This window comes from Solanum verrucosum, unplaced genomic scaffold, assembly GCF_900185275.1.
Source record: "Solanum verrucosum unplaced genomic scaffold, falcon-dt-bn FXZP01000135.1, whole genome shotgun sequence".
NCBI lineage: Eukaryota > Viridiplantae > Streptophyta > Magnoliopsida > Solanales > Solanaceae > Solanum > Solanum verrucosum.
Genome location: NW_026020360.1, coordinates 621,963 through 694,051, shown reverse-complemented (window position 1 = coordinate 694,051; position 72,089 = coordinate 621,963). Strand labels below are relative to the sequence as shown.

The following is a 72,089-nucleotide window of genomic DNA, read 5'->3' as shown; positions in this document are numbered from 1 at the left end:
TAGACCACATTTAGGACTTGATATGGCCACTATGAGCGCGTTAAAGTCATATCTTGATTTGTTCATCATTGTGTTCATAGATAACATTCTGGTATACTCGCGGAGCAAGAGTGATCATGAGCAATATTTGAGGATTTTACTCCAAACTTTCAGAGATTAACGACCTTATGCCAAATTCTTGAAGTGCATATTTTGGCTTCAGTGTATAGAAAGCTTGAGGGCATATGGTGTTGAAAGATGGTATGATGGTAAATCTGGCAAAGATTGAGGCTATTCAATATTGCACTAGGCCCACTTCCATTATTGATGTTCAAAGGTTCGTCTGATTAGTAATGTACTATAGACAGTTTGAAGAGTGTTTCTCAACTAGTGCAGCACCTCTGAATCGGTTGAATCGCCTGGATGTCCCCTTTTAATGGTTTGAGGAGTGTGAGTTGATCTATTGGAAGCTCAAGGAGTTGTCAACTACTACTCTCATATTGACTCTTATAGTTGAGGGTAAGGGATTCGGAGTCTATTGTGATGTATCTGACATTCGTTTGGGTTATGTATTGATGTAGCGGGTCGGGTTATTGTTTATGCATCAAGACAGCTTAGGCTACATATGTGTAACTACCCAACTCATGACTTGAAGTTGGCAGCACTAGTTTTTGTACTTAAGATCTAAAGGCACTACATGTATGGTGTTCATTGTGTGATCTACATGGATCAAAAGAGTCTTTAGTACATCATGAGCCAAAGTGACCATATTCGAGGAAAGATCACTAGATTGAGATTTTGAAAGACTATGGCCTCTCTATTCTCTATCATCCAGGAAAAGCAAATGTAGTAGTGGATGCCTTGAGCCGAAAGGCACTAAGTAAGGGTAGTCTAGCCTTCCTGTTTATCGTGGAGTAACCTTTAGGTTTTGACATTCAATTCCTTAGCTAATCAGATGATCTAGTTATGTGGAAGTTCAGTCATCTTTGCTTGATCAAATTTGTAGCAGTAATTTGAGGATGACGCCTTGGTGACACTTCTAGATCGAGTGTTAACGGGGGATGCTGTCAAGTCTACCTTAGATTGATATAGGGTTTTGAGGTCTGAAAACCATATTTATGTTCTGAGAGTTAGGGATTTGATCTAGCTAATACTTTATGAGGCCCATGATTCTAGATAGTCTATCCATTTGGGCATCACGAAGATGTATCATGACTTGAGGTAGCATTATTGGTGGATCGCATGAGGAGAGATATTGCAAACTTTGTATCCCATTTCTTGAGTTGCCAACATGTGAAGTCCGAGCATTTGTGACCTAGTGAATTTCTGAGATTACCCGTTCAAGAGTGGAAGTGGGATTTCATCATTATGGACTTTGTGGCAGGTTTGCCTCAAACTTCTAGATGTGTTAACAGAATCTGGATCATTTTTGAGTAATTGATAAAGTCAACAAAGTTCTTCCCTATTAAGTCTTAAATCTACACCAAGAGGTTGGCATGTATCTACATTTGAGAGATGGTTCATCTTCATGGTGTGTTGGTCTCCATTATATCATGTCAGGGTTCTCAGTGAACTTACAACTTCAGGATGACCTTTCACGAAGATTTTGGCACTTGTGTTCACCTTAGCACATCATTCCACCCATAGAATGATGGTCAGTCAGAGTGTACTATTCAGGTTCTAGAGGATATGTTGCGGGCTTGTGTCTTGGAGTTTCGAGGTCAGTGGGAACAATGTTTGCCTTTGGCTGAGTTTGCATACAACAAGAGTTGCCAATCTAGTTGTCACGCCCCGAGGCTACCCCTTATATGTAACACGAGACCTAGGATCACGAGTGACCCCAAGCTAACCCTGAGTCTGTCATATATCAAGCATACTAAACATGACTAAGTAAAACGTGTACTAAGTAGAAGCTAAAAACAGTGCATATCTTAAATGGGGAAAACCCCAACTAGTCTGAATATAGAAATAATAATAAGAGTTTAGTGATGACTGAAACAACACTTAACAACACGAGTTCAATCTACTTCTATTTCTAAAAAGCCTCTAACTGAGTTGAGTTGTTGGGACATGCCTTCAACTAACCCTAACAAAATTGAAAACTAAAGTAAAGACTGAAATAGAAAGCATGTCTATTGTCCTCGAAGTATGAGGACTCACCACTGAAGCTGTTGAAGTCAAATTGGGAATCGAACTAACTGTGATCTGTATACTGAGTGCCTAAACTTACATCATGAAACGATGTAGGGCAAAGTATGTGTCAGTACTTGGAATGTACTGAGCATGCAAGATATAGATATGTTAAGATTAACAAAGTATATAAGCTAAACAATACATAACAGAGCAATGATATAATCTGAACAAGGATATATATATATGTACTGAAGTATAACTAAAACATAAACTGGATGCAATGACCAAGTACTAATCATGAAGATAACATGTTGAACTTTATATTGAAGTAACTACTGAAAACCTAGTTAATGTACTAACACTGTGACTGTGGGAGCTACTATTCATCGACATTAACCACGTGAGCTAAATGTGGAGTCCGATGTATACACCATCGAGAGGATCCAATATACCTTCCCAGTGGTATAGAGGCATGACTATGGCATGATCACTAAAACTGATGCCCAACAGATTGGACTTATAAACCTATGAGGGCACGTAGTTTTGGGACTTTGAGGGTACGCTGAACCCTAGTCCAACTCAGTGCTAAGTCTACTCCCATCTGAATATTCATGAAGAAAAAATGCACTAAATATGAATAGCTCAAAAACTGACATACTAATTAAGAATGCAACATTTATATACTGAGCATATGGCATTTGAAATCTAAAGCATGAATTTGTATCTGACTAGCCTAGCAAATGTAATTCATGGACTACGACAAATTTACACAAGCTAGAGTTCTGAGTTCTATGAAAGGAATTATACTAAATTGTCAAGAAACAAGTTATTTAGATCAAAGGAATCATAATCATAGTAAATCTTGAAAAACTAGAAACCCTAGGTTTGAACCGTTTATGAGTATCCAAAGAACTAACTAAATTCTAGGGACCTAATGGGTGAAAGGAACCCACTAGTGAAAACCCACATACCTGGTGATGAAATCTCCAAAGAAACCCTTTCGATTTCGGGGCTAAACTTTGAAGAACACTACTGCTTGTTCTAGAAAGAAACTGGCGCCTCTTTCTATTCTTTTCATTCTAGCATGGATGATTTTTTGGAGAATGAGGGTTTGGGTAGGTTCTGACTAGATTATTAGGCTTATACTAAGTAAAAAGACATAGTTTAGGCATCAAACGATGTAGTTTAAGTTCCTAATGCATAGGGGAAAATACCAAGACGACCCTGACTTAAAACTAATGAAGGTCATTCACGGTTGGACTGACGGGCCGTCATTTGAACCATTGCCCATCAACTAGGTCGTGGTTTGCTGCTCTGCTCGATAGGACTTCACTAAAACGAGCATAATGTTTTAATCTGAGCTTGGATTTTAGAAAACTCGATGGTGTTGGAAAGAGGATTCAATTATCTTTAGTTTGATAGGTCATGGGCCATCTAAATCATTTTGTGCTAAAAGATATGACCATTTAAAGTTAACCCAAAATCCATTTTCCTTTAAATAGTTGCTGACCCTCACCTACGACTTGTAACACCTCGGTATTTGAAAAAGCTAAAAATAGAAAGAACTAAATTGGAAATAGCAAAATCTGAAATTGCTAGGCATAAGTTATGAGTTTTGGGTCAACTTCAAACGACCATAACTTTCAGTAAAAGATGATTTAGGTGGCCTATAAGATATCAAATGAAAGGTCTTGGAATCCCCTTTCCAACGCCACCAAGATTGCTAACTTTTGAGCTCATATGAAGGAGATATGCCCGTTTGAAGTTAGGATGCCCATTTAAGGAAAGTTACCCGAAAATATGAAGCGTATTTTGGTCTTTTCCTTACCCAATCAGATTAAAACGAATTTTGGTAAATAATTAGGGTCTAAACTGATTTGGTTTTGTTTTCCAAAATCAATATACGCTTAGGGTTTTAGAAGAAAGTTCAAGAAGAGGAGAAAAGGAGAAAAGTTCAAGCGGTTTGTCGAGATTCTTGAGTTTGCTGCGGATTCCCCAACGTTTTGATCCCTAAGAAGTATGTGAGTTCTCATAGTGCTGGGTTCGTTCACCCACATGAAAATCATGTTATTTTTAGTGCAATTTCGTTCTTGAAGTTGAAGGATTATAGTTCTTGATTAGTGTTCTTGAAGTTTTGCTTTCGTTCTTGGATTATGATGGTATTAATGAGTTCTTGAGGTAATCGTATTGAGTTTGAGAGTTGTTTTTAAGTAGATTCTCATGTACTTGTATTTGGTAATTGAATCTAAAGAGAATTTGAGAAATAAGAAATCGATTCTATATTTATTAGGATCGAAAAATGAGAAGAAAAATCCATTGGATTGAAATGGGGGAGGGGTGGCGCGGCGCACCCCAGATGCGCCAGCAGGTCTGGCGTGGGCTGCCAACAGTGCACCACAAATGAATCTCACTTTAGGGGCTGGTGCCCCGCGCCAGCAGTACGCCAGGGTCACCTGCCACCCTTTTTCCATCGTTTAACCCGTTCGAGTCCTTGTAAAGTATACCTTTACTTCCTATCGATTCTAACTACTCTAAACTACTTCTAAACATCTAGAAATCATTCATAACATGAATCATAACCTTGAATCCATAAATTCAAATTCTAGGTAGAGCTAAGAGTCAAGTCTTGAGAGTTCTTCGAGTCATTTTAGGAATTGTGTTTGAGTAGATTCTCATATACTTGTATTGGATAATGCAATCTAAGGAGAATTTGAGAAAAGAAATCGATTCTAGATGAGTTAGGGTCAGAAAACGAAAAGAAAAATTCATCAGAATGTTTTGGGGGAAGGGTGGCACGGCACCCCCTAGATGCGCCAGAGGGTCTGGCGTGGCATGCTAGCAGTGCGCCAAAAAGGAGTCTTTGAACTTTAGGGGATGGCGCCCCATGCCAACCGTGCACCAGGGTCGCCTACCCCTACCCTTTTTTCCATCGTTTTACCTGTCTGAATTCTCTTAAAGTGTACCTTCACTCCTTATTGATTCTAACTACTCTAAACTACTTCTAAACATCTAGAAATCATTCATAAGATGAACCATAACCTAGAATTCATAAATTCAAATTCAAGGTAGAGCTAAGAGTCAAGTCTTGAGAGTTCTTCAAGTCATTTTAAGAAGACTTTTTACAAATCTTTTAAATTTGTTTAAATGACTTGAGCACTGAGTTGAGGAAGAGTAGAGAAAAGTTCATTTTCTTTAAAATTATATATGGGAACTAATTATTCCCAAAAGAAAATGATTTTACATTTAAGATGAGAGGAAACACTGATTTCCAAAGAGTTCATGAATAGTTTTCAGTAATATCTCTTTTAGAAAAACATTTTGAGTAATAATCTCAAAGTTGAAGAAGAGGAAATGTTGTAACACCCCGTATCCAAAAAAGATAAATGAAGCAAATTCCCAGAAGTTGTCGGTGCAACCCACACCGTCCAACCACAGCTCGTGGAAGGGACCACAAATCGTAGGTGTGGAACATGGTTGGCCTACCTAGTAGTGGTCTTGAAGCCCAGGACCACGGCCAGACCTACAAACCATAGGTCAGATCACAATCCGTGGTCAGGGTCCATGGTTCGAGGCCCAAAATACAAGTTTCAGACACCAATCCACAGTCCACCAAGACATTTTGAGTAATATATCTTCTTACTAGATTAGAAAATATTATTTTTATTTTTAATCCGTCATAGTTTTCATATGTTTTTTCATCTATTGCGTATTCTTCTTTATTCATTTATAAATTGTGTTGTAGTTTATATTCTAAGTTTTCTATTTGTATTTGTAGATATAAAATAGTTTTTCTCTGTGCTATTATAGATTTTTTACAAATTCCTGCAAATATATTACTGTTAAGTCTATTTTGCCTATGTCTTAATTCTTGTCTTTTTGCTATAATTATTTCAGTAAGTTTTTGTCTATATTCGTTATTCTCGTTATTCATTGTATCTTTAGATATTGAATATATTTATATTATATTTTAGATATATTATCTATTAATTGATCTAATTTGTCGTTATCAGTTTTTGTGATATTGAGTTGTTTATATTCCGAATATAATTTGTTTAATTTTCTTCTTATTTTTCTTAACTTCCTACTAGTATGTTTCTTCTTATATTTCTTTTCATCCATAGCTTTGATACCATTTTTCGGGGGTGCGGAGTTGGTGACTGAGGAATTCATCCATTTTTCGGGGGTGCAGAATTAGTAGTTGAGGAATTCATATTTTTGGTAGTGTGATATGTGGTAGTGTGGTAGGTGAGGAATTTATCTTAAAGATTTTATTATAATATTCTTTTTTCAAGGGTCTTAATCTTGATATCTCTTTAATATTATTTATGATATATTCTAGATATAACATATCTTGGATTCTTAGGTATATATATAAATTTTCCTCCATTAATTGTTTTAATAGTTTTATATCTTCCATAGATTCTGTCCAATATTGTAAATATTCGTAGTTCATTTTAGTCTGAATTTATTTCTAAATCATACCATTCTATTCTTTCGAGGTCTAAATCATGTAGGTCTATTTCATACCATTGTTGGTTTAATATATCTTCTGATCCGTTATTATTAAATATTTTTCCCATATTATTCTTCTTAAGTCAATTATTTCTATATCTTTAAGTATATATAAGATTAGAGTTTCATAATTTTTTATCATTTGATCATGCATGTATGTAGTCATGTTCGTTGTTATGCAGGTTTTTTATTTTCAATTATTCCTTCCTATCATATTCATAATTGATTAAATTCATATTAGATCATTATGAACTAGATTATCTGTTTATCATGTTCTCCTGTCACTACTAGCATCGTACTTTAGCGGATACTTCCTTCTTATCAGCGCCTCAACTTTGTTTACTCCCCTAAACGGCTTTCCTCGCCTACCGGTTTCAACATTAGGATGACATAGTATAGAAGTTTTCTCCCTGTTTCCAGTGTGCTAATAAACTAGAAATCATGATTCAAAAAATTCTAATACATAATAACTAACATAAATTTATTCAATCATATATATGATATTCAGGAATATATGAAATTAGTTCTGCATATTTGTTGAACAATATACCTTTGCCTCTTGCTTATCCATGATATCTGAAATTTGTTCAATTATCTATTAAGTATGAATATCTTTAAATATTTGAGAGTGTTTTTAGGAAATAGTTTTATTGAAGGCTTCAAGGCCTGCTTATTAAGTTACATGTACATTCCTTTATATAGAAAGGAATCTCTATCCTATGTCTATAGTAATATACAATAATGCACGTACTATAATATTTGGATATCATCATAATTCAAATAACACAATCACTACATGCATAATTTCATAACATTCTTCTTTCATCCACAAAGACCCACATTATAAGATCACAATTGAGAAATATGGGGTTTTCATGGGTTCTTGGGGATTCATCATAAAAACCATAGGAAATCATCAATTAATGCTTATTATAACATAATTCAATCATTAGAATCAAGTTAAAAAGGAACCCATGACTTTGGAATCAAACCCTAACATTTGGGGATTCTTTTCATTGAAATTAGGATTTTGAAGGGACTCCATGGATGAAAGCTACCATACCTTAACAACAAATCCCAATGAATTTGATGTGGAGAACCTTGCTTCTTGAACCCTAGCTTCAACCTCCTTCTTCTTCTTCTTCCACAAGTTCTAGAGAGAGAATATTTTGGAGATGATGAACTTTGGGGTTGGGTTTAGGAAATAATGAGTTGAATGGGTGAATTTTTGAGTTAAAATGACTTATATAGTGACCCTAAATTAATGCAAAACGACCTCATATAAGTTGGATTAAAACCAGAATTACCCAAAACACTCTTCACTTTAAGTGACCTACCTAGGGACCACGAGAGGCCCCATGAGCCGTGGTTATGACCACGAACCATGGTCCCCTCCGTGGATGTTGAGGCAGTGGCTTGTCCACCAATGCTTGGCCTCTCAAATGGTGAAGACATAACCACGAGCCTTCCCACGAGCCATGGTCTTCACCACTGATCGTGAAGTGGCTCGTGGAGATGAGCCAATGGTGGGCAGCCTTAGGGAGGCTATTGTCTCACCACCATGAGTGGCACCATGGGGTGTGGTGGCCACTATAGGCCGTGAAGGCCCTCGTGGCATGGTGGGCAGTGCCCTAGGAATTTTGGGCAGCCTTAGCCCCTTTCCCTTGGCCCTTGCCCTCTTGCCCTTGGCCTCCTCCATGACTAACCCTAACGTTTAGCTCTAGTTTAGCCTACTAATTTCCGGGGTGTTACAATAGCTCCACCTTGGGAACATTCATCCTCGAATGACGATCTAGATAACTTACGGAAGTAAAGACTCGAGACTAGCAGCTCATCATGCATGCAACATCAAAGTAATGCATAATTCAAGAAACATCAACTCCACTCAAATATACTCAATGCATCACAAGAAAGTAGGAACTACATCTAACAACCCATTATGCATGAAATCTCAACATTTCTCATGTACAAAGGAGGAATTACCTCCTCCAAACTAAAAGCATGCTCACACAATCTCATGGAAGAAGATAATGATAACGGGACTTCATATCGGCCTCGGCCTCCCAAGTAGCACCCTCAACTAGTTAATTCTTCCACAAAACCTTCACGGAATCTATTTCCTTATTTCTCAACCTCTTAACTTGTTGGTCTAGAATCTCTACCGGAACTTCCTCATATAAAAGACTTTCATCAACCCCCAACCCTTCTAAGGGGATTATGGATTCCGGATCTCCAACACACTTCTTGAGCATAGAAGCATGAAACACCGGATGCAGTGAAGCCAACTCACTTGGCAAATCTAACTCATAGGCAACTTTATCAATACGCCTCAAATTTGGTATGGGCCTATATACCGGGGACTAAGCTTCCCCTTCTTTCCAAATCTCATCACACCCTTCATGGATGAGATTTTCAAATAGACTTAATAATTAACCTCAAATTCTAGATCCCTTCGACGCACATCGGCATAAGACTTTTACCCGCTTTGAGTCGTTCTCAATCTCTCTCTAATGAGTCAAACTTTCTCAATGGCCTCTAGAACTAATTCGGGACCTATCAAAGTCATTTCCCCCACCTCGAACCAACCTATATGAGATCTACACATCCTACCATACAAGGCCTCAAATAGAGCCATACCAATACTTGAGTGACAGCTATTATTGTAGGCAAACTCTACCATTGGCAAATGGTCATACCAATTACCCTTAAAGTCAATCACACAAACCCTTAACATATCATCCAAAGTTTGGATGGTGTGCTCCGCTTGCCCATCAATTTGACGATGAAAATTCGAGCTAAGCTTAACCTTGGTGTCTAAACCCTTTTGAAAAGACCTCCAAAAGTGAGAAGTAAATTGACGGCCACGATCAGAAATAGTGGATAAAGGCACTCCATGCAACTTCACCATTTCTCGTATGTACAACTTTGCATAGTCCTCCGCCGAATAGGAAACCTTGACGGGAATAAAGTGAGCCGATTTTGTCATTCGATCTACAATAACCTAATAGAGTCATGTTGTCTCCGGATTCGGGGCAAACCAATAGTAAAATCCATATTCACCTCTTCCCACTTCCAAGTAGGAATACCAATTTCTTGGGATAAACCTTTCGGTCTTTGATGCTCAACCTTAACTTGTTGACAATTAGGACACTTAACCACAAACTTCGTGATATATTTCTTCATCCCGCTCCACAAATAGACCTCCCGCAAGTCATGGTACATCTTGGTGGTTTCCGAGTGAATAGTATATCGAGAACTATGAGCTTCCGATAAGATTTGCTCTCTCAAGTCATCAACATTAGGAACACATAAACGACCTTGGTATCTAAGTACACCATTTCCCCCTTGGGACAAAGCCTCAATGGATTTCTTAAGTACCGTCTCTTTCAATTCAACCAAAATAGGATCAAGACCTTGCTTAGATTTCACATCCACCATAAAAGATTATTCGTACCCATTGTGAACCATGATACCACCCTTGGTGGAATCCACTAAGTGAACACCTAATCGGGCCAACCTATGAACATTCTGAACCAACTCTTTCTTATATTCTTCTATATAAGCCACACTACCCATAGACAACCAATTAAGAGCATCTGCTACAACATTGGCCTTGCCGAGGTGATAAAGAACACTCATCAATATCCACTTGGTGCTAAGCATTAATTCCCACGGAGTACTTATTAAGTCTTGACTTAATTCATATTCATGGAAGAATTTCCTTGACAATCAATCCAAGCTTAGTTCATAGGATAGCTCTTAGATCATGCGTGAGAATAACCTTTCCATCCATGTTTACATATAAGTCTTAGATTCAATTAGGTAAGAAAGACTTTCAACCTTAAAATCTTCATTATGTGAGAAAACCTTTCACATCATATCATATTCATGCATAGGTGTGTATATGAGAATATCATTTCAACAACACAACAACTACATCATAATCATAGACACTTCCCTCTCAAAATGTTCTAAAAACATTTACATAGATTTTATAAAAACATGCATAATTCTCATACTTTGCCCTTTCAGGGTTCAAAGCTCACTTTAAATCAACACATATAGAATTCAAACATTATACAAGTATATCTTATAGTTCAAGTAACCCAATCACTACATGCATAATTTCATACCATTTCTCTTTCATCAACAAAGACCCACATCATAAGATCAAAATTGAGAAATATGGGGATTTTATGGGTTCTTGGGGATTCATCATAAAAATCATAGGAAATCGTCAATTCATGCTTATTATAACATAATTCAATCATTAGAATCAGGTTAAAAAGGAACCCATGACTTTGGAATCAAACCCTAACATTTGGGGATTTCTATCTTTGAAATTGGGATTTTGAAGGGACTCCATGGATTAAAGCTACCATACCTTAACAACAAAGCCCAATGAATTTAATGTGGAGAACATTGCTTGTTGAACCCTAGCTTCAACCTTCTTCACCTTCTTCTTCCACAAGTTCTAGAGAGAGAATATTTTGGAGAGCATGAACTTTGGGGATTTATTTGGGTTTAGGGAATAATGAGTTGAATGGGTGAATTTTTTAGTTAAAATGACTTATATAGTGACCCTAAATTAAGGCAAAACGGCCTCACTTAAGTTAAATTAAAACCGAAATTACCTAAAACACTCTTCACTTTAAGTGACCTGCCCAAGGACCACGAGAAGCCCCACGAGTCATGGTCCCCTCCATGGACCTTGAGGCAGTGGCTTGGCCACCAATGATTGGCCTCTCAAATGGCGAAGGAATCACCACGAGCCTTCTCACGAGCCGTGGTCTTCACCATTGGCCGTGAAGTGGCTCGTGGAGATGAGCTAATGGTGGGTAGCCTTAGAGACGCTACTATCTCACTACCACGAGTGGCACCACGGGGCATGGTGGCCACCACGGGTCGTGAAGGCCCTCGTGGTATGGTGGACAGTTCCCTGGGAATTTTTGGCAGCCTTGGCCCTTGCTCTCTTGACATTGGCCCTTGGCCTCCTCTATGACTCTAACACTCGAGTTTAGCCTACTAATTTTCGGGGTGTTACAATTTCCCAGGTAGTGACATTAGTCATGCTCACCAAGTCATTTGGCGAGTCACCAACCTATTTCTCTTCTAACCCTTTTGACTTCTAGCTTTAGTTATTTGAACCATAGCTGGCGAGCTTGATGAATCTCGCCGTTCACATTGGTCGGGTTGTGATACCACCCAAACTCGCCTTTTTGGTCTTAAATCTAGACCAATTGTTCTATCACTTTTGGCGAACTCATGTCATTCTGCCGAGTAAGTTTGATGAGTCGTTGTTTAGCTCTTCTTATCGATAATCTATCTTGATCATTTTAGGTAAAGACCCTGTCAATTTTGGCAAGGTTTGGCACATCCGGCGAGTCACCGAGTGCTTTTTGCCAAGCATCAATGTCGCCATTTTACATTTTTATATGTTTTTAGCCTCTTTTGTATAATTTCATCCTTGTCTTGTCCTTGAACCTTCATAGATACAAAAAACAATAAATCATTAGATATCGACATATAAAGGCATTGAGAACACTAATTATTGAACTAAAAAGACCTCAAATGAGTCAAAATCTCAGAGTCATCATTTTCCTTATCCATTATATTCGTTTGTGGTATTCAATGTACATCTTAGTTTTGGAGGTTATTACAAAAAGGTCTTGGTACTCAAGTGAAGCTAAGCACAACTTTTCATCCACAAACCAATGGACTAGTCCACGCATTATTCAAACTTTAGAAGATATGATGAGAACTTGTATGATTGACTTCAAGAGTAATTAGGATGAACATTTGCCTTTGATCGAGTTTGTTTATAATAATAGTTATCACTCAAGTGTCCAAATGGCTCAATTTGAGGCTCTCTATGGTAAGAGGTGTAGGTATTTTATAGGTTGGTTTAAAGTTGGTGTGGTCTCTTTGATAGGGCATGAGTTAGTGCATGAGGATATGGAAGAGGTTTAACTTATTCGTGAGAGATTGAAAACAGCTCTAAGTTAATAAAAGTTTTATGCCAATGTTAGGAGAAGAGAACTTGAAATTGATGTTTGTCACTCCCCGAGGCTACCCCCTAGATGTAACACGAAACCTAGGATCACGAGTGACCCTAAGCTAACCCTGATTCTAGCATATCACATCACAAGTGTACTGAATAGATAACAAAGTTAAACAGAAACATAACTTATAACTGAGTCAAAACTAAGGACTCCAAATAAGAATAAATATGAACATGTCAAGGGGAACAATCCCAAACAACTTAATACTAACTCTATGTCTGAAAGCCTCTACTACTGATGAGCTGCTTGGACAAGTCCCCAGCTAACTCTAAAAATATTGAAAGGAATGAAAGTAACTAAATAAACCAAGCATAATGAAATGTCCTCAAACTATGAGGACTCACCACAAAAGTTGTTGAATGTAAGATGAGAGTCAGACTAAGCGTGATGTGGATGCTGAGTGCTTGAACCTACATCATAAAATGATGTAGCGCAAACTATACGTCAGTACTTGGAATATACTGAGCATGAAAGATATAAACAGTAAGCTGAACAATGATATAACTGAGCAATATAATAATGAATATGGAAATAGACTGTACAGAAGTGTAACTGAAATCTGAGCTAAATGCAATGACCAAGTACAAATCATGTAACTAATATGTTGAACTGAATACTAAAGCGAATGCTGATAACATGGTCAATGCAATAAGAGTATTACTGTGGGCGCTACTATTAACAGACATAAACCATGTGAGCTAAATGTGGAGTCCAATGTATACGCCACATCGAGAGGACTCAATATACCTTACCAGGGGTATAAAGGCATGATTGTGATGTGATCACTAAAAACTGATGCCCAATAGATGGGACTTCTGAACCTACGTTGAGGGTATGTTGAACCCTAGTCCAACTCAGTGCTAAGTCTACTCCTAAATGAATGAAAAGCTAAAATGCACTGTAATATTGAGTAGCTCAAAATGCTGACATGCTACCTAGGAATGCACATAATTATACTGAAAGTTATGGAATTCAATTTTTAAAGACTGATTTTCTGACTGATTTGCCTAGCAATATAATTCATGATTTGATAGTTGATACAATCTAGGGTTTTGAATTCTATACATGCAAATTACACTAAATCACCAAGAATCATGTTATTTAGATCATGAAACTATAACAGCTAAAATCACAATAAATCTTCAAACTCAGGAAACCCTAGGTCTGAACAATTTATGAGAAATTGAAGAACTGGCTGAATTCTAGGGACCTAATGAGTGAAAGGAACCCACTAGTGAAATCCCCCATATCTGGTGAGGAAATCTACGGAAAAATCCATTGGATTTTGGAGCTGAACTTTAAAGAACACTATAATGACCCTCAAAATGAAGTAGGATAAAGTAGAGCCTCACATGAGTTTTATGCATTAATAACTTGTTAAAATAATGAAGAACAACCTTTTTAGTCAGTTTTAAAGAGTTTGGAAGTCAAACGTCAAGGGACGACCAAGACGTTCAGAAACTAGTCTTTTACGTATTGGTGTGTTCTAGCATGTTGTTCATATTTTTATGTGTTGTTTGGAGTCTAAAATCAGTGGAGGTGACCCTAGTGTCTTAATAAATATTTTTAGGGTCAAAACGTTCGGGTATGACTCCCCGAGACCACCCTAAGGGTCCCCGAGAAAGACCCCAACCCTTGGCCAAACTAGCTGCCAAGGCAGCTTGAAGTTGTGCATGGAGGGAGTGGCTCCGTGTCGCGAACCTGCTTCACCAATGGCCAAAAAGTGGCTCCGCATCGCGGAGACACCATAGACTCTACTGTGTCAAAATTTAATTTCCAGAAACTTGTGGGAACACCTCCGAGTCCCGGACTTGGTTACCGACGAAATCTGCGAGAATAAAACTCAAGTTTGACTTGTTTAAAAGGTCCAACTAAGTGAGGGGTGGTTTGGCTACATTGGGGAATTATTATAAACGGTTATTCAACCTGTTTTAGGGTATTTTAAATTGGTTAAAACCCAAAAACCTAGAATTAGACCCCATTCTTCAAATTGACCCTTCCCTCTCAAAATAGATTCTCTCAAAAACTCCATTGAAGACCTTGATGAAGCTCAAGCTAGAAGATGGGTTTTCAACTTCTTTCTTCTTCAATTTCATGGGTCTTCAATAATTAAGGTATGGTAACTTTTGATTCTTGAATAACCTCTCATTCAAGGAGTTCTATCAAATATTTTCAAAAGTCATTCAAAGACCAAAATTCCCAATTTTCAATCTAAATATGGGTCCCTTGTCAAACAATTTTCTCAATCATTCTATTGATGAATTAATGTGGAATTAAGGTTTTTAAGATAACTTTCAAAGGAATTCTTGAAGAACCCATGATCTCCAAATTCTAGAAAATTGGCCTATGATGTGGGTCTTTGTGAATATGATCTCTATTGGTGAAATTATGTTTAGATTAGATTGTATTGATGTTTCCTATGATTATCTATATTATTCATGTTGAATTGTTGGTATATTGATGAGTTGAGAATAATGGCCTTATGGGCAAAGTTATGGGTTAATCCCTTTGTTTATAGAATTGTACTTAGATTATGTATATGTTATTGAATTACATTGTTGATTCCTATTGCTATCTATGTCAATTGATTATGAATTGTTGAGGATTGATCCATGGTGATCATGGCTTGGAGAATTGGTAAGTTGACCTAACTTCTAGTCTATAGTATGAGAATTGATGTTGTGTGGTTTGGTCCACTTATGGTGGCGCTGTTTACATCTTATCCATCTATGCATGTTGAGATCATAGCCTTGAAGGCAATAGATGTGAAGTGAATTGATGACTATGATGCATATGTTTATGAAGTTGTACTATGAAGGTTATGTATGAAATCCTCAATGCTAGCATGATGTTTAAATTGTGTTGATGATGAGGAGTATAATGTGAATAATAATGTTAGGGATAAGGTGTGGTCTACATGATTGATTATGTTAAGTACTATTGTGGAATTACCCCTACCTATATGACCCCTATATGAATGTTTGATCATATACATGTTAGGAGTACCTATTCAATATTGAACGTGTCCTTGTCTCCTATGATGAAGTGTGGGTGTGTGAACTAGAATCCCAAAAGGTTTATATGTGAATTACTCATGATTTGGGGACATTGTGAATGTGTTGTGATCCCTTGAGCGGAAGTGCACTTAATATCAATATTGTTGCTATTATGTCACTATGAGGACCAATACACACACACTCTACATGTATAGCTATGAATATGATGTGTTATGGTGTCTATTGAAAGGTTAACTCTTATATGCACCCTTACATCTTATTATGCATACAAAGTGTATGATTAGCAAGGTATGAATATGTGTTGTATAAAGGTGTTTATGTGAAAGGCTTTCTCACATATGTACACACACATGAATGAATGAATGAATGAATAAAGATTGTGATAATCTAGTGAAAGTGAGTCTCTTGAAAGGTTTCCTCAATTGTACTCTAAATTAGACTATGTTATGAATATGGTATGACTATGTGAAAGTCATTCTCACATAATGTAGGTTCTATGATAAAGGTCATTCTCATCTTAGAAACCTTTGAGCTATATGATAAGAGGGATTGAGTCCCTAAAGCCTATTTTATGAACTAATGTTAAATAAAGGCTTAAAGATGTTTAAAAAGGGAGTTGGAGCTTAGCACCGAGTGAACATGAAAAATGAGAGTGGGGCTTCACGTTTAGCAAGTCTGGCTTCCCATAAAGAACCTTCACATTTAGCAATTCTAGGTTCCCAACATAGATGTTGTCTCATGAATGGAAACCTCCACACCTAGCAAGTCAAGGTTTCTAGTAGCAATCTCCTTGTTCATAACTACGTGCCCCCGTAGGTCTTAGCTTAGTGGATCCACTAGATAGCTATTATGTATGGAGGTCCTACCTTGGCAAGTAGTACCCTCTCTTTTCGGTGTGGGAGTAGAACACCGGATTCCATGTAGCTCACATGGTCTATGTCGGTTATGGCAATGTCTCCCGAAACTTAAGAAATGAACAAAGATAAAATATGAACTCTAGTCATGATTTTTGAAGAGTTACTTAGTGTAGGTAGGACTATGGACCCTACTTATGCATTGCACAAGCGACTCTAAGAGAGTTATGATTAGGCTCTTTATGTAATGAAGACTATGGTCTATGTATGTTAATATGAAAGCATGTTAAGGTTGACTTTACTTATGTCAAGACATGAAGTACGATTATGCATGTGAATTACACTTATGACTTCTTAATGGGTTTGCTTAGTATATGTAGGGGTATGGGACTCATGTGTACATTGCACAAGTGAGCTTGTGAAGGGGTTGTGAGGGTGGTTTACCTATGATATGAACTAAATGGGTTATGACTAATGATGTAGTAAAGGATGAGTCCTTATATGATGTTATGAAGTATGTTGGTCTTATGTCTAACGTTAAATAAAAATGTTATGACTTGTTGAATATGATGTGCCTAGTCTATGGTGGCTTCTTAGGAACACTTGGTGTGAGTAGTATTATGGGATGCTACTTACACATTGCACTAGTGTGACTTAAGGGTTGTCTTAGGTGATGGTTCCTATGTGAAGACTACGTTTTATGGTGTGCTTATGACTCTATGAATATATGTGGTTGGATTGATGAAGGCTATATATAAGTTCACCATTGGTAACCTTAAGGTGATACATTGCACCAAGTATTCCCTAAGGGTTGCTTGAGGAAAGGAGTTAAGATAAAGAAGAAGGTAATGTATTGTATGCATTGAATGTGCCTAAAATGTTATAAGTGGCTCTGTGTGCTATTATGAATGGTTTCAATGTGTATGATGATGTATGTGGTTTATATTGTTCCTATTGTTCTAAATGTTCTTGAAGTTTCTCTAAAAAGGCCTGATGCATGGTTTCTAATTAAATGTCCCTTTTAAAAGCATGTTTTTGCATGGTTATCATACTTAGTGCATTCTTGTACTAACACCATTCTTCTTCATCTTTTTACACCAAGTGTAGGTGGTGGTGGCTAAAGGGTCTTTCCTAGAAGTGATAAGCTTTGCTTACTATTCCCAAGTTCGGGTGTGTCCTTAAAAATTCAAGGACCTTTATGTTAAAGAGTTTCCTTAAGTTCAATGTACTAGATAGTAGTTTCTTTTGTATTGTAAGGGTTGTGTCCCTTTTGTGTTGTAGTCGTGTTTTAAGATGGCTACCTTAAGACGTAGTACTCCGATTTTGTATTAAAGGTTTAAATAAGGTGACTGTTTAAGTCTTGTGTTATATTATGAAAAAGTTTTAAATTTTCCGCTATTTTTCTATGATAAATGCTATGACGAATGCTAAGGGCTTGTATAAGACCTCTGAGAGGTCGAATACGCCTATAACGGCTAGGGGGTGCTCTCGGGTCGTTACAAACTTGGTATCAGAGCATAAAGTTATGAAAATGGTCTTAGGATTCAACGTCTCATGAGCCACATCTAGTAGAATCTTGTTCATCGGTGTGAGTCGCGACACATCTATGAGTGAGAGGCTATAGGACGATAGAAGTTTCACTTTCTTCATTACTTTTGTGTCGTCCCATAGAGCTTAAGTCCATATGATCTCTCTCTCTTATTTTTCCTTGGCCGGTGGTCTTCTAGATGTGATTACTTGGAAGGGGTGATGTTGCAAGGATCGAGGGAAGAAAAGGTGAGTTTTAATGCTTATTATGACATGGTGACTATATGAGTATATATGAAGGTAGATTTGGAAATCGTATTGTTATGCCAATCATGGCTATGTGTGACCTATAAGGTTGGGAGCATTACATTGAAAATGTTGTATGGTGGTATAGTTCTCACATGATAAGAGTCGTTATGGTAAGAATGAAATCCTTTTTAGGATGATGAGTAGCTTTATAGTGATGGGTAATGATAGTAGAAAGTCATGGTGTAGATTTGAGGAGTTTTGAAGGAATGTGGTAACTAGTGTGAGTTGAAAGTTGCTTTTTTATTATGAGTGATGCTTCATGGTTGTCCTTGTGTGAATCAGAGTTTTTGAGTAGGCTTGCCCTAAGAGTGGAAAAAGGGGATTTGTTCCATGAGTTGGGATAGTGTTTTGCTCTAAGGTTAACTTGGAGAGTTGCATGTACCCCTTAGTTCATGGGAAGGACAAGAGAATATATGTTGACCAACTCTAAAGAGGATAGTTGTCTTTTAAGGTTAATCTTAAGTATGGTCATTCAAAGAGGGTGTTTTGATAATACCTAGGCATGATTGAGCGGAAAGTTACACCAAAGGTGATGATAAGGGTATGATGTAATAAAGAGTTGATTAAGCTCACCCCAAGTGGGGATAATATGCCTAGATGGTAAGGTTTAGAGTGCCCTTACTATTTCTACATTGAACTTCCTTGAGTTCTCCATGTTGAGAATCACTTTGGGTGATAGATATGAAGTGAAGTGGTATAGATACTCTTTTTTTTTTTGGATTCTTGAAATCCTCACCTAAGGGAGTATAGTGAAGATTTAGTGGAGAATGGTTCCTACCTTAGAGATGAAGGAGGTAATGATTAAAGGAGTTTGCATAATTTGATCCCAAGAGGGGGGACATTGTGCTTAATTGGTAAGTGATAGTTCTCTTGGTTACTTTAATGTGCTCTTAGATGGGTTTACCCTGAGTGGGGGATGATGAGTGAGTAGTAAGGTTGTTGATATCCTTATCTTTTCCTTCTATTCTTATTCAAGCTTGAGACCAAAGAGTTCCTAGTAGCTTGTTCATGTTTTGGAGTCTTGCATATGATTATGAGTTGCATGATCTCCGTATGTTATGCATGTCATAGGAAGACACTATGTTATGCATGTTTTGAAGGATTCTTATTACATATAAAAATGGAATTTTTGTAATAAAATTCATGTTTCTCATGTCAATATGCATCTTTATATGGTGAATGCACTCTTGACTTCATGAGGAAGAGAGTATGAGCATGCTTAGGTTAGAGTGGAGAATTTCTCCTTAAATTAATTGACCTTTGTGTAACGCTTGCTTATGAGTTTTATGATGCCATGTGTGTATGTTGTGACTAGGAGAAGGTAGTCCCTCCTTGAACATAACTAAACATGGTAATGCCATGTATGTTCTTGATAGTATGATGATCAAATGATAAGACTAGTATGAATTGCTTAATTGCCTCATGAGTGGAAATGTTGGTCATGTCTATGTGTGCATTTGAAAGCCATTGCATATTGGACCCTATGATGATATAAAAGGGATAAATATCATGTCATGATTAGGAGAAGGTAGTTCTTCTTATGAATATGAGAAAGGCCTATGTGGTTGATGCATTATGAGTCAGTGAATAAAGTTTCTACTTGCTTGTGTTGCATGAGTTGATTTGAAATGTATGCTTAAATGATTTCTTATGATAAAGTTGCATAATGTGCTTTAATGAGATAGTTGCATGTTGTGTTTCTTTGGTGTTTGAAATGAGAATGATGATTTGGAGAAGGAAGTTTTTCCAATGAATTAGGAAATAATAAAGTTGATGCATAAGGAATTGGTAGATATGTTGCTACTTTCTTGAATTGCACAAAGTAGTTTTGAGCCTTTTATGTGGAGTTCATGTTCCTCCTTGATGTGTGCTCTTATGTTGATGTTGTATGCTGTGTATTGTGAGCCGCTAGTTGGGTCATTGAGTCCTCGGAAGTGTTTTAAGTGTCATTCAAGGACGAATATTCCTAAATGGGGGATATTGTAACGACCCTCAAAATGAAGTAGGATAAAGTAGAGCCTCACATGGGTTTGATGCATTAATAACTTGTTAAAATAATGAAGAACAACCTTTTTAGTCAGTTTTAAAGAGTTTGGAAGTCAAACGTCAAGGGACGACCAAGACGTTCGAAAACTAGTCTTTTACATGTTGGTGTGTTCTAGTATGTTGTTCATGTTTTTATGTGTTGTTTGGAGTCTAAAATCAATGGAGGTGACCCTAGTGTCTTAATAAATGTTTTTAGGGTCAAAACGTTCGGGTACGACTCCCCGGGACCACCCTAAGGGTCCCCGAGGAGGACCCCAACCCTTGGCCAAACAAGCTTCCAAGGCAGCTTGAAGTTGTGCATGGAAGGAGTGGCTCCGCGTCGCGGACCTGCTCCACCAATGGCCAAAAAGTGGCTCCGCATCGCGGAGACACCGCAGACTCTACTATCTTGAAATTTAATTTCTAGAAACTTGTGGGAACACCTATTTGTCACAGACTTGATTCCCGACGAAATCTGCGAAAATAAAAATCAAGTTTGGCTTGTTTAAAAGATCCAACTAAGTGAGGGGTGGTTTGGGTACTTTGGGGAAATATTATAAACAGTTATTCTACCTATTTTAGGGTATTTTAAGTTGGTTAAAACCCCAAAACCTAGAATTAGACCTCATTCTTCAAATTGACCCTTCCCTCTCAAAATAGATTCTCTCAAAAACTCCATTGAAGACCTTGATGAAGCTCAAGCTATAAGATGGGTTTTCAACTGATTTCTTCTTCAATTTCATGGGTCTTCAATAATTAAGGTATGGTAACTCTTGATTCTTGAATAACCTCTCATTCAAGGAGTTCTATCAAAGATTTTCAAAAGTCATTCAAAGACCAAAATTCCCAATTTTCAATCTAAACATGGGTCCCTTGTCAAACGATTTTCTAAATCATTCTATTGATGAATTAATGTGGAATTAAGGTTTTTAAGATAATTTTCAAAGGAATTCTTGAAGAACCCATGATCTCCAAATTCTAGAAAATTGGCCTATGATGTGGGTCTTTGTGAATATGATCTCTATTGGTGAAATTATTTTCAGATTAGATTGAATTGATGTTTCCTATGATTATCTATACTTATTCATGTTGAATTGTTGATATATTGATGAGTTGAGAATTATGACCTTATGGGCAAAGTTATGGGTTGATCCCTTTGTTTATAAAATTGTACTTATATTATGTATATGTTATTGAATTACATTGTTGATTCCTATTGCTATCTATGTCAATTGATTATGAATTGTTGAGGATTGATCCATGGTGATCATGGCTTGGAGAATTGGTAAGTTGACCTAACTTCTAGTCTATAGTATGAGAATTAATGTTGTGTGGTTTGGTCCACTTATGGTGGCGGTCTTTACTTCTTGTCCATCTATGCATGTTGAGATCATGGCCTTGAAGGCAATAGATGTGAAGTGAATTGATGACTATGATGCATATGTTTATGAAGTTGTGCTATGAAGGTTATGAATGAAATCATCAATGCTAGCATGATGTTTAAAGTGTGTTGATGATGAGGAGTATAATGTGAATAATAATGTTAGGGATAAGGTGTGTCTACATGATTGATTATGTTAAGTACTATTGTGGAATGACCCCTATATGAATGTTTGCTCATATACATGTTAGGAGTACCTATTTAATATTGAATGTGTCCTTGTCTCCTATGATGAAGTATGGGTGTGTGGTCTAGAATCCCAAAAGGCTTTATATGTGAACTGCTCATGATTTGGGGACATTGTGAATGTGTTGTGATCCCTAGAGGGGAAGTGCACTCAATATCAATGTTGTTTCTATTATGTCATTATGAGGACCAATATACACACACTCTACATGTATAGCTATGAATATGATGTGTTATGGTATCTATTGAAAGGTTAAGTCTTATATGCACCCTTACATCTTATTATGCATGCAAAGTGTATGATTAGCAAGGTATGAATATGTGTTGTATAAAGGTGTTTATGTGAAAGGCTTTCTCACATATGTACACACACATGAATGAATGAATGAATGAATGAATAAGGATTATGATAATCTAGTGAAAGTGAGTCTCTTGAAAGGTTTCCTCAATTGTACTCTAAACTATACTATGTTATGAATGTGGTATGACTATGTGAAAGGTCATTCTCACATAATGTAGGTTCTATGTTGAAAGGTCATTCTCATCTTAGAAACCTTTGAGCTATATGATAAGAGGGATTGAGTCCCTAAAGCCTATTTTATGAACTAATGTTAAATAAAGGCTTAAAGATGTTTAAAAAGGGAGTTGGAGCTTAGCACCGAGTGAACATGAAAAATGAGAATGGGGGCTTCACGTTTAGCAAGTCCGGCTTCCCACAATGAAAAATGATTATGCATTTTAATTACACTTATGACTTCTTAATGGGTTTGCTTAGTATATGTGGGGGTATGGAACTCCATGTGTACATTGCACATGTGACCTTGTGAAGGGATTGTGAGGGTGGTTTACCTATGATATGAGCTAAATGAGTTATGACTAATGATGTAGTAAATGAAAAAGTCCTTATATGATGTTATGAAGTATGTTGGTCTTATGTTTAATGTTAAATGAAGATGTTATGACTTGTTGAATATGATATGCCTAGTCTATGGTAGCTTCTTAGGAACACTTGGTGTGAGTAGTATTATGGGATGCTACTTACACATAGCACTAGTGTGACTTAGGGTTTGTCTTAGGTGATGGTTCCTGTGTGAAGACTATGTCTTATGGTGTGGTTATGACTCTATGAATATATGTGGTTGGATTGATGAAGGCTATATGTAAGTTCACCCTTGGTAACCTTAAGGTGATACATTACACCAAGTATTCCCTAAGAGTTGCTTGAGGAAAGAAGTTAAGATAAAGAGAAAGGTAATGTATTGTATGCATTGAATGTGCCTAAAATGTTATAAGTGGCTCTGTGTGCTATTATGAATGGTTTCCATGTGTATGATGATGTTTATGGTTTATATTATTCCTATTGTACTAAATGTTCTTGAAGTTTCTCTAAAAAGGCATGATGCATGGTTTCCAACTAAATGTCCCTTTTAAAAGCATGTTTTTGCATGGTTATCATACTTATTGCATTCTTGTACTAACACCACTCTTCTTCATCTTTTTACACCAAGTGTAGGTGGTGGTGGCTAAAGGGCCTTTCCTAGAAGTGATGAGCTTGGCTTACTATTCCCAAGTTCGGGTGTGTCCTTAAAGATTCAAGGACCTTTATGTTAAAGAGTATCCTTAAGTTCAATGTACTAGATAGTAGTTTCTTTTGTATTGTAAAGGTTGTGTCCCTCTTGTGTTATAGTCGTGTTTTAAGATGGCTACCTTGAGACGTAGTACTCCGATTTTGTATTAAAGGTTTAAATGAGGTGACTATTTATGTCTTGTGTTATATTATGAAAACGTTTTATATTTTCAGTTATTTTTCTATGATAAATGCTATGCCGAATGCTAAGGGCTTGTATAAGACCTCTGAGAGGTCTAATACGCCGGTAACGGCTAGGGGGTGCTCTCGGGTCATTATAAACACCCCTGCTTGTTGTTGGGAGAAAGGGTAGACTTTTTCTCTTCTTTTCGCTCTAAGTTGGGTGATTTTTGGAGAATGAGGGTTCTGGATATTGTCTGACTAAATTATTACTCTTAGATTGAGTAAAATGACGTAGTTTAGGCATCAAACGGCTTAGTTTAAGTGCCCAACACATAGGGGAAAACTCCAATGTGACCCTGACTTAAATGCTGCTGAAATGACTTCAAGACAAGCTTCACGGGTCTTCATGATGACCAAGGCATGTTTTGCAGCTCGTGAAGATGCCCTTCCCGACAGGCTTCACTAAAATGGGCATATTGTTTTACTTCAAGTGGTGTTGGAAAGAGGATTCAATTATCTAATTCATTTTGTGATAAAAGATATGACCGTTTAAATTTGACCCAAAACTTGAAGGCTGGCATGTTCTGTCCATGGTCCACTTCACAAACTGTGTGAAGCACCACGAACCATAAAGATGACCGTGATTTCTCACAAGAACTAGGGTGGTTCTGGGGTGACTTCCATGGGCCACTTAACAGCCTGTGTGGGGTTCCACGAACCGTCTAGTAGTCTGTGGTTCCTCACAGTGGCCTTGGGTGGCTCCTGGTCACTTTGACGGGCAACCTGGTGGCTTGTGTGAAGCTCCATGGACCGTGAAGGGGGTCCGTGGTCCTCCACATTTTTCCAAGTATGAACCGCAATTGGGTGATGGGTCGTGGTCCCGTATATGGCATGTGGACCCCTTTGTGGTTCACCCATTTTCCCTCATATACAGTCCTAGTTAGATTTTTGAGGTGTTACAATGTCGATGATTGAGTTTACTTGAAAATCTCCCCAATGAAGAGTGTGATAAGATTGGAAAAGAAAGGGAAGCTTAGTCCCTGGTATGAGGGCACATATCAGATTTTGAAAGGTATTAGCAAGGTTGCTTATGAATTAGAGATACCTACTAATTTAGCATCAGTACATCTGGTATTCTATGTCTCATTGTTGAAGAAGTGTGTTAGAGATCTGACGTCTATAGTGTTATTTGAATGTTTGAGAGTTAAGGGAAGTTTCTTATATGAAGAGGTTCTGGTTGAGATTTTAGACCATCAAGTTCGAAAGTTGAGAAATAAAGAATTTCTTACGTAAAAGTTCTTTGGAGGAATCAATTAGTTGAGGGTGCTACTTACGAAGCCGAAGTCGATATGATGTCCAAGTATCCTCATCTCTTTCCCTCTGCTCCTATTTTGGATTGAGGTACTAATTTCACATGGTTTATTCTTTGGATTCATGCATTCTAGTCATTTTCATGTTTCCATATGCATGCATGTTCATGAAAACTTGATTTTGAGTTATGATTTAGCTTGGAGTAATTTCTCCTTGTCCATGTGAATTTTGATGGAACAACATTCATGATGGGTAGTTAGTTCATCTCCCTACTCTATTCATGCTAGCTTGAGTCCCATTTGAGGATGAATGTTCCCAAGGGGACGTATTGTAACACCTCAGAAATTAGTAAGTTGGAAAGGATTAGAAAAGGTGCATTTTTGGGCACTGGTATAGGTTTTATGAAGCTCACCTACAGACAGTACAAGGTCCTATGATCCGTAGAAGGAAATTGTAGGAAGTAATCCTGAAGTTTGATAATTTTAAGTCTTTGAAACCATAGAAAGAGTTCTAGACTTGGTGAAATATTTTTTAGAAGAGGTTCCTACTAGAAGGGTCTACGACGCGTAGAATGTCCTACGGACCGATAGAAAGGATTCGTGGAAAGTTGACTGGATTTTGGGTTCCAGTAGTAGGGTCTACGATTGACCAGTATGGTTCATAGGAAGTCCTACTACCCGTAGGTTTAAATCATAAGATCTTTCGGTAGTTTTTAATTGAGGGTGTTTTGGTATTCTCCTACCCAATTAACCCCTAAACTATGTCGTTTTGACCTTATAAATACCCCTATAACCATTTTTACTCTTATAACTTAGCCCAATTTCTCTCATTCACTCAATTTTCCCAATCCCCAAGTCTTCTTCTCCAAATTCTCTCAAGAGCTCTCAAGGTGGAAGTTAAGGGTTTCAAGCTTCAAGGTCTCATTCTCTTTGCATTCTTAGGGCTTTGACTACTAAGTTATGTTAGATTCACCAATGGTTCCCTTTCATTCTTGGGTCCCAAAAGAATCTCAATCACCTATATCGATTTAACCCAATTCTATTAGGGTTTCATGCAAATCTTCATGGATTCTATTTATTATGATTCAATTATTTATATTCAATCTTCTTATGCATGTTTTGATCAAATTAAATGATTTTCAATTGATTTCATATGGACTTATGCCTATGCCTATTTTATGAATATAAATTATGCTTATGAACTTATGGATTATGAATCTATGCATATTTTATGAAAAAGAATGATTTATGACTAAATGATGCTTCAAGATAAAATGTCAATGATTTGTGAAAGGTTTTATCACATATGAAAAAGATCATGATTAGATGCTTAGAAATGAAGTGTTTTATGAAGAAATTTTTGAAATTACGATTTGAAAGGATCTATTCTATTATGATTTATGATTGGATTGGTAGTGATCTTAAATGTGTCTTTCCAAGTATTATGATTATGAATATGATTATATCTTTTTCATTGAGATTTACTTCACATCAAGAGGACTTTGAGGTGGAGGCTCTCCCGTTAACAAATGTCGGGTCTCTAGAAACAAACTTCTTGTTCATAAACTACATGCCCCCATAGGATTGTCTTAAATGATCTAAATAGTGGATCCACCATAGCAATAATGAATGAGACAGAGTTCTACCTTGGCAAGTTAATTTCTCTTTTCGATGTAAGGGTCATATTGGATTCCATGTTATAGGTCACATGGCTTATTGTCGGTTAACGGTAAATTTTTCCACAAATGAATTACGTTTTCCTCAAAGGTTTTATGAAAATTTTTCCTATGATTTTAAGTATGCATTGACCTTGTTTATGATTCGTGATTTCTCTTTAAAAGTTCTTACTACATTTTAACTTGGTCATGCTTATCGTGTTAAGTTCGTCTAATTATCACTCCTATGTTTTTATGCATTTCCCCATACTTAGTACATTCATAGTACTAATGCATATGTGTGCCTATATTGTCTCATAATATAAGGTTCGACATTCCTCCTTCTGGACGTGCTTATATCAGGATTGCTCAACTTGATCATTGGTGAGTCTCATGGTTCAAGGACAACGCCATAAACAATTTTATTGCTTTTATGATCTTTTTTGTTTCATATATGTACATGGTGTATGGTTTACGTTCCAACCACTCTTATGATGTTAAAAAGGATTATGTCAAACATAGTAGTATTCTGCCTACTCTTATATGTACTTTGTTGGTATCATTTATGTCATCTTATGATTCTAAGACTTATATTGATTATATCTCTTAAATTGTATTTTATTATGTTATCTTAGGTCAAAGGGATTGTTTAGGGTCTCTCGGGATCTATTTACCATGTCACGTCTAGGGTGTAGTTTGGGTCGTAACAAACTTAGTATTCAAAACACCAGATTTTAGAAAAGGCCTTAGTATGTCTGACAAGCCGCATCGAGTAGAGTTTTGTTCATGAGTGTGAATCGTTCCACATTTATGAATGGGAGGCTACAAAACATTTAGGAAACTTCACTTCTTTCACTACTCTAAAGTTGTGCAATATAGTTCATTTCTATAAAGGTCTTTCTCCTAACTCTTGTCCGATGCTTTTCAGGATATGCCTCCTTGAAGAGTTAATGCAAGAAGGAATATGGAGCCCGAGGTTCCTCAAGTGTCGGTCGATCCTTTGGCCGAGCAAGTGTCTCATGCCAAATTCTAAGTCACTTTTTAAGTGTTGGTTAAGGCTATGACTGTCCAAGCTAATAGAGAGGTCATTACTCCCATGAAACCAATTATGGGCACGACGACGACAGGAGTGAGAGACTTCACTAGGATGAATCTCCCAGAGTTTTATGGGTCAAAATTTGATGATGATCCTCAAGAGTTTATTATTGATATTTATAAGATAATGAAGATTATGAAAGTGTCACCGGTGGAAAAAGTGGAGTTGGCCGCTTATCAACTCAAGGTTGTTGCTCAAGTTTGGTTCAATCAATGGAAGAAAGAGAGGGTAATTGATGTAGGTCCTCTTGATTGAGAGAAATTCGAAAGAGCTTTTCTTGATCATTTATTTCCACCTTGAGATGAATGAGGCAAATGTTCTTGAGTTCATTAATCTTCGATAAGAGAATATGAGTGTGGAGGAGTATATATTAAAGTTCACTCAATTGTCGAAGTACGCTTCGACTATGGTTGCTGACTTTAGGGCAAGGATGAGAAAATTTGTGTCGGGTGCGTGTGAAATGGTGGTGAAAGAGTGTTGATGAGTCCAGATTTGGACTCATTTAGGGCTTTGTTTTGATAGCTTTAGTGTCCTCAAATGCCTAATTTATTCTATAAACTAATGTTAAAGCCTTGATTTTCGGGTATGTGGACTAAGGAGCAAATCAAGGACACTAACAGGCAAAAAGAAACAAAACAAGCTGAAGAAGTGGAGAAAAACGATCCTGGTGATTGCCAAGACCACTCGACGGATCGCCGAGTGGCTCTTCAGTCCGCTTAAAGTTCCAGTGTGACCAGCCCTGATAGAAGAAATCAAGTCAGCGACAGGAAAGGGGTAGTCGACGAATCGCCGATCAGTTCCACGATGACAAGATGGATCGCCCAAAGTTACATGCATTGATGATGTTGAGAACTAATTCATAACGGAGATAGAAGAGAGCAAAAGACGGCTCGGCGACCCCGACTTACCTCGCCTAATGGCCTTTCGTGGCTAATTTTTTGGGTAGCTATAAATTGGATTTTAAATGTAATTTTGAGGGATCACCTCTGAGTTATAGTTCCCATTCTAGACTTAGAGTTTTCTCTAGATTTTTTAGTTCGAATTGTACAATTTGGGAGGATTTAGAAAGTGATTTTTTGAATTTCACTCTTGGAAATCATTGAAAAGGCTTGGAGACTCTTACCCACACCATGGCTAATGCATTTGGTAACCGTTTCTCTATTTTTCTGATGTGTGGCTAAAACCCCAATTCTTGGGGTGTGATTATGTGATTATGGCTTGAATTAGTGGGTTTAATCATTAGCTATGTTTTTATTTATGAATTGTAGTTGCAAATGTAGTTCTAACTTTGAGTTCTTAGCTTGCTTGAGAAAGAGGTTTTTTAACCAAAGCTTATGATTAATGGTTTGTAGGTATTATGTTGATGTGGGTTCAGCTCGAAAGAGTGAATCCCAAACCAAATACTACCCATTTTTTCCGAGAGAGAGGATGTATTAAGGTTGTGGGCTGCTTTTATTTGTTAAGTTTGTTGATGTTCGAGAGAAATCACTTGAATCGAAGTAGTTGTTTGAGAGAAAGCTATTTCACTCATAACCTAGCCTACCCACTGATATTTAACTATTTATTAGTAGTTTCAATTACCCATATAGCAAAATTTGCCTATAATCGATCACATCCCGAGAATTCCCCTCTTTATTATTATTTCAGCTTTGTGTGACTGCATTGTAGCTGATTGCAAACCAAAATTCCCCATCTGACATTTGTTGTCACCCCCTTAAACTTGTTTACATGTCTTTTTTCGATAACTCCTATTCCTGTAGCTGATTTGACCACGTTTGTACTTCCTAATTGAATTTGAACACGTACTGCTCCCTGTGGGTTCGACCCAAACTCTTTGTTGGGTTTTATATGACTTAACGATTGTTTACACCTAGAATTGGATGAGGTGTGCTTGAAACGTTAATCAAGTGTCGTACCACCATGTTGATTAAGGAGATGAATATTTCTTGTTTGATGATACATGTACAACAAATCGAAGAAGAGACGTTGAAAGAAAAGTCTAGATAGTCAAAAAGGGTAAGGACCGGTGATGATGACCTTTCTCATTCTAAGTTTGATGGACATAGTCGTCCTCAATTCCAGCAAAAGTTTTCCGGTCACGGTTTCTCTAATGTCTCGGCTCCTAAGTTCAACAAATATAGGGTATCTTAACCTAAGTCTCAAGAAGGTGGTAGAAATGGATCTTCGATTCCCGCTTGCCAAAAGTGTGGCCGCAAAAGTCATTCGAGAAGGTGCTTAGCCGATACAAATACTTGTTATGGATTTGGAAAGAGTGGTCACAAGATGAGAGATTGTTCGTTACTCGTATCTAAGGGGAGAAATGGTAGGAAAGCTCAACATAGTGGTTCTGGTTTGGGTGCTCCTCATCATAATAGGTTCTATGCTCTTCAGACTTGACAGGATCACGAGGATTCTCCAGATGTTGTGGCTAATATGTTAAATGTCTTTCATCTTTATGTGTATGCTTTGCTTGATCTGGATTCTACATTGTCTTTTGTAACTCCTTATGTGACTATGAGATTTGTTGTCTGTCCGGCTATTCTTCTAGAACCTTTTTCAGTCTCTACCCCCGTTAGTGATGCTACTGTTGCTAAACAAGTCTGTAGAAATTGCCCTGTTTCTGTTTCACATAGAGTCACTCATGTTGATTTGGTAGAGCTTGATATGCTAGATTCGATTTTATTCTTTGGATGAAATGACTTCACTCTTGCTATGCTTCTATAAATAGTAGGATCCGATTGGTCACATTCCAGGTTCCAAACGAATCTATCTTTAGAACGGAAGAGGGGAAATTCAGCGTTTAAGGGTCAATTCATATCTTGCCTAAAGGCTAGGAGAATGATATCTCAAGATTGTTTCTATCATCTTGTTCGAGTACGAATTCTAAAACCCCTACTGTTGAGTCATTCCGATTGTCGATGACTTTCCCGAAGTGTTTCTCGATGATATTCCTGTTGTTCCTCCTGGAAGTGAAATAGACTTCGGTATTGACCTTCTCCTAGATACACAATCTATCTCTATTTCTCTTTACCGCATGATCCCGACAAAAAATTTAAAGAATTTTATTATTTTAATCCATTTATAACTAATATCGTATAAAATTAATATGCGAATAACTTTTATATAACATTTGAAACTTAGGAACAAAACATTATTTAAAATTAATAACTATATGAATAACTTTTATTCTATGTACAAATTAATAAATTAATTAATACATGAATAAACTCATAGATTAACCAATTGGATCGGCAGTCCCCACCCCAGCCCACCCAAAACTTGGCTATCCGCTATCCCCGACCTCACTCATTCCGTGATTTGATAAGAAGAAAATTTGGTATCAAGAATCAGTGGAAAGATCACAATCAGAACAACTATATCTGCTAGCTGGATATAACACATCGTATATAAATAAAGACTTTCCTTGTTGCAGATCTTACGGCTTCAATGAAGGAGCCTTCCATTTCTCTTCAAGAAATCGATTTCCAGTAAAGGTAGATTTTATTTTGGTAAAAATGGAGGATAGAGGAGAATCGTTCGTGGCAGTGAGGAGGATATCGCAAGGATTTGAAAGAGGGAATAGTACTTGCCATTCATCTTCTGGTATGGTATATTCCTTCTTAATTTAATTTAATAACGCACTTGAGTCTTTTTTGATATCTCACTTTCTCTCTCTACTTCTATTCCTTTATCTGTGGATTGAAATTTTTGGTTTACTGATGCCTAGTTGCGTTGAATTTTGTGGTGAGTTTGCATCCAATTTCCGCAAATTTTCTTTTCATCACTGTTCCGCAAGAAAGATGCATGCACAAATTGTGGGCTGAAACAGCCAGTTTATTTGTAAAATTGCGGAATGGCTTTTTGACAATTACAGTAGACAAATATGACGGCTATTTGATTCTTCTCCAAGGACGACAAAAATCTATTATTTCATAGTTTTGGTTTCTAGGTTAAAATGAATGTCGGTTGTTGACCTTTCATATACGGAAAAACGTCTGAAAAGTAGCTTTAACTATCACTGATAGTTTTAGAGTGGGCACAACACTAGAGTGGAGTGGTTGAGAATTTACTAGGTCATTTATGTTAACTTTTGGGAGTGGTACAGGCTGCATGGGGGTATCGTGATTGCTTAACCAGGCTGTTCATCTCACGGTTGCACATTATGAGAAAGCAGGATTGTGGATTGTGCCCTCTGTATTTAATGAATTTACATTACATGATTGCATCTAATTTTAGCTTTCAAATGGGAATTGTTTTTTGATAGACAATTGTAAAAGGCAATTGGCTAGTGAAGTTGTGTTAAGGTGGTTCTTGTTTCGTACTCAATGTTGGGAGGTTATTTTTTTCTCTTGTTGTGCATAAAAAAGGTTAGTTCATGAATGTTTAGACACTTGAATGGTATATTTATCTTTTTGATAAAGGTAACATTTGTATATCAATCATCAGCTCAAAGCTGGTATCCAAAAATTTACATCATATCCTCCCTCCATACATGTGTGTTGGGCATAAACAAAAGATAAAGAAAAGAAAGAAGAAAAAAGAGAACTATCTCTATATCCTCCTTTCACCTTTATAAGGACCCTAGAATGTCTACAATAGCCACAGGGTCATCTATATACTCTGAACTACACCATTAGCAAAAAGTGATAATGCAGTTCATTTTAATCTTGTGCAGAGGGCTGCTCTTGTTATCAAAATTTCTAGAATTCCTTTCTTTCCATATGGTCCACCAAATAACAGCTGGGACAATTTTCCATCTACTCTTGTCTGTGTTGCCACTGCCCTCCATATTCCAGCTTTCTAGAGCCTGTCCTGTTCTCCCTGGAACAGTCCAACTTATACCTCTGAAGCTAGTAAACAAATTCCACAGCTGGCCAATCACTTTACAATGTAAGAACAGATGATTAATTGTCTCTGCAACCTGCTCACAAAAACAGCATCTTGGGCACATTTGTATTCCCTTCTTCATAAGATTCTCTTGTGTAAGAAGTACAGCCTCTTTCACCACCAACCAAGTAAAAACTACCACTTTATATTGTATTTTAACCTTCCATACTTGAATGGTAAATTTATGTTCAACATACCCTGCTGTTTTTGTACATCTGCAACAGCACTCTCTTTGTGCTTATTTCTCATCATCAACATAATCTAAACAATGAAAAAGAAAAAAAGTATACAGATGTTTCCACTTCTCAATGACCAATTTTGGTAGGTAGGATTTCTACTAACTAACTGAGTAGTATTGCCCATGATATTTGTTCTCTAACATTTGTGAGCTTTTGTTTTCGTACCCATGCATGTACCATGTATTTAATTGTGATATTATCCTGATTACATAATTGAACCTTGTCATAGTTTCTGAATTGATGCATTCTTGGCACTTCTTCGTTAGTTATGAAACTTTGCTCTAAGTTGCTCGGACTCGGTTGCGGGTGTCCGATACAAGTGTGGATCTAGAGGTCGGATCCTTCATGATCTAATTTTTAAGATTCGGGGATATGGATCCATGTATGGATACGGGTGCGGGGATTCACTTAAAAATAATTAAAATATCTAAAAATAGAGTTATAAAACCTAAATTATGAGAAATTATGTGGAGAACTTGAGGAGAATCTTGGAAGGAGATTAAAGGAAAAAGAGTGACATAGAAATTTCTATATGAAAGGTATTCCATTTTCTTCAATTTCACCTTATCTTTTGTATTGATTATAGGAATCATTAAAATTGTCCAAACTTTCCCCATCGATTTTGGTCAAAGTACCCAAAATTCGTTGACCAAATCGGACACGGATCCCACACCCACATCCACACCCACACCCATGTCGTGTCAACACGGTTGCGGCACCAAAAGTGAAGAGTCCGAGCAACTTAGACTTTGCTCATTCGAGTTGTCTTTTCTATGTGTCTAGAAAGATACACTTTAACTCCTTATTCTAAAAAGGAAAATAAATAAATAAAGGATCAACTTCTCTTCTTAATAATAAAAAATGAATGCGCTTCTTGTCACATGTCTAAATCTTCTTTTTTTCTATCTCTATACACTATGAAGAATGTTGTTAATGGGAACTTGACCTCCCATTTTCCTTAGATTATTGTTTCCTTTTGTTACTGCAGAGGTCATGGCCGGATCAACAGCATGGCTTGGCAGAGGTCTTTCATGCGTTTGTGCCCAGGGAACCGATATTGATGCTCGTCCATCATTTGATCTGACACCAGCCCAGGTAATATTCTAGTCTATGTTGCTCGGACTCTTCAAAAATGTCAGTCGGTGTGTGCTGGATTCTTCAAAGGAGTGTATTTTTGGAGAATTTGACATGGGTATGGCATCAAAAGTGAAGAGCCCGCACAACTTAGATTCTAGTGCAGGTTATATGAAGTGTAAGCTTCCTACCAAGTAAATTTCTAGGAGTGTCAACACGATGCAGTATTGGGTTCTTTTGATCCTCTCTTATTAAAAGTTTGTATTCTGGATAGGATTTCGTTGTGGTACTTCCAATATGCTATACAAATTTGTTTTCTGATTGTTTCTCCAAGATTTTACACTTGAAAGTTACAACAAATAGGGAATATGCTGAGTGTTGCGAGTGGTAATGAATTTTATTTGGTTTCATAGTCATTTGGCTAATTGAGCTCATGTTGAGGTTCACATATTCTTTAACTCTCTTTTAAATTGTGCTAAGTCTCAGGCATGAATGTCTTATATCTAAAATTTCACACTCTCCCTGTTCCTCCATAATCCTCAGATAACCACAGTTGAAAATTCTAATGAGATTGCCAATATTGCCTTTTATTTTCAATTCCCCACTTATGTCAACTTATCCAGTTTTATTCTTAGAAAATATGTTATTCAGAATGTTAAGTTTCACAGCACTGTGAGGAAGTATGGAGTGTCTTTGGCACATCGGCACTTATTGTGTTCTCTTCCACTTTGTTAATGTTAGGAGGAATGCTTGCAAAAACTACAAAACCGTATAGATGTTGCATATGATGGTTCAATTCCTGAACATCAGGTATCCTCTATTTGAAGACGTCTTAGCCATTTCCCTATGAACTTAAGAGAAAACATCTTTATGGATTTTAAATATTCCATTAAGGTTAAATTTACATTCTTACTGCTCATCTTCGTCTCTCTCTCCCCCTCTCTTTACCAAAAGGAAGCTTTAAGAGCACTGTGGAAAGCTGCCTTCCCTGTGGAAGAACTCCATGGTTTAATATCTGAGCAATGGAAGGAAATGGGTTGGCAAGGGAAGGATCCATCTACCGACTTTAGGTACATCAGTATTTCTTTCTCTTCCTCCCCCCCTAGGAATCTTAAATAAGAAATCACTGATGATTGAGCTTATCTAATCTCAATTTTCTGACTTCTTCCGGCCTTTCTGGTCCTTCCATTCTTGGTTTTCCACTGACATGCTTGATTGGTTTTGATAGGGGTGCTGGATTCATATCGCTGGAAAACTTGTTATATTTTGCGAGAAATTTCCCGGTACTTCCTCTTTTTGCCTTCTCTTTATGGAGAAATAACATTGTGCCATGTAAACCTTTTATGCCTATAATGAAAAGCTAATCTTTTGTATCAACAAGTACTATTATTTGGTAATCATTGGAAACGTAACATCTATGTTTCTTAAACTGGTCTTCATGACTATGTCTCCCGAGATTGTAGTTATTATTCAGATGTTGTGTTATTTCTGTATGTTCTCAGTTCTCACAGTTTCTTATGCACCTCTTCTTTCATGCAATTGTAAAAGTATGATTCTATTTGATTCCTCAACCTTCAAAAACATTATATTAGTTGTGATTGTGTTGGTTGATGGACATCTTAAAGGATGGTCAAATTGCTCTCTGCTATTCCTTGCTACTGTCAAACAGAAATGTTTTAGGCACCTTTATGTTTTCTTTGAGATACCGTAACATCTAATTTCTTTTATTAAACTGGGTAAGTATTTCTTTCAGTATTTTTATCTAATGACAATAGGGGTGACTTAAGAATGAACACAGGATCAATCAGGTAGATTTTTTTTCCCTTTCCGACGTTTTGGATAAATAGGTATATTGGTAAAGTCGTCACTATGTGACCTATAGGTCTTGCCGTGGAATCAACTACTGATGCTTGCGTCATCCCGGGCTGCCTACATCACACTCCCTTGAGGTGAGGTCCTACCCCAGACCTTGTGAGATACATCATGCACCGGGTTACCCCTTTTTACATAGATTGTCCTAGATCTCAGTTGACCCTTAAAGAAAGAGAGAATCTTCTACCATTGACATCCCTATTTCAAATGACTTGTAAAATTAAACAAATTTGCTGCATAGACTGTAGAGTATGAAGCTGTTAATTGAGATGTCAGATCTTTATTTTATTTTTTTGAGTATTTTGGGCATATTTAGGCTACAAAATCAACAGAATTGTAAGAGTCTAGGGGGAACAAGTTCCAGTTTGTCGTATCCTTTTCTGATGGTACTGATTATTAATGGAAGATGGCATATCCATTATAAAGAAAAGTTGATGAGCAAGTTATATGGCATGTAGTGTTTTTGAGAGCGGTAAGTGCAAAAAAGTGATTAGGGTCTACTTCGCTTAATGCAAGAAGCAAAGCCCTCGGTTGATTTTTTTTTTTTTAAAATCAAAATAAACCTTGCACAAATAAATAGAATAACTAAATAAAAAACTCAAGGAAACTTTTATATATATGCAAATCAAATTTTTAAAAACAGAGAAGAAGAAAAGTTGAAGAAAATGAATTAACTAACTAAATAAGAATATAAGATTGCCCACTTAAATAAATTAACAATCGCTAAGACAATAACAAGAGAATAAAAGAATGTAGAGGCAATGAAACAATTTATAAAGAAAATAGAAGGAAGAAAAGTTGAAGAAGATTATAGAAGCAATGAAAAAAAATAAAAGTAGAAAATAAAAGGAAAAAAGGAAAAGAAAATGGCAGCGCAAATAAGAATAGTGAAACAACGAAGAAAATTGCTTGAATTTTCAAGAAACAACACTATCAGATTTTGAAGAACCCTAGTCGCAGAGAGAAAGAAGAAGCGACCTAGTAACTCTAATTATTTTTCAATCTAAAATAGTCCTAGCTTCCCTTTTTTGCTAAAAAGTCACGCTTATATTATAAGCAAAGTGACTACTTCCTCGCGATCTCAGGCTTCAAAGATAGAAGCAATTGCTTCATGCAAACCTCTTTGCCTCACCTTTATACGCCCTGACCCCCCTCGCCTCACGTTGCTTCATTGTTTAGAAGTTGTGAAATGGGTGCTTTTAAAAACATTGGTGCCATCCCAAACTTTTACCATTTGACACAAGTATATTTCATTGAGCTCTGGAAATTTGGCATAAATGAAGGCCCAAAAAGATAATAATAAACTCGTATGGTTGGCCTGACGATCAACGAAGTGAGTTGAGAACCTTCAACTCTTCGGTTCTAATTCCACAACAAACGTAAACACACTAGGTGATTTCTTCTTATCTATCCAAGTCTTGGTTAATAGAGTTATCATGTATTGTATTGTGTTGGTGGGAGGTAGCAAATATCTCATGGAATTAGTTGAGGTGCATGTGAACTGGGCGAGCACTACAACAACATACCAGTGTAGTATCACAAAGTGGGGTCTAAGAAAAGTATAATGTACGTAGGCTCAAGAAAAACCCAGTCCAAAGAAATCTAGAAAGAAAGTAACGGTAGTACAAGAAACAACTTATAGTAACAAAACAAGAGATAGTAACACAACGATACTACAACAAAATAATACGATGGTTGATGTACAAGAAACAACAGAGAGTGACAAAAATCAAAGGACAAGAAACTGCAAGAGTAATACTACAACTACGAGTATGGACGGACAACAAGAATGCACCTATTGATCTTCTACCCTAATATGTGTCCTTCACAACCTCCTATTTAAGGTTATGGCCTTGGTAAGTTAAAACTGCGTCATTTAATCACCTCGCCCCAATACTTTTTTGGTCCACCTTTACCCTTCATGAAACCATCCATAGCCAACCTCTCAAACCTCCGTACTGGGTATCCATGCAACTCATCATATGCTCAAACCATCTTAACCTCACTCCCTGAATCTTGTTCTCCACCGAAGCCACTCCCATCTTGTCCCGGTTATCCTCATTTCTAATCCTAATCTCTCTTAGTATGTCCACACATCTTTCCCGACATCCTCATCTATGCCACTTTTATCTTTTGAACATGAGAGTTCTTGATTGGCTAACACTATTTCCCGATGTCTCTTAGAGTGCTCCAACTCCCGTAACACAAGGTCCAGTTGATCTTCCTGCACTTCTTCTAAGCCCCCAGTTGTATAGTCTGTTCACAGAAAATACCCCATCTTTGTGATTTCCCCATGCTAATTTGTGTGTCTTTAGAGTATTACCAGGGAATCCACCAATCAAGCTCAAAAGCTCTACCACTCCATCAATCTCCTGGTCATTTAGCAGCGTTATAAATACCAAATTCGAACCTTGTGGTGACCACATCTCCTCTATCCTGTTATTAATATTTGTGCATATTGAGAAAAGATCAAGGAATAGGTCCCTTAGAATTCCATTTCCACACCAATCATCCAACCAGAACTTTGTTTTGTCCTCTCTGCCAGCCCACCACTATCTGTGAGTTGTTCTTGAGACTCACCCAAAGTTCTTGATGGTCCTCCACACTTTTCCCTTGCCATAGGAAGTTTCTTCTAAGTGCATCTAAAACCTCCACTATCCTATTAGTAGTACGAAAGAAGGGCATCACATAAGTGGGTAAAGAATCTAGAATTGAGTTAATTAGTGTAACTCTACCTCCCAGAGATAGGTATTGGGATTTCCATATAGCTAATTTCTTCTCTGTTTTCTCAATAATGCCATCCCAAATTTTTCCTGCTTTGTGGTCGGAGCCCAAAGGCATATTCCTAGGTAAACTGTTGTAAGCTTCTCTACCTTGCACTTCAAAATACTTCCAAGAGCCTCAATCTGTTGCACCTCCTTAATTGGAAAATTACTCTCTTTTCTCCAATTTACTTGGAGTCTTGAGCGTGCCTCAAAAACCACCAGGATCACTCTTAAATAGCAAATTTTCCCGCTCAGCTTCACAGAAAACCATTGTGTCATCTGCTTACAATGGGTGTGTTAGTTCAATTGTATCATTTACCCTGTTCTTTATGGAAAAGTCTCTTATCCAGTTATTCTGAGAACCAACTCTCATCAACCTGTCCAAACCTTCCATGGCTATGATAAAGAGAGAAGGGGATAGTGGGTCACCTTGTCTCATGCCTCTTTCTGCTGGAAAAAACCAACTGGTTCTCCATTTACTAAAATGGAAAACTTAGTGGTTTTGATGCAAAAATTTATCCAACTGAGCCATCTCCACCCAAACCCCATCTGCCTTAGGATGTTAATTAGAAACTCCCAGTTAAAATGGCCATCTGCCTTCTCAATATTTAGCTTGGACTGTGGGACTCCTTTAGTTGTAGAATCAATGCACTCACTAGCTAGAAGTGCAACATTCATGATTTTGTTTTTGAAACTGGTAACATTGTATACCTCAGCATTAAGGGCTATGCTGGCCACCTCCAAAAGTGTTAGTTACATCGAAAAACCAACAAAAAAAAACAGGACTACTTACAAAGCTCCTGTGAAATCCACTAGTTGAATTTCTTCTTCTATGTTCATTTCTTTACACCAAAAACCTAAAGTGGTAATTACTTTCCACTTAATCTTCTCTATAGTGCATTCTTTCCCTACAAAAATTCTCTGATTTCTCTCCTTCCAAATGATCCACCAGATACAAGCAAGTACTGTTCTCACCACCTCCTTTGGCTCTTACTACCTCCCCTTCTGACCCAACAACTTAGTAGGTCTGCTGTATGTTCTGGCATAATCCAATTTAGGCTCTTTATATTGGTGAATAGAGCCCATACTTGTGTTGTTACTTTGCCGTGGAGAAACAAATGATTGTTGGTTTCTAGAGCCTCTTTACAAAGATAACATCTTGAGGCAATAATTTTTCCCCTCTTTTGAAGTTTATCATGTGTCAGGCAAGCTCTCCTAGTTACCAACCAAGTGAAACACTTCACCTTAGTAGGGGCTACACTCTTCCATATAGCACTCCATGGCCCTGATTTTTCCCCCGCAATTGTGGCTAGATCCCTTTTATACATTCTGTTCACATAGAATTGACCATCATTATGATGCCTTCATAGCAATTTATTTGTTTCCAAATTTGTGCCAGGAAAATCTCCAATCAAAGCTAGCATATCCAAAACCCACTCTATTTCCCAATCATTAAGAAATCTCCTAAAGAGCAAATTCCATCCTTGTGGGGACCAAACCTCTTGTATTTTGCTGTCAGGATTCAGGCAAATGGAAAACAACCCAGGGAATAAATTTTCCAAGGACCCTTGACCAGTCCAGTCTTCCTTCCAAAACAAAGCCTTATTTCCTCCACCAACCTTTATCCTTACATTGTCTCTGAAAGCCAGCCATAGGTTTCATATAGTCCTCCATACTCCCACACCATATGTTTCTGTCACTTCCTCTGAACACCATTGATCTTCCTGACCATACTTGTGTTGAATGAGTTCCTTCCATAGAGCTTGATCTTCCAAATTGTATCTCCACAACCATTTGGTAAGTAAGTTGTTGTTGTGTATCTTTAGGTTTCTCACTCCCAAACCCCCACATCTTTTGCTCTGTTGAACCGCCATCCATTTAACTAAGTTGTAGCTCTTCTCAATCTTGTTACCTTGCCAAAGGAAGTTTCTCCTCAATGAGTCTATAGCTTTGACTACCTTGTCGGGAATGGGAAAACGTGACATCACATATGTTGGCAAACCGTCTAAAACAGAATTAATCAAAGTGACTCTTCCCCCAAGGATAGATATTGGGATTTCCAAAGTGCCAGTTTCCTCTCTGATTTTTCTAGTACACCATCCCAGATGCTAACTGCTTTATGCTTAGCACTCAATGGCAGACCTAGATAAACTGTAGGCAACCTCTCTATCTTGCACTTCAATATATTGGCCAAAGCTTGAATCTGTTGGACCTCTTTAATAGAAAAAATGCTACTTTTTCTCCAGTTCACCTTAAGTCCAGAGCATGCCTCAAAAATTACCAAAATAATTCTGATGTGACAGAGTTGTTCCTGCTCTGCTTCACAAAAAATTATTGTGTCATCCGCATACAATAAATGAGTCATATCCATCACCTCATTAACCCTGTTTTTAATTCTGAAACCCCTAATCCAGTTGTTTAGAGAAGCTCTCCTCATCAAACTGTCCAACCCTTCCATGGCAATGATAAACAGGAAAGGGGACAAAGGGTCTCCTTGTCTAAGACCTCTTTCAGCAGGAAAAAGGAAAAAAACCTACAGGTTCTCCATTAACCAAAATGGAGAACCTGGTGGTTTTAATACAAAACTCAATCCACTTGAGCCATGTAGGGCCAAAACCCATTTGTCTAAGAGTGTTGATCAGGAAGTCCCAATTAAGATGGTCATAGGCTTTTTCAATATCCAGTTTGCACATTACCCCTGGCACATCTCCTCTAATCCTAGTATCAATACATTCACTACCAATTAAAGCAACATCCATTATTTGTCTCTCTTTAATGAAAGCCATTTGATTTTTGTTGACTAGCTTGTCTATCACCTTCTTCAGCCTTTCTGCCAACACTTTGGCAATTATTTTATAAACCCCAGTAATGAGACTGATTGGTCTAAAGTCTCTTAGATCATTTGCCCCCACCTTCTTAGGAATTAGAGCCACAAAGGTAGCATTGAAACTCTTCTCAAAACTTTGGTGACAGTGAAAGTTTTGGAAGGGCTGCATCAGATCTTCCTTTATAGTTTCCCAGAATGCCTGAAAGAAGGCCATGGTGTAACCATCAGGCCCAGGTGCTTTATCACAAGCACACAATCTTATCCCTTTTAGCACCTCATCCTCACTGAATTCTCTAGATATCCAGCTCTGCTCCTCCATTGTTATTCTCTGTGCGTTAAGAATATTTAGTGAGGGTCTCCAGTTTTCTACCTCCTTATACAAATGGTGGTAAAAATCCACAATAGAGTTCTTGATTTCCATTGGCTCAGAGGATAACTCTCCATTAATCATTAATGACTCAATGGTGTTGATTCTCTTGTGAGCTGTTGCCATTATGTGGAAATACTTCGTATTTTTATCGCCATTCTTGATCCACTGAATTTTGGACCTCTGTCTCCAAAAAATTTCTTCATTTTTTGCCACCTCCTCGTATTCCATGGCCAAGTGTACCTTTAGTATCTGTCATCATCAGTAAGAGATCTAGACTCTTGAGTAACTTCCATGTCCCCTATCTGACTCAAAATTTGCTCCTTCCTTGCCTTCCAGTTCCCCCTATTCTCTCTGCTCCATTCCTTCAGTTTTGTTTTAAGCAGCCTCAACTTAGTAGCTAGTTTGTAGTCCGGTCTTCCTGACACTTCAAAGGAGCTCCACCATTCATGAACTTTACTTTTGAAACCCTCTACATTAAGCCACCACTTTTCAAACTTGAAATAAGATTTCCTGAAGGCCTTATTCCCACATGTTAAGACAATGGGATTATGGTCAGACCCCAAGCTAGGCAGAGTACATTGCCTAATTTGAAGGAACATTTCATCCCATGGGAACGAGTATAAAAATCTGTCAATCCTGGAGGCATTCCTATGGTTTGTCCCTCCTCTCCAAGTGTATGAGCCCCCAAATAAAGGGGGAGTCAATCAGCTCCAATTCGTTGATACAACTGGACAGATCTATCATGGCTCTAGAAAGCCTGATACAGTTGGTTTTCTCGGAAGGAAACCTAGTGGTATTGAAATACCCACATACTACCCAGGGCCCTTCACACAGACTCCTCATAGCTCCTAATTCTTCCCACAACTCCATCCTTTCATTTCTATCACAAGATGCATAGACTGCTGTGAGAAACCAAGTTAGTTCTTGAGTAACTCCACATAATTTACAAGTAATTGATTGGTTCCCATATTCCACCATCTCCCCTTTCCATGATCTTTTGTCCCACATAACTAAAATTCCACCCTTGCTGCCAATCGCTTCCAGGCATATTCCCCCCATCCACCTATTCCCCCCTAATTGTTGTATATAATCCCCCACTGCCCCATTTAGCTTTGTCTCCATCAAAACTATAATATCTACCCCCTCCTGTTGTATTCTGCTTTTCACCAAATTTCTTTTATTCTCCATGTTTAAACCCCTAACATTCCATGATAGAATTTTTAAATTCATTGTAACTGGGTGGTATAATTTCTCCCCTTGCTTCTAGATTCACTCCTAGGTTCTCCATCCTTGAACTTCACATCGAAGATCAAATTTTTGAGCTCTTTAGGGATTATCTGATTGTCCTTATGTTTTTAGCACTCGAGGCTAAGGAGCCTTCCTTTTCCCTTCTTTGATCAATTTTTAACAGAAGGGTCAAAGCTTCCCCAGAACAACCATCAAAAGACATTCCAAACATTTGCCTTCCATAAAATGGTCATTTGGTGTTGGTTTACTAGCTTACTGATCACCTTCTTTAACCTCTCTGCCAGCACCTTAGCTATGATGTTGTATACTCCTGTGATCAAACTAATAGGTCTAAAATCCCTTAGCTCATTTGCCCCCAACCTTCTTTGGAATTAAATCACAAAACACTTCTCAAACTTTTGATGAGCATAGAATTTACGGACTGTTAGAATCACATCATCTTTGATGGTTTCCCAGAAAGCACTGAAGAAAGCTATTGTGTAGTCATCTAGTCCCAGGTGCTTTATCAACAACACACTATTTTATTGCTTCCTAAACTTCTCCCTCAAAATCTCTAGACAACAAAGTTTGTTCTTCTTCTGCGATTGTTGTTTGAACATCCAAGATGTTCAAAGGTGGTCTCCAGCTTTCTGACTCTTTGTACAAAATCTCATAAAAATCCACAATTGCATTTCTGATTACCACAGGATGATCTGAAGACACTTCTCCATTAATCATGAAGGAAATCATAGTGTTGTTTCTTTTATGGGATGTAGCCATTCTGTGGAAGAACTTGGTGTTCTTGTCTCCATTCTTTATCCACTGAATTCTAGATCTTTGTCTCCAGTGGATCTCCTCATTTCTAGCTGTTTCCTCATACTGCATTGCTATGGCCTATGTGAGCTTTCAAAAGCTGCTCATCATTTGTTAATGGTCTGTGCACCTGAATGTATTCAAAGCTGCCAATTTATTCCAGTAGGTGTTCTTTTCTAAACCTCCAATTCCCTCTATTCTCTTTGCTCCACGCCTTGAGCTTCTTTTTTAAGAGTCGCCTGTCACATTAAAGGAGCCCCACCACTCCTTAACTCTGTCTCTAAAACCCTCCACATTTAAGCAGCACTTCTCAAATTTGAAGAATGATGTTTTGAAAGGCTCATCTCCACAGGTCAATACTATGGGGTTATGATCAGACCCCAAGCTGGGCAAAGCACTTTATCTAATATGAGTGAACATGTCATCCCAAGGAAAGAAGTACAGGAATCTTCTGCCTCCCCTTCACGGGCACCACCACGTGGCGTGAGCCGCACCACAGCCATCTAAGGGCTCATGGGAGGGGAGCCCCTCTTGGCCAGGCTCTGGAAGGCATCACGAGCACCACCACAAGCCGTGGTACCCCTTCACGGCCCGTCAAGGTCTCCATTAAGGGTGCCATGCGATTCTTGAACCATTTTTTTTACTTGCCCCTCCTCTCCATGTGTAGGATCCCCCAAATAAAGGGGGATCCACAAGTTCCAATTCATTGATGCAACTAGAGAAGTCAGACATAGCCCCAAAAATTCTACTACAATTGGTCTTTTTTTATGGAAACCTTGTAGTGTTAAAATCCCCACATACCTCCCAAGGCCCTTCACATAAGTTCCTCATTTCTCCCAACTCCTCCCACAATTCCTTTCTCTCGCTCCCATCACATGATGCATATACTATAGTGATGAACCAAATAGGTCTTGATTTAAACCACTAAACTTGCAAGTAATGCTTTGGTTACCCTTTCTACTGGTTCCCCTTTCCAATTCCTCTTGCCCCACATTATCAAGATACCCCCCTTATTACCTAAAGATTCCATCCACATTCCTCTGATCCATCTCTTTCCCCCCAACTTCTGCAAATATTCCCTACCTCCCCACAATGTTGTCTCCACCAACGCTATTATGTCCACCACTTCTTGTTGTATTCTTTTTTTTTTTTTCGAATTGTTTTAAAAAGAAGATAAGTCTCCCTCTTGTTGTATTCTACTCCTTACAAGATTCCTCTTAGTATCCATTTTGAGCCCCCTCACATTCTATGAAAATATTTTTAGCTTCATGATAAATGTGGGGCTTGATTTCTCCCTTTACTCCTTCTTGCACTCCTGGAATCTTTATCTTTGTAATTAACATCAAAGATAAGATTCATTACTACTTTGGGGACCACCTGATTATCACATATCGCTGAGATGGGTTCTCTTTTTGTTAACTCTTTGTGCCTCCTCTGGTCAATTTTTAGTAGTAAATTGAAAGCTTCCTCTGTGCACCCCTCGAAAGCTACTCTAAACTCCTTGCTTAGCCTCAACATATTGTTCTGTACCCATTCTGTTGCCTTGCCTTCTACTTACTTGCTGCACCCCAAAGCATCACATTGGATGGGTGTTGGGTCACCCAGAATTGTGATTTATTTGAACTATTCTTCCCATGTAACTCAATTTCTTCTTCATTTAGTTCTCCTGAAGTTTGTGGTGATATTTCTGCATTCGCTTGTGTTGACTCTCAATTGTATATAATTGCTAATTGAGTCTTTCACCTTTGTTTCCTTCATCAGATTTTGCTCAGTTGAGGAGTATATAGTTTCATGCTTTTTTTCCCAGTGATTTACATCGCAAATAAGAGGCTCAGGTTCTTGTGGACATTCTTTTAAAAATGGGCTTTAAACATGCCCAAATGGCTTGGTCACTTGTTTAAGACCAAGTGGCCCTCTGTTTGATCTGAAGTGGGCCCCTTTGTGACCTTTCCACCCACGTGACTCCTTTCACCAAGAAGGCCCCTTTTATCTCTGTTAGGTTTAAAAGACTACTTTTCAAACCTAAGAATATCTCTGAGCCTCGAAAGATTTGATGGGTCCCTTCCTCTATACCCACCCTCTTCTCTTTCCTTAATTGTAGCTCCCTCATTGTATTTTTTACGAAAAGTCACCAGCGATTCTACCCATATAGGTAGAGAGAAGATGGTCTCATCATCGGCGATTTCGATGGATATTGGAATTTTTTCTGTCAGACATTTGACACGAATCCTAGCCCAACAGAGATGATTTTTGAGGTCGGTTTCTTTTTCTGTCTCTATCCCGTCACCGCACCAATCTCCAATTTTCTTCATTATTGGCCTGGACCAGAGATGTAGAGGCAACCCTAGAACTCAAATCCAGCACCACTCGAACTCATGAGTTTTTGGGGAACCCCTATGGTCGGTGACCACCATTGAAGCTTTAATCTGTTCCCTTGTCTTCTCCAGTCACCCATCAAGACGTGTTCTGTTGCTTTTCTGTCTGGAATTCAAAAAGAAGTAAAATTCCATTCATATCATAGACTTGGACTCCATGTGCTCCATTCCAAGTCTATTGAGCCCATCTTCTTACATCATTTCAGTGAGTGTATAGTCTTCTCTGAAGAATTCCCCACTAGACGGCCAATAGGTCTTTGTCTTCCAACTGGACTCCAGCTTTCAACATGTTGCCTTCTTCTGCTATCTCTGTCTCAGTTCTGGTCCATTTAGTTTTCTGCAAAGAGTCTTTATAACTCCTTTCCCCCTTGTTAGCAGCACAGTCTGCCTCCCCTGATAGTCTAAAGGGTTTTGTTTGTTTTGTACCCCTATTAATTGAATGTCTCTATTTTGTTAGCTAACTTCTCCCACCCTTCATTGAATGCACTTTCTGGAAGTATAATAACTGCTCTGTTGCTACCTTTAACTAAATTAATGATAGGTATCTCCCATATTGATTGAATTTTAGAGCTATAAAGAAGTTAGTTGAGAGCACCTTCATGACTTGGACGCTTTCCCTCTGATCCCTGAAGCATCTGTTAGCCTTTTGCATACCCAACCAAGTGCTCTCCTGCTAAGAATCATTTTCCTCATGTTATGCCTAGCACTTTCAACCCATCGTAACTAACATCAGCTTTTGATCTAGAATTTGCGCTATCGTAAGACTTCCCCTCAGATCTGAAATAAACTTTGCTGTCCATCTGAACCGTAATGGAGTTAAAAAAAATAGAAAGAAAGAGAGTGGTATTCCGGTGGAAGAAATCCACCACAAAGGAAAAGCCAACCAAAGTCCAGAAGGAACTTCAGAAGATTGTCTCGAAACTAGTGCCTAGGAACATTTGTTTTGAGGAAATGACGAAATGTCGACAACATTAACTATAATTGTTCTTTCTCTATGGATAGATGAATGCAGTGCCATAGATTTTGAACACTGAACATGCTTCTGTTTGGATTGGCTATTTTTTAAGTGGCTTATAAGTTAAAAGTCAAAAGCCATAAGTTGGGAACACACAACTTTTGACTTTCGGCTATTTTTTCGTGTTTTTTCAGCTTTTGAAAAAATAGCTTGAAAGCCAAAAAAATCACTAAAAATTAGTCAAATCACTAAATCATGAAAAATACTTGTATAATATGGATTCATGAAAATATCATTAAAACACCCACTAAATCATGAAAATACTTGTATACTATGGGTTTATGAAAATACCGTTGAAAACATGAGATTATAATTAAAATCATGCAATTGAAGGCTAATCATGAAGAACTGAAATTCATCAAGAACCCATAAATATCCTAGAAACCCTAGGTTTTGTAGAAATTATAAACTTGAGGCATTGGGGTTTTCTTGGGACTCAATGGGTGAAGGGATACCCATTGATGAAATCCCACATACTTGGGGTAGAAACTTTGACTTGATTCTTGGAATGGAGACTTGAAGCTTGGTACCTTAATTCTTGCTTGAGAGAAGACTTGAGAGGAAAATATTGATTTTGGAGAGTTAGGAGGGAATGAGTGGTTAGGGTCACTAGCAATTCCTTAATCCCACTTAGAATAGTCCGAAACGACGTAGTAAAGGGATTAAAAGAATGGGTAAAGACCAAAACAACCCTCATTAAAAACTGTCGAAAGGCATATAAGGGGCATCTACGGTCCGTGGTTCCATCTACGAACCGTAGAACCCTTTCGGTAGAAATCAGGCTGAGATTCTGAGTTTCTGAAGTTTGATTCTACGAGACCCATCTATGGTTCGTAAAAGAATCTACGAGCCGTAAAGTGTGTCCGTAAGAATCAGTATCTACGACCCGTAAAAGGGTTTACGAGCAGTAAACCTGGCTCGTAAATCTCAGACCCAATTTGTTGTTTCTGAGTCTCATCTATGGATGGTTTCTATGAGCCGTGCTTCCTTTTACGACCCGTGAACCATGTTCATAAATTCTGCAGATTCTGAACTGTACAACTTCTGGTCTGAACTAGGAACCTTTGGGGGGTATTACATAAGTTATCTACCTTTGGCGCTGAAGTGTTAAATTTTTTTGTCAAGTGTCAAAGTTGCTTTTCTTTTAGTGGATGACTATTGACTATTTGACTTAGTTGATGTTTATTGAGTTACACAATGGTATGATACAAAGGAAGCCTACTTTGCAGGTTAAGTAATGAATTTCAGCATTTCATGTGTCAAAATCTATTTTGCTCGGACTCTTCAAAAATGTTAATGAGTGCGTATTGGATCCTCCAAAGAGTAGTGCATTTTTGGAGGATCCGACATGTGTGCGACATCATTTTTGGAGAGTCCGAGTAACATAGGTTGAAATAGTGCACTCTTGGGCAACACTGGGTAGGAGATTCAACATTTTATGCTCTGAACTTTTACCACAAGACAGAAAGGAGGCTTTCTTGTTTAAAAAATGGTATAGAAAGCATAAAAATAGCTGTCTGGTAGCCTACTTTGACGTAATTCAAAACCCTAATTTTGAGCTTGCACATAGCGAGTCATTCTAGTGAAGAGTTGTATCCAGAGCATGTAATGTATAGACTGATGAATCAAACAATTTCCTTGCTCCATTTTGTTTAAAAAGTATGAAATAAACCTGCAAAACTATATACTGAAGTGTACACATTATTAAGAACAGACTATGTATAGCCAAATTCAAGCAATGTACTAGGTTCATAATTCGTCCTTTCGTCTTCCTAATTTTATTTGCAGAAATCATTCCAGGATCTTCTTCAAAAGCAGGAAGGTGATAGGGCATTATGGGAATACCCATTTGCTGTTGCTGGTGTCAACATCACATTTATGCTAATCCAGATACTTGATATAGAAGCTAGTATGTGTTCCTTCTATGCACTTGTTTACAGCGAAATGTAAAAAGACAAATCTAAGTCTATGAGATCTTGTGTTGATTCATTCAGCTATTATGTGTCTACTCTGCAGTAAAACCAAAAAATCTGGTAGGAGCAACTTTTTTGAAGTTTCTTGCCGGTAAATTGCTAGACCATGGTCTGAAGTTCTGCTTCATTTCCTTATAGTTATCCCCTTAAGTATTACCACTTGGTGCTTCTGCATTTTGGCATTTTTTTTTCTAAGCATGTCTTTCACCTTTGTACAGAAAACGAATCAGCATTTGATCTGCTATATTGTATCACGTTTAAGCTGATGGATCATCAGTGGCTCGCCATGCACGCGTCATATATGGACTTCAATGTATGTGCATTTAAGTTTTTATGAAGTTGTGTGTACTTTTAAATTAGTGAGATTTAGTTGAGGAAATGGAACATTTATTCCTAATTCAATTCTTCTCATATCAAATCCATTCCATATGCTCTCTAGAAGTTCCCATGCCTTTTCCACTTTATATGCTGGTTAAAAATTTCAGTTTGGCTACAGCAGCCGTAACCACTAGAAGTTCCCATGCTTTTTCCACTTTATATGCTGCCTGCTTCAAAGTTTCAGTTTGGCCGCATGGTGTAGTATCCTTAGCCGCATAGTGTAGTATCCTTGGCTGCCTGGTGTAGGAATTAGTTTCCCTCGGTGCTAGTAGCTTGAAGCTATGAGTTTAGAATGGCTTGTGGAGTATTTCATAGTTTTATAGGCAAGATAAAAAGTATTATTGATGTAAGTCAGCATAAAGACGCTACATCCAAAAGATTTGGGTAATTCAATCATGGCTTCGGCCTCTAACAAGTTGGCTTTAGCCATGTTGCACCAAAAACTAGCAAAAATCCATACAGTTGTTGGTTTGCACCACTTTGTGTTTTATCTGTACTCAAATAGATTCTCAGTATCTAACTCCTTTTTTTCAGTTAATGTTTTGTTGAGAAGTTGTTCATATGCTATGGATGATTGGCATGATAGAGACTGATGTTACATTTTGAGAAATGATTTTTCCATGTAAATCAAGTGCCCTACATTTCTGATGTTAGATCTGTTACGTTTCATGCAGACAGTTATGAAGTCCACTCGTCGACAAATTGAAAGGGAGCTTTTGGAAGAAAACATAAAACGGTTGGAGGATTTGCCCTCATACAGACTTCTTAATTGATAGGCATGACATTTTATAGTGTTTTTGTTTTGTGACCAAAAGGGAAGTGATTTTCTTGCTTGTTATGAGTTTAGTTAGAATTAGATGCATTTTGATGGTAGGTTGTTGGTGTGTTTGTCTTTGTTAGAGGCGGAGAAAGTAAATAACAGGCTTCTCCAGTGCATGATATAAGTGTCACTTAAAATTAAGTTTGAAGTTTGGGATTTATGGGAGATTGTTAGATGCCTAGTGATTCTGCCACATTTGGCGCTGACTTGTGGAGTCGTCAACATCTTCATTTTTGCCCCCACATTTGGTATATGCCATAATAGGAGAAAAAAACTCCCATTGTTCTCTTTCGTACTCAATAGATTCTCAGTATCTAACTTCTCATGTTGTTGTCACCCAATTTTGATCGTCCCCTATAGAAATTAATTTTCAAGCTTTTTAGATTTCAAACGATTTGAAATAATTAGTTTATAAAATTCAAGTATTTTCAAGTTTTTTTAAAAGTGATTTAGTCGGCTTTATAATATTTAGATAATAAATGGTTTTTACATAATTACTTATATAATTAATATACATTATTAATATTTGGAAATCGTCTTGAAGGATTTTGCTTTTTAAAATTAAATATTTTATTAATTTAGTTTAATATAAATCATAGTTATAATTTTGAGTTATTTAAATTGATTAGTTTATAATTAAGTTAATTATTTTATTTCGTTAAGAGTAAGAAGCTCATTAATTAATTTGTGTTAATTCGTCTTGTTTAAGTTTTGACTAAATTCATCGATTGAATTCGTTTTGGTTACAATTGAAATTTATTTGGGCTATTACTCCTAATCAATTTCTTTCAACCCTTTGCAAGATCCAGTTTTGGGCCGACCTTCCAAATTGAGCAGCCCATTCCCAACTCAAAGAATTTCAACCCAGCTCTTTTTAAATTCAGCAGCCCACCAAGCCAACCCCGTTCCAATTCAATGCAATACCCGACTCGGCCCACCTTTTTCTTCTCAAAGAACCCAGATGCTCAAGACGACAACAACACGCAATCACACGATGTCCAGTTCCAGCCGGTCATGATTCAACATCGTCTTCACTTTGTTCCAAACGGCCTCAACGATTGCACCAAACGGCAACTCCAAACGACACTATCACAGAAGAAGTAGCAACACGACGTGAAAACGGCGTTAACGACAACAACAACAATATCAAACGAGGCAAGCAACGAATTGACGGTGATACACGACGTCTCAATTCTAATTCATGGCGTGAGCAAGACAAATGCAGTACATTGCAATTCTTGACGTCTTCGTCAAACGTCCCTCTCCAAATCGTACAATTTAAGCAGCAAAAAGCACCTGCCACCACACATTTTTCATCCTTGTGGCCTCAAGATCGAGCCACATAGCTCCTTAAGGATAATGAGTTGATCCTAGCCTCCACCTCACCTCCAATCCATTCAGAATCATGAGAATCAATTGGGATATTCTTTGATTTTGGATAGAATTTTGTCTTGGGATTCAAAAATTGTGGGCGTTAAATTTGGGTTTTCACCATCTCCCCCCCCCCAAAGCAGCCCTAGAAATCTCATATAAATACCCCCTTCTTCCTCATTGTTTGGGGTTGGAAAAAAAATTTAGGAAGAAGATTGAGAAAGAGTATAGAAAGGTCGAGACCCAAATTCTGCCAAAATTCTTCTTGCTTTGTTGTTCGTGCTGGATATTTGTGATGAAAGTTCGTTCCTGCTCGTTCTTGTCTCAGCTCTGCTGCCTGGAGAAAGGTAATATCTCCCCCTTTGTTTACATTTCATTTCGATTCCGAGTGTTATGCGATGGGTCCGTCTCTGTTGGGTTTTGTGTGGCTTCATTCTTGCTTGATTTGAATATGATTATTCATGGCTCATTGTCTTTACCGTTGGAATTTCTGGCTGACTATTGTGTTATTCATGTTTCGTTTTAATTAGAGGTTCAAATCAGGTTATTGTTGTTTTAAGTTTTAGCTTTTCATGTTGTTTTGAATCACATGCTCTTCTTGCCTCGATTCTTATGCCTTTTATATGTTGATATTTGGAGTCACTGATTCATTTTGTTTCTCTAAAGTCAGTTGAGCCCGTGTCTCTCTAGTTGAAATAGTCTGGACATTCATGTGGTCTATACTTGAAATGTGTTGATTATGCTTTTCTGTCTTCTTTATTACTTCATGGTGCTCTTGTTCATCTTTTCTGTTGTCTCGATTTATTGTTGTAGATTTCTAGCAAAGTTAGCTTAGTCTTGTATGGTTACCCTTGTTTTCTTGAGTAGTTTGAGTGGTGTCTATACATCTTCGGCCTCTATACTCGTGATATTATGTGTGTATCTCGTGCTATTGTAATGTGCCAGTCTAGCTAAGATTTCTCTTATCTTTTGAAAATCAACCCTTCCATTGTCGTGTAATCTAAAAGAAATATCTACCATAAGCATAACAAATTTATTTAGTTTAGTTAGTTATCAGATGTTATTGTTCAACAAATGTCAGCCTATAAAAGTTGTATTATGTTTTTACCTATTTGTGCTTATAAACATGTTAAGTTGAGTAATAATGTTGTCAGGTTTAGTTGTTTGAATATATCAATACTCTCTTCATTTATTTGAAACCATCTGGTCTACTACTGTCTTTAAACTTTCTGCCTCCAACATTCTGTCTTTGACATCATATAGCATCACTAGACTCAATTAATGGAGTTAGTTTGAATTATTGCATGAGGCATATTATTTAGCAATGGTGTAGCATGCTCTCTTTCTCATTATTTTTGGTTTACTGTTGTTTGTTGTTGGTTGTTGGCTATATATTCCCTATAATATAACCTACTCTTGTTGCCTTCTTGAATGACTCCTAATTCTATTTGTTCAAGCATATGTTCCTGTTATTGTTAGGTGTTGAGATTTTGTTTGTTAAAGTCTTGTCATTTGTTAAGTTAGTTTGTTTTTGTCATCCTTAAAATTCATTTGTTATTTTAGTCTAATAGTTGGGCTTGGTTGCATCTTGGTTTTGAGTTTTTTAAATAACTTTTATTTCAATTAAGTTGTATTTCATTTGTTCTGTTTGATTCAAATGTTAATTCTTACCTCTTCCGTTTTGTTGTATGAACCCTCTCTGAGTCTATGATGGATTTCTTTCCTTTGCATTCTCGAATCGAGCCAGAAAGGCTCAAATTTCTTTTCGTCGTTGGGTCAGCGGAATTATCGGGTGTACGGGGAAGAATGTAAAAATATAGGGGGTTGGAAAATTGATTTTCAGGTCCAAAGAAGGCCCAAATGAGGTTGTATGCATGATGTATACAATGGTATACACTAGTATACATGGAAAAAATAGTGATACATGTTTAAAAAATGTCGAAATACGAAGCCCAAATTTAAAATACAGATTGCAATGTTGATGTATAGGGAATGAAAAGAGTCACAAGTTGAAGGGCAATTTTGCAGCCCGTATACATGATGTGCAGATTTAAACACAGCAGAACCAGGCGAAAACTGGGCCCAAAGGCCCAATGAAATGAATAGCAGCAGATTTTGACAATTTAGGCCTAAACCCATGAATTTCAGTTGTGTTGCTGATGGACAGGGCCCAAAATTCAAGCAATATCAACCGTAAAAGATTGAAACTTAAAAATTAGGGCAGGTAGCCTAAAAGCCCAATTTTGGCTGAACTTGGACAAGGAGTCCAAGTTCAAACTTCTCTCTTTGCTTTTATTTATTTGTTGAATCGGACTAAAATTGTATTTTGATTTTTGGTTTAATTTAATTAATTTTCGAAAGATAGTCATTAGTCCTTTTTTGTTCAAATTAAAATATTTATATTTTATTTATTACTTATCTTGATTTATTAAGTTGTCTTGTCAATACTTAAATTATTTTTCTTAAGAGTCAACTTATTTCCTTTAAAATAAAATAAAAAAAGTTTTTTACTTAATTAATTTTTCAAGTTAGTCAAATGTTTTAGTCAAATCGTTGGTCAATCACAAGTTAGCGGACATTGCGAGGGCCTAACACCTTCTCGAAATGTAAATTAAACCCCGAATCCTTTTGAATTTCAAATGATTTTATTCTGTTTAAATCTTTTAAAAAATCTTAAGTTTTCTTAATTTCTTTCAAATATTAAGTGGTGACTTTCTTTGAAAATTGATTTTCGAAAACCTTGTCTTTTAAATTATTTTCGAGAAAATAGAAATGGCGACGCTGCTGGGGATTTAATTAAGTTCTAACCGTAATGATTTGACTATTTGACTATTTGTTATTAATTGTTAAATTGTTTACCTATGCTTTAGTTGTTTAAATTGCTATAAACTGTTATTGGATTTTTCATTATATGTATAGTATATTAAAGAACAGTTTTACGTAATCGCAGCCAAATTTTTTTATACTCAACCCTTTTCCGAAATGATCGACAATTTATTGATTCGTCAGGCGTCCAATGGTTGTCGTGAATTCCAGCCTAAGTTGTCCGCTTGGGTTTCTGATTTGTCAAAAGCCACTGTTAGTCAAATAGCGTAGAGCGAAACCAAATCCTAGATTTAGCGCATTTGAACTAAGTTGACCCAAAACCCAAGGTGTGTTGGGCCCATTAGAAGCCCACCTTGTGTCTATTTAAGCCATTGGTCAATAAAAGACATTCATACTTATGTGTTTAATTAAAGAGTGTATATGTCATTTTAAACAAATCAATTATCTAAAGGGGGTAACTTACCTTTTACTCTTTTTCTTGTAGGATGAATCCAATAAATGAGCCCCTGAGGACCTGAATGGTGACCCAACCCTATCATTACCTCCAAGTTTGGTGGAAGTTTATGAACAATAAAGACAAGAAAAAGGTTCAAAGACACATAGGCCATCTCCCGTCACTAATGGACATGACGGCTTGGCCCGATTTTATTGGAACAATGGTGCAATTATGGGATAGTGATAACATGGTGTTCTAATTCGGGGAGGTAGAAATGACTCCAATTATCGAGGAAGTTGTTTCTAGTTATGAGAGTGTAAGCATGTGCAACAAAAGGAAGCGTATGCCCGATACTAACCTCCTCATTCCCCAATTACGGGATTTTGACAAAATCAAAGAAGAGCTTTCACTTGTCAAAGCCAAATGGATGGACAAGCTTCCCAGGCCAAGCATTCCACTTCGAAAGCTTTATTATTGATTTGGACGTGCAAAAGCTTTGGAAAAGTTTAAAGAGGAATTTGTTTCGGAAGAAGCTTTGAAGGAAAAACGTCCTCTTGTTTTTGTAATATGCCTACTTGGGACAATGGTATTTCCCCAAGGCCCAAGCTACACTATCCATCCAAGTGTAGTAATGGTCACTCATGCCATCTTTAACGGGGTAAGCTATGGGTTGGCGGTCAAGCATTACACTTTGGCGTCCATGATTCTGGCCGACATTTACAGTGCTTTAGATAAGTGTCAAAACGGCGAACGTTTCTTTCAAGGATGCAACCTGATACTTCAGTGCTGGATGATGAGACACTTACTCAAAGCCCATGATCCAGAAGAACCAGATCTCCTGAGAAGACCCAACAAACTTGAAACTCATGATTGGTGGGTGCAGCTTAATCATTTCCATAGAATTGGAGGCTAAGAATTCTAGCATCCAAGACTTCAGGGATTATGAGAAGAAAATGTGCAATGGTCAATCGAAAGTCTGGTGGTAACAAAACAAATGGTGATTCGAATTGAAAAGTCCCCCTACTTGATATTCGCCGGATTGAGAGGAACTCGACCGTATGCTCCAGCTCGAGTTCTTAGACAACTAGGAGGAAAATAAGAGCTTCCCCATACAACAGACATGAGAAGATTTGCGACGGATCACGAAAATGGCCAAGTCACTTTTTATAGAAAGATACTTCAAGCATGGAAGACTCGAAGGGTGTTGGGTGAGCCGGTGCTAAATATATTTCAACCTGAATGTTCTAAGGAGTACAAAGAATGGTTAAGGAAGAACCTCCACGGAACCATCGAGCATGGTCCAAATGTCCCTCATATTATTGCAGATGTTGGTGCTAAACATCAAGTTCGACTTCATCGACTTCAAGATAAGTATGAGAAGAATGAGTTGGATCATCAACGCCGACATTAAGAAGACGTCAAAGGCATAGCCTAGCTGAAGCAAGAGCTACGAAGAGCAAGACAATGCATGTCTGAGTTAGATGATAGCATGGAGCAATAGATCCAGTCTATAGAGAGGTTCAAGTATCAAGAAGGGGCTCGGCTGGCGAGAGATCATTTGTGGGCAAATGTTTGTTAAGCATTTTTTAATGCTATTAATGAAATATTTTGGAGATAAAGAATTGGCTTAAAAAGACATACATCCTTCGATTCGCTAGGCCTGCCTTCGGCACAAAAGGGTCACATATCTGTTTAGGACGGGATATTTGTTTTTCCGCTTCTGTGCTTTAAATTTTTATGTGGTATTGCTGCTTTAAATCAGAACATTTTTACCCACCCTTTTTGAAAATTTTCCGAAATCTTTACAAATACAAAATGCACGCCACTATCTCAATGATCGACCAAAAAATTCGTCGAGTCTTGAGTTTCTCAGCCAAAACTAAATCCCACTACCAAATCCTAAGATATTACTATATCATCTGAGGAAATCTAAATTTTCTGCTAAGATAGAAAGAAACTAGAATGTCGAAGTGGAGCTGACTGAGGAAGAACTGATGTTGAAAGTGCACCGGATCAACTAGGAGATCCGAAAAGTCGAGGAAAGGGCAATATAAGTAGAATTCACTACTGTAGTCGCACTAGCCAAAAGTGTAGTATTAGACGTGGAGATAGCAACTAAAAGGGTGAGATTGGCTATAATGGATGAAGTGATAGCTGCCACGATGAAGAAGAAAGAGGATGCAACACTGGAGATTCATAGGCTAAGAGAAAAATACCATTTCCTTGATAAAGAGGTTAATGTCACCATTCCCGAAGACACTAAACCTGAACTTGCTGAAGAAAAACCAGAGGAAGAAGTTGATTACATGACTCCTTTCCGAGGGTGATAGAAAGAAGGAGACGAGAAGATCACCCTCCGAGCATATCATCAGAACCATAGTGTGGGGGAAAAAGTCATTTAGTGTGCTCTCATTTACGAGCATCTTAAGGCTTTAGGCATCCTGAAACCCCTCAAAGGGACCACGTCCAGGGTTGAACATGAAAACGCATATAAGACATGTGCCTACCATACAGACCAAAAGAGGCACACCATAGAGGAATGTATGGAGCTAAAGACCGCGATCCGCGACCTGATCAACATCGAGAAAATTAGCTATATGTGGGATCATTACACTCTCCTTACTTGTGATCAACCGGAGCCTGGTATGCCGATCATATAGCGTACTTTGTTTCGCTGTCACTACTTCACACCTTTTGAAAATCCATGGCACACTATCTACTATAAGTTGGTTCGAGGCGGGATCCTGACCCCTACCAAAAAGAAGGTCGGAATGGTCTCTGCCTTTGGAGGATAAATCTTTGAAGCTTACCCTTATCACGGCACCGGGGATCAGAACATAAAAAAAGGGCCTTGTATTCTACTATGATATGGAGTCCCTAATCAACAAGGGAAGAATCCAAAGCAAGTTTCCCTTTGTTGTCATGCGGAAGAAAGAATGCTTTGACTAGTCAAAAGAAGAAGCCTTGACAAAGGAACAATTTTTGTTCAAGAGTCTTATTGCATGTTTTCAGTTTCTTTGTAATCATGAAATGAACAAATGAAAACCACTCCCTTTGTATTCGAACTACGTAGGGACTGATTTCTCCTTTGAAGATATGTAGGCAGTCTTTCAAGGCCCGACCCCTATCCTTTTAAAATTTTCTTTTCCCCTTCATTCTACAAGGAAATATTGAGTTTAGATCAACAGATGTCGAGAGATACAGCAAGAAGACCTTAGCTTAATGCAAGTCAGCCTTCCTGATTAATTAGTCTCAAAATAAAATGAGCAAATTTCTGCTCATTTAAATAAGTCCACGTTACTCGTGGGTTAACATGTCCTCAAACGAAGCAACTCTTATGTGTTTATATGCTTTCTATGTGATATTATGCTTTATCTGTCCTGAACTAAAACTAACAGATTTTCCTATGAGTTGTTTTTCTTTTATAGATACTTAGAACTGATCTGTGTCGATAAGCTGGTTGAACACCCTTATTTTACAAGATCAAAAGCTCTCCCAAAGATTCCTTCCCCAGTCCGAATTCTCGGAAAGGAAAGTCAACAATGGGTCATAACAGTGACGATATTGGCTTGATTGAGGTTGTCATAGTTCATCCCTCTACCACTGAACATAATGAGTTGATTATGCAACTGATGCAACAGATTGCAGATTTAAAGGTTGAGGTACAGAGGAAGCAAGATCTACCGAATTCAATTTTTTCTGTCAACCCTCTAGGCAAGGGAAAGCCTCCAGCCCATTTCCCTCCTCCAAATTAAAGTACAAAACATGTTCAAAACCAACTCTCTAACCCCATAAATAATCCCTCAATCATTGATCTAACTGCCTCAAACCCCCATACGCTTTCGCTTCCTACCAAGCGCCATGTTATTCTCAAAATACCAACCTCAAACCTTCCCTCCTCCACAAAATTCCAACCACCAAACTTGTCCTCCCCCTCAAAACCAAAACGTTAACAACAAGCAAACCTTCCCCCATCACAAAAATCAGCATACCACCCCCAGACATTCTCCCAAAATTACCAAGCCCCTCCAAATACCTAGAATCCCTCCATTGTTCCACATTTGCCTCAAAAGACTACCTTCCGAATCCCAGTCCCAAATGAACCCTACGCCAACTGTTCCAAAATCGATCACTATGAAGCAAATGAGAGAGAGTGGAGGGAAAAGGAAGAGTTAGCCAAGTTGGATATGAAAAAATATATCAGAAAAGCCGTGAAGGAGATGCACTACATTCCTGAAGTCGATGGATTTAGTTATGAGGATTTGTGTATTCATCCGAATCTGGATATCCCGGAAAGGTTTAAAGTGCCAAAATTTGATATTTTCGGAGGAACATGGAATCCTTTAACGCACTTGAGGGCCTACTGTGACCAACTCGTGGGAGTTAGAAGGAATGAAACCTTATTAATGAGGCTATTCAGCCGAAGTTTGAATGGAGAAGCCCTGGAATGGTTTACATCTCTGAAAACGAGGCAATGGACTAGCTGGAATGCTCTGGCTAAAGACTTTATCGAACGATTCGCCTACAATGTAGAGATCGTTCCTGATCGTTATTCATTAGAGAAGATGAAGTAGAAATCGATTGAAAGTTACAGTGAATTTGTGTACAGATGGAGAAAGGAGGCAGCTAGGGTTCAACTTCCTATGTCTGAGAAAGAAATTGTTGAAGTATTTGTGTAGGTTCAAGAGCCCGAATATTATGATAGGATCATGTTGCTCGTTAGAGCAAAGTTCACCGAGATAGTCAAGGTAGGTAAGACTGTCGAAGACGAACTAAGAACAGGGAAGATTGCCTGCGTTGTTGCCTCGTCCGGATCCTCAAGGTTGTTGAAAAAGAAGAGAGAAGATGTGTTTTCTATTTCTTAGGCATCTGAGGGAAAAATGCCCTCAAGAAAATCCTCATCGTACTAAGGTAGTTCTTAACCTTAACAGAATTCATACCTGACTTGTTATGTCCAGGCTGATTATCAAACCCCTCCCCTAATTACCAAAACATCCCTCCTCCTTATTACCAAAATACCCCTCATCCTGATTACCAAACTCCCCTTTACCACTCTATCTCCTCACTACCGAAATGTCGCCCCTAATTGTGCAAATGTTAAAACAAACTACCAAACTCCTCCCCAGTTTATCAAACCCCAATTACCAAAACATCCCTCTTCCTTGAGTGATGTTGATTGGGTTCGCAAGGGGATTGATCAGTTAACATTGATTGATGAGAAGAGAATGGTTGTTGATTGTCATGGTCAACTTTATCGACAGAGAATGATTCGTACTTTCCACAAAAGAGTAAGAGCCAGGATGTTTGAAATTGGTCAGTTGGTTCTCAAGCACATTTTCCCTCATCAGGATGAATACAAAGGGAAATTTGCACCAAATTGGCAGGCACCCTACATGGTTCACAAAGTGTTATCTGCAGGTTCCCTGGTTCTGTCAGAGATGGATGGCACCGAATGGCCAAAACCGATCAACTCAGGTGCTCTCAAGAGATATTATGTGTGAAGTTTCAGTTTGTATTTCTGTCGTTTTCTTGGTAATTGTTTGCTTGTAATTGTTCATGTTTTAGAATGTTTTCCCCTCTTGTAATGAACTACGTCTGACTAGAATTCTCAAGAATAAGATACGTAGGCGGCCTATGTCGACCTCGGTCACCCCCTTTATCCCTTTTAATGTGTTTTCCCTTGTATTTGAACAACATTCGACCTAAATTTTCAAGAATGAGATAAGTAGGCGACCTATGTCGGCCTCGGTCATTTCCTTGGTTACATTTCCTATTTCTGTTAATCCTCGAGAGGGGAACTACATTTGACCTGATTCTTGCCTTAACGGGATACGTAGGCGCCACAATGACTCGGTCATCTATCTCATAAGATTTCTATTCTTCAAATAGAAACTGGAACATAATTTTTGAGAGGGACTGAAAAATTCTTAAGAAGAGGAGCTCTCCCACAAGTCAAAAATGAAGTTACATTAGGCATTGCAACTGAGACAAATTTTTTGAGAAGATCTCAAACAAACCACGATTCGCTCATCGACGGTTCAAGATACAACAAGACAGTTAACTAGGACAAAATTTTTTGAGGATGACCTCAAAAATTTCAATAGGGTTCATCAGAAATTTAGAACAACTTTGAATACCTCCAGCATGATCAGAAGTTCGGAAGTAACTCCAAATGATCCCCAAGTCCGTTACAAAATCAGAACTTAACTTCAACAATCTTCGATACCTCAAGAGTCAGATCATCTAAACATCAGGAATCTTTAGATCTTTCTGACAAGTTACCAGATATACCTCGAAGCACCAACTCCGAAGGCATTTGCTAAGTCTGACGTGGCATGACACTTGGCAGTGACCTTTTCAAATACTATCTTTTGAAAACCTATTTTCCTTTAAAAAAAATTATAGCCCAATTATTTTGCATAAAAATGTTTTGTCTTATCTATCAAGTAGCGGGAGATTGGAGAAATCAAACGAAGATAGCAAGACAAGGAGTAGACAACCGAAGAGATCGACACATATCAGTTCACTTTAAACTAGCAATTTTTCTATGGATGCAAGAAAAGTTTTATGCTTATTATAACAAAGAATTGAGAATATGAGTAGCATCATTTCATTCAAATTCTCCGCAAGGCGAGGTCCATAATGAACATTGCACCTATGTTCGAAGATGGTACAATTGAAAACGTCAATAAGAACAATATTATTGTCTTCCAGCAACCGAAAATAACCGGAGGACATTATTTGCATCATATTATGAGACATGATGATATTCCTATCCAGAGAGTCATTTATATTGTATTGTCGAATGAGACGGTACCACTATCCGAAGAGTTATTTATCGTATTGTCAAACAAAATGATACTACTACTCAGAGGGTATTTATATTGTATAGTCAAATGAGATGATACCGCCACCAAAAGGTCGTTTGCCTCGCTCAATGAAGCATTGCCTTCGGTCAGTGCCAAGAAGAAAGCCAAAGTCATGCATTACGGCGAACGTTTCAAGCATCACGGGAGAGAAATTCATACATCACGGAAAAGAAGGTAACGATTTTTATCTTTTTATAATGTCTAGCTAAAACCCCAATTATTAGGGTGTGATTATGTGATTATGGGCTGATTTAGTTTATGGGTATTGCTAATTGTTAGTTTAAATGCTATTTAGAAGTGAGTTCAATCATTAATTGTGGTTTAATTTAAGAGTTGTAGTTGCAAATGCAATTCTACCATTGTGTTTTTGGCTTGCTTGAGAAAGAGGTTTTAAAACTAAGATTATTGATTGATGGTCTGTGGGTATTGGGTTGACATGGTTTCAGCTCGAGAGACTAAATCCTAAACCCAATTCCACACATTCAGCTCGAGAGAGTGAATGGACTAAGGTGTGGGTTGTTCTTATTTTTCATGCTTGTTGATGTTCGAGAGAAATTGGCTTGATTTGGGGTAAATTGTTCGAGAGAAAGTTTACCTCCTCTATAGTCTAGCTTACTCACTAATATCTAGCTAATTTCTAATAGATGGAATTACCCATTTATCTATATTAGCATATAATCGAATTACATCCCAAGAACCCGTCTCATTATTGTTATTTCGTATTGTTTGCCACTGTTTCTAGTTGATAATTTCAAACCAAAACCCCAAGTTGACATTCGTTTCACCCCCTAATTTAAATAATGTCTTTATTCGATAATTTTTATTCCTATGAATGAATTGATGATGTTCATATTTCCCAATTGATTATCAAACACGTACCACTCCCTGTGGGATTCGAGCCCCACTCATTTAGTTGGGTTTTATATTGATTTACAATCGTTCAACACCTAGAATTGGATGAGGTGTGTTTGAAACGTTAAATCAGTAAGTTAACATGTCCCTATTGTATGGAGGAAACACAATCCTTTAGATTCAAACATGGTAGAAAAACATCATTGTTTGATTGTCATAGGATGTTTCTCAACCAAAATTACCCATTTAGGAGAGATCGTAAGAACTTTCTTAAAGGCAAGACCGTCCAAAGATCATCACCACCCTATAGAACATGAGCGAAATTATTCAACCAACTTTGTGACTTGGGCATAAGAAAAGTAACAGAGTTAGATGTAGAAGAATTTAATCGAAGATTATGTAAGTCTTGTGGATGGAAAAAGCAAAGGATCTTTTGGGATTTGCCTTATTTGAATTGTAACATGATTCGACATAATCTTGATGTCATGCATATTGAGAAAAATGTCTTTGATAATGTGTTTAACACAATTCTTAATTTTGATGAAAAAACCAAAGACAATCCACAATCATGTCATGATATGGTAGAATATTGTGATCGACCTCAATTGGCAAAAGATAGTAGTGGAAAATATCTCAAAGTTGTATATACAATAGACAAGGAAGCACGAGCTATCTTGTTCAATTGGATGAAAGGCTCAAAGTTTCCAGATGGGTATGTTTCCAATTTGGGTCGATGTCCAGATACAAATGCGAAAAGGATATTTAGCATGAAAGGTACGATTGTCACGTGTTCATGCAACGACTAATGCCTATTGCTTTTCGTGAACTACTTCCTAGTAATGTGTGGCAGGCACTTAGAGAATTGAGCTTATTTTTTAAAGATCTTACTTCCACCACTCTACGAGTGGATGACATGGAGAGATTAGAGGGAGATATTCCACAAATCTTATGCAAGTTAGAACGTATATTTCTTCCTGGGTTTCTTGACTAAATGGAACATCTTCCTGTGCACCTTCCATATGAATCAATGATAGTTGGACCAGTGCAATATCGATGGATGTATCCTTTTGAAAGGTAAATGTGAAACTTTATGTCACTTATGACTAGATTGCCATACATTCATTTTCTAATGTAATGGTCCATCCATTTTCTCTATTTAGGTATCTAGGAACTCTTAAAAGGATGATTGGGAATAAAGCTAGTGTTGAGGGTTCCATTTGTGAAGCGTACTTGATGACAAAGTCAACACAATTGTTTTCTCATTATTTTGAACCTCATGTTATGATACGTAATCATAATCTGGAACATAATGATGATGGTGGTGTTGTGGAAGAACTTGAAGGAAATTTATTAATATTCGCCCATCCAGGTCGAATATGGGGACAAGAAAAAAAAGAGATTTATCCATTGAAGAAATCAAGGCTGCCCAAACTTATATCTTACTAAATTGTAAGGAGGTTGAGCCATTTGTGAGGTAACAAAATTTAGTGGTATTTTCTTAATAATATAAACATATCTTTATTCACGACTATTAAATTAAACTTATTTTACTATGATGAAGTATGTTCATGGAATGTTTGCAAGAAGAATTTCCGAATCTATCTCAGGGTCAAATAGATGAGAGCCTTGAAGCAAATTTCTCTACATGGTTCAAGGAATTTGTAAGATTTCCAAAAGTATTATCTTTTATGCGGTAATGTAGTTAACTTGACTTCAAAAATTTTACTAAGTCTTACAATTATTTTAAAAATAGGTCTGATGCAAATAAATTCTTAAGTAGTCTTGCTCGTGTACCATTAATAAGTGCTACATGTCATTCTATTTATTTTGTTAATCGATACAAATTTCACACAGAATGTCATGGTAGCGCAAGATCAACAATGAATAGTGGAGTTTGTATCTCGAATTCAAATTTTTGTGATTATTTTGGACGGATAAAAGAGATTATACAAGTGGAATACCATGAAGCACCTTTGAATCAAACTTTATTATTCAAATGTGAATGGTTTGACCCAACTATGGATGTTGGTGTGAAAAAGGCATAATCAATACATATTGGTTGATATTAATCAACATCGTCGATATAAAAAATATGAACCTTTTTATTCTAGCAATTCAAGCAACTCAACTGTGTTATGTGCCGTATCCCAACAAGAAAAAGGTCAAAGATGATTGGGTAGCTGTATTGAAGGTCAAACCTTGAAATATTATTGAATCACCTGATGAGGAAGTGGAGACAACTTTAGAACTGAATGTTCCAATCCAAGTTGATGAAGTTGAAGTCCACGGGATAGATATGACTATTTCCATAGATGAAACCATACTCTTAAATGATCCAAATGGGGATACAAAGAAAATGGATGAACCCATTGATGATGGTTTATTGCAAGACCATCATGAAATCCAAATAGAATCAAGAGAAGAAGAATCTGAAACTGAAGAAACTGAGGAGGATGAGGAGGATGAAGAGGATCAAGAAGAGGAAGAGTTTGAAGAAGACATAGATAGTGACTAGTGCTTGATAATCTACTTTTGTATCTTCACTGTATTTTGTTTGTATTAATTTTTCTCCAAATATTCTCATTTTCTTTAGTTTCTATTTTTCGAATTACGGTGATTAAAATCAGTAACTCTTGGATATTAACCATGTGTGTTCTATTTCTTATTTTAACCTTTATTTAAATCTACTTGTAGCGTTAATTAGTGTTATACATACCAGGTAAGTATGCATTATTATTAGAATAGGTAATAGTTACTATAGTTGTCTTATAAATAAGTTTTCTAATATGTAAGTTCTTTAAGGCTTATTGATCTATACATTCTTATGCTCAGTAGATTATGTCTTTTAAATACATCAAATTACTTGACTTAACCATGTGACAGTTCGATGGAAATGTTCAGATATCACTACAGCTTTGATGACACAATATAACCATCAGGTCTAGGTGCCTTAGCAGAAGCACATGATCTGATGGTATTCAACTTTTCAGCCTCTTAAAATGATTCTCCAGTTCCCTAATATCCTTTTCTGTGATTGTATTCAAATATTCAGAATCTGATATAGATTTCTAAAGTTGATTCTTTGTGTAAATCTTCTAATGAAACTCAATGATAACTATTTTTCTCTTTTATATGCAGGCATAAATTTTTTCACTTGATCTACAAGGTTTTTTAGAGGTATTTTTAATATTTCAGCACACCTCCACTTAATTGAAAAATACTTCAGTGAGGTAGCTTAATTTAATTTATACTAGTGATAAATGTTTGACTCTAGTTTCTGTTGTTGCAATATTTCTTATTTTTGTCAAACAAACTGTTATATTGATATCACCAATTGTCTCATCCAGTACTACAAGTTTCGTTACAACTATTCCCTTGAGAAATCAAAAACAGACAAGACCTCCCTTGTCCCTTCTTTATCTATTCATCTACTTTAACTAGTATACTCACTATCCATATTCTATCCATACATGTTTGTTTCTTTGGTTTATATATATATATATATCACTTGAGGTCTAGGTACCCTTTGATGCCATAATGCTTCATTCCTAGCCTTCCATATGTAGTAAATAATTGCTGCCGGCATTGTCCACAATATTGCTCTCATCACACTGTGAAAAAACTTTGTACTTGCTTTCTTTTTTTTGTGATAGTCATTTGATAGTCTCCTTTCATTCTCATACAACATGATATTATGTGATCCTGCTATATTTTGTTTTGACATAGGATAGGTAGCTCCCATGCCTGTTGTGTTTGTAGTTCCACATCACTGAAAGTTTCTTTGTTTAGACACGACAGTACATTTTTCAGCCTATTTAACTTACCTAGAAGTTGGTACATTAATCTTCCATATATTCCAGGTTGCCAAATTCCTTTTATTCTTTCTTTGAAGTCACTCGCTAAAAAGGCCGACTTTAGAGTTATGCAGGAACAATTGCATCTTAATATTATGGGTTATGCTTAATTTGATTTTGTACTAGTAATGATCTAACTACACTGTTATATTTTATATAGGTATGACTCGAGGCAGAGGTCATGGGAAGTCCTTTGGTATGAATAGTCCTGCTATTCATGTAAGCATGCCAACTATTCTGATGCCCACTATAGTTTCTCCTCAACAAGGTGGTACCACAACTGTTGAAACATCAGCTCAAAGTAACACCCAACTATCTCTGAGACACCTCCAGTTAGACCAAATTAGAGCAATCCAATAGGTCAGGGTCTGTCTACTCAGAGCATCCCAACAGGTCGTAGTAATCCAATTACTGAAGGTGATTTATCTACTAAAGCAACTCAAGAGGTCATACAAACATAGTTGTTGAAGCTGATTCTAGTAGTAGCCACTTAGGGACCCTTATTTTATATGCTCTGCAGGGTTAGTCCACTCTTTTGATTTTATCCTCATAACTTGTTTATACTTAAGTGTAGTTAATACTGGTAGTCTTTGAATCCACAAGTTCCAGTAAACAAATTATAATTTAAGGTTCCCTGTTAAGCAATGCTAATTGATGGATCTGAAAAATCAGCAGTCTAGCAGCCTACTATAATCTGAGTATTCTTTTTGTTAGCACTCACATATATAATGCCTGATACTTATATTACTTTTGATTTATAATAACACTCCAAGTAATGTATTCAAATTTACACAGGTTGGAACCTTCTATAATATGCTCTTGTTTCATAACCTAGTCTTTCAGAAATGATGTTGATATCAATGGAATCAATTGGAAAAGTGTTTCAAACAATGTAAAAGATGGTCATTTTGGAGAATTCAAGGTATTACTTTCCATCGTAGATAAGTTTGGAAAGTGTATTCATATTTATAGATAGGATATTGATATATTACTTTCAAAATTTATTTCAGAATTAATTGTATTGGGATGTTTCTATTAGTGAAAGTGAAGTGAAGAGACACTGGATGGTCAAGGCGGCTATAAAATACAGAAATTTCATTTATAAAATAAAACAGGGGAGGAGTTAGGCCAAGTTTTTTACCTAAGCATGTTTGGGAATGATGGATACAACTTTGGGGAAGTGATGAGTCTATTAAAAAGTGAGAAACAAATGTAAAGAATCGTCGTGGCGGTTGTGAAATTGCTGCTAGGACTCACACATGTGGCTCTATCTCAATTGGAGAACATCGCAAGAAACTTGTAAGTATATATTTCACAAATTATATAAGTAACATCTTTAGGTTGCCTGATATATACACTTGTATCTAAATACACATTATGCAATAGCTATTTTTTTTTTAATCTAAAATTGATTTTTCTTTTGAAAAGGCTATTGAAAAGGGTCGAGATACAACACCAAGCGAGTTACATTTGCACGTCCATACGCATGGTCATGATGGAAAATTTTTTGTTGGTGAACGCTCTCGAATTGTCCATGTAAGTCCAAAGCTTTAAAACCAATCTGAAGATATACATGTCATTTCTTATTAGAAGGGAAAAGTTGGCTGAAAATGCACTTATGCATAAACCAATTCAACTGTAGTTTGTTCTCCCTAAATGTGTACCATGCGTATGGGTACTGATGAATTTTTGTTCAAGGCTCAGACAAGAAGTTGAGGAGATAAGGTGCACGAACAACATAAGTTGTTGTTTCTACGAAAGCAGCCACAAAATTGTGTTTTCTTGCAAATATTTTTTGATTTTCTTTTTCTCATATCGCATAATGACTCCCCTTTTGTTCCACACCAATTAAGTCATATGATGAGTATGTTGCCTCCTTCTTTATCACAAAGTGAGGCTTGACTAGGCTTTAATTTGTTCTCAAATCTGCAATGTGGAATAGTTCTTAATTACTAGTTGACACTTTAGTATTTTATTGTATCTATTTAAGTAACTCAGTTGTAGATTGTACTATAAAATTGTCTTAATGACTGCCTGAGTTCTTCATCGTAGCCTACACAATATATCGGAAGTTTGAAAGGTAATTGAGTAACTAGGACCAATTTCCACAAGAGAGAATAATCCAATGTTGTAGTTTGATAAATCAGTGTTAGCTAATCGCCATCAAACTAGTCATTGAAGAACTGCTCTACCAACACTATATCCATACTTTATTAGCAAGGTAGTGAAAAGAGAATAAGCTGACTAAAATGTGCAGGCAGGCATTAAACGAAATGTGCATGTTAATACAAATAAGTTGTTTTGTGGCCCTCTTCCCCCTAGTCCAGTAGTTTCACTGAGTATCACAAAGGAATACAAAATGTGCATTTTAATAAGACCACTATTTCGCAGTAGTTATATTAACTCATTAAACAAATACTATTACATGTTCAGCCAAGCATTAAACAAATCCTATTACATGGAGATCCGGGGTTGTAGGATCAGTTTGTAAGGCATTAATGTTTGAGAATTCTGGATTGCAGCATGTTCAGCTAGGTAAAAGACACAGTGTGAGAGAAGGAGTGATCCCTTTACCTCTTTGATCTAAGGGATGGAAAACCCTATTTGTAGGATCTGTTTGCTACATGGATTGCAGCTTGTAGGATCAGTTTGCTATCCTTTACCTCTTTGATTCTAAGGGATGGAAAACCCCATTTGTCCATATTAGTGAGCCCTTTAATACCTGCTGACAGATCAAAGATGGAGTTGAATATTTGTATTCCATTACTTCCATGGCTTAGGGAAGCTAACTTATCAGCAATTTTGTTAGCTTCCTTGTATCAATGAGTGATTGTAAATTCATTCTCTTCAACTAGTTTCTGAATGCCTTCTATGAGTCTTGAAATCATCCATGGGGGCTTCCATACCTTCCATAACTAGTTTCAGCCTTGTATTTGTTGCTGGATCTAGTTCGCCAAATTTCCAAAAAAATGAAAGTCGTGATTATCTTATAACAGGGGTGCATAAAGGGGGCCAAGTATTCTTGAATATTGTGTTTTCACAACTGTAACTTACTGTTTTAATCTAAGCTTAAATGTACCGTAAGTTGGCTAAAAGGTTATGTATGTTTCTGCCTTTTCCTTCCATTATAATTTTATTCCTAATCTTTAATGTTTTCTATTTATCTTAATTTAATACAAGAAAAATATGAAGAAACATTTAGGGAAAAAACAACCTCTCAATCTGATATTGATTAATGTGAAGCATACTACCAAACTGTCGGGGGAGAAAAGAAGAAAAGAATATACGGTCTTGGATATGAAGCAAAAACTTACTACGAGCAGAATCTTTGTGCCTCATCATCTGTAGCACCTTCAGTTTTTCAATCAACATCGACAAGGAATATGGATGTGTTTGTAAAGGAAATGATTCCTGCCCTTACTAATCACTTTCTTCTGGTTATTATGGAGCGGGTACAACAAGTGGTTAGTCCCATTGTTAATCTATCACCTGTGACACCCATGGTGCTTCCTCCTACTACTATTAATGAGGACGAGGTTGATCCCTTAGTTTCACGTGATGAGGGTATCCCTTAATTAGTCTCCTGTAGCTTTAATTTGTTGATGTTGTCTGTGTTTTTGAAACTACCAATTTTGCGATAACAACAGTTGATGAATGCAGGTTCTCTTAAGAATAGTTGACAAATTGCTTTTGATGTTTTGCACCGAAAGTATGTGATTTTAATTTTGCTATCTACAAAGTTTGAACTCTCTAAATATTATTTTATATGAATGTTTGTTATTTTAGAGGTATTTAATAATTGTTATTTAATTTATGTCAACAATGTATATTTAAAATAAATAAATGAAATTATTGTACAAGAAAATTTTTAGCAACAAATTTAATAACGATTTGGTCGTTGCTATAACAAAATTTTGGCGGCGGATTAGCAACGAAACATTTTAGTGGCAAATATGCTGGCTCAAATAACAGAATATCTTGTGACATATTAGTGACAGAAATTCCGTCCCAAATTTATTCAAAATGACAAAATTAATTATGAAATTAGCAACTAACTATATAAGTATAACGACGGGCCAATACGTCACTAACAAGTGGCGATGGATATCATTCATCTCTAATACGTCACTAAACTTGCGATGGAACTCATTTTTTCGTTGCTAAGAGATTATTAACGAGCAAAACAGTAATAGCCAGCAATCTGTCACAAATTCATTGCAAATCCGGTTTAGTGACGGAATAACATAGATTACCGATGGATTTCGTCAGTCGCTAAATGCTATTTTTTTGTAGTGAATTAATTAGGTCATAATTTTGTTTTATCTCGTCATATCTGGAACGAGCGACTACTTTCTAAATATTCTCTACTTTGGTTTTTATTGATTAACGATTGAATCGAGATTGGAAGTTTGATTTGATTCTTGAATATCAATTGTCTCTGAATTTGCAACTCTTCGTAAGTGATTATTCTTAATGCATCTATCACATATATTTACTTATTTGATTGCAAGCATGAGCGGCTAAACACCACAACTAAGGTTGTGGGGACTAAGACTGAAATCTAAGTGTATATTTGTAGAACGAGTAGAAGGTGATTAATATTTGCATATCATAACTCGACTTTCATTACTCATTCCTTCTAATGAAAGCACGCGTTAGAACCAACCTATATCTATCAATTGTTCAAGAGAAAATTGATAGTTGGGAAAAAGTCATGTTAATCTAATGTAATGGAGTGAAAGTTTTAGAGAAGAGAGAAGAGAAATTTAACATCATAAAATGCGAGAGTAAAATCGGTTAACACTCTAGGACTGAGAGGATTTGAGTAAAAGTTATCTAACTAGACTGAGATGTATTAGATACATTTAACTTGCCTATAATTTGCAAAGAATAAATTACCTGAAACTAGTTCATGCATCAACACCTGATGTAACGTCATAGGAAACACAACCTTGGTTTCATTCATTTATCAATACAACCTTAAAGTCAAGACTCTGTTAATTATTCTAATCTAATTATCTCAACAATATTGGTTACTTGGATCCTACAACTAAACCCAATTTACATTTTGCAATTACCTTATTTAAGAAATAACAACAACATTTGAATAAACGCGACACTGAAACTATTTCTGTAAAGAAATTCTCTGTGGGATCGACCTCAACTCACGTTGAGTTCTATAAATTGATTTTGATTGTTTATACCTCTTAATTGAAGTGTAAGTTTGAACGTATCAAATTTTGGCGCCGCTGCCGACGAATTTCACTTCAGAAATATTTTACTAGCAAATATTCGAATTGTAGTTATATTTACTAATTTTACGTCTTGTTCTTTGTCTGTGTATGTTACAGGTAAGTTCGACAGTGCATGCGCAATACCAAAAGTAAGGG

At 37.2% G+C, this 72,089-nt stretch overlaps 1 protein-coding gene across 2 annotated transcripts; it reads left to right on the top strand.

Annotated features, from left to right (window-relative positions):
- The first annotated feature begins 31,155 nt into the window (after nt 1–31,155).
- Nucleotides 31,156–50,812, top strand: LOC125837772 (uncharacterized). 2 transcript variants are annotated; one of them, XM_049516846.1, is made up of 10 exons: nt 31,156–31,193; nt 31,290–31,459; nt 33,971–34,077; nt 34,798–34,866; nt 35,011–35,126; nt 35,285–35,339; nt 49,109–49,229; nt 49,337–49,384; nt 49,512–49,606; nt 50,346–50,812. In XM_049516846.1, the coding sequence occupies exons 2-10, from the start codon at nt 31,372–31,374 to the stop codon at nt 50,442–50,444; spliced, it is 798 nt and encodes a 265-aa protein (XP_049372803.1). In that variant the 5' UTR covers nt 31,156–31,193; nt 31,290–31,371; the 3' UTR covers nt 50,445–50,812. The 2 variants fall into 2 exon arrangements, with proteins under 2 accessions (XP_049372803.1, XP_049372804.1); XM_049516847.1 differs by lacking the exon at nt 31,156–31,193 and having other exon boundaries at nt 31,223–31,459; nt 50,350–50,476.
- The last annotated feature ends 21,277 nt before the right edge of the window (nt 50,813–72,089 follow it).

Coding starts and splice junctions, on each gene's coding strand:
- LOC125837772 (XM_049516846.1), top strand. CDS start 31,372: ATGGAGGATAGAGGAGAATCGTTCGTGGCAGTGAGGAGGATATCGCAA. Junction 49,230..49,336: donor GATACTTGATATAGAAGCTA/GTATGTGTTCCT, acceptor TCTACTCTGCAG/TAAAACCAAAAAATCTGGTA. Junction 49,607..50,345: donor CGTCATATATGGACTTCAAT/GTATGTGCATTT, acceptor CGTTTCATGCAG/ACAGTTATGAAGTCCACTCG.